The sequence below is a fragment of the Macaca nemestrina genome, chromosome 14 (assembly GCF_043159975.1).
Source record: "Macaca nemestrina isolate mMacNem1 chromosome 14, mMacNem.hap1, whole genome shotgun sequence".
NCBI lineage: Eukaryota > Metazoa > Chordata > Mammalia > Primates > Cercopithecidae > Macaca > Macaca nemestrina.
In genome coordinates, this window is record NC_092138.1 from 2,341,456 (window position 1) to 2,407,745 (window position 66,290).

General features: G+C 44.4%; 1 protein-coding gene across 2 annotated transcripts; it reads right to left on the minus strand.

Annotated features, from left to right (window-relative positions):
- Positions 1–21,906: 21,906 nt before the first annotated feature.
- Positions 21,907–28,221, minus strand: LOC105498915 (cathepsin V). Of its 2 annotated transcripts, none has more exons than XM_011771300.2 (8): positions 28,105–28,221; positions 27,027–27,162; positions 26,604–26,726; positions 26,360–26,506; positions 25,630–25,854; positions 24,640–24,805; positions 23,821–23,938; positions 21,907–22,300 (listed from the first exon to the last, which is right to left on the minus strand). In XM_011771300.2, the coding sequence occupies exons 2-8, from the start codon at positions 27,150–27,152 to the stop codon at positions 22,201–22,203; spliced, it is 1,005 nt and encodes a 334-aa protein (XP_011769602.2). In that variant the 5' UTR covers positions 27,153–27,162; positions 28,105–28,221; the 3' UTR covers positions 21,907–22,200. The 2 variants fall into 2 exon arrangements, with proteins under 2 accessions (XP_011769602.2, XP_011769603.2); XM_011771301.2 differs by having other exon boundaries at positions 27,976–28,112.
- Positions 28,222–66,290: the final 38,069 nt, after the last annotated feature.

The following is a 66,290-nucleotide window of genomic DNA, read 5'->3' on the forward strand; positions in this document are numbered from 1 at the left end:
ATGTCAATGCCATTATAGAAATTTTAAATTTAAAAAGTACATCTCGTCCTTGGACACTGTGGCCTCAAAAGACTAGCTGAAGTTTTCCTTGACCTTAATTATCATTGCTGAACTTGTAGGAGGGGTGGTTTAAATCTGTCAGTGACTTAAAACGAGAATTCTCTCTTTGATTTGGATAACCTGTGAACACCAGTGATGTTACTTTATCCATGAAGGAACAGTGCAGAGAAGACACCACTCTGGCTGTCGTGAGAAGAACGGACAACAGGAGACGAAGAATGAAAAGACGGAATTCTGGAAGACAACAGTGGCAGTGAAGTTGTTTAGTTTCTTTGCATTGCCACACTAAAAAAAAAGAAAGACAAAGCAGCTAGGTATCGAAACAAAACACCAAACACCAGGGACAATATGTTTTTTAAAAACATGGTGACAGGATGTTCTCACGAATCCCAAAATATGGGGTGTTGATAAAAGCCACCTGACTACAAGTGACATCTTGTGTAGGAGGAAGCAAGGAAAGCGTTGGGGTGGGATGATTCCAGAACAGCAGCTCTAAAAGGAGGGGTTTGCTTTCTCCAATACCAGCAGGGCTCAAGGGGCTTGTGTAACATAAGCTGAAGGGGATGGAGCAGTGTAGCTCCTCCGAAATCACCTGCCAGGGATCCCTTTTAGGGCAGGCCCTGCACTGAAGAGAGCCTCCTAGTGGAATGAAAATCAAGCAGGATAGGGACAACAAAGACGACAGAGAGAGAAGGTTTAGACTAAAGGGAGGGAGGAGAATAAAGGCAGAACATCTCAGAAAGCCAAGTTGCCATATTTTTGAGTCCTAGACACAACCAATAGAAGGGAGCTCTGTGAAGTTTGAAAGGCTTTTCACATCTCTTTCAGAAAATTCAGAAACCTTCACATCTCTTTCTGAAAGTTCAGAGAAACTAACGACATAAAAAATAAAAGTCCTTCCTTCTACACAAAGAAATCTTTGGAAACAAAACAATAAACAAGCATAGCAAAACTCTGAAAAGATACATGGAAGAAGATGGGCTGTCCAGAGACATCAAGGGTTGATGAACTGCGGGGTGACGAGTTCTCTGTTTTCTTCTGCTTCTCGTATGCCATAGACAGGGCACCACAGAAACCTCCATCCCAGAACTACCAACAGGCACAGACAATGAAACAAAAACTTTAACAAAAGTGTGTTCTCTTTAGCCAAAGGTCTTGGAATGGATGGACTACGAATAGAAAACCTTTCAGCAATATCAGCCCTACACCAGCCAAACATCAACAGAAAAACTGTACTACCCTCTGCCCTGTAGAAGCAGGCAGGGGAACTCTGATTTCCCAGTCTGGTGGTATTGGCGGGGCTGAGCACAGAGATAATCTTGCATCCCCTGCCTGGCAGAAGTGGGTGGCAGGAGGAGCTGAGATTCCATCCTCTGCCTGGAAGCAGACAGTGCTCTGATTCCCGCACAGGGGTGGTGTCAGCGCGGTCAAACAGTGAGCGGCGCCTTCACCCCCACCCAGCAGCAATGACATTTGATGATGCAGTAAAAGGCAGAGCTGGTTACAACGAGGCTTCACCCCTCCAGGCCCTGTCATCAAGCTCCTTTGGGTGCTGACCCTTCACCTCCACTTGGCATCAACAAGGCAGACTAGGGTGCCATAAGGAAGGGTAGCTGATGCTCTGCTTCCCCCCTTTCCTGATATCAATAATATGCAGAGGGGAGCCGACCCTCCACCCCTACTCGTAGCAACAAGGTGGTGTGAGTCAGCCTTCTACCTTTCCTCCCTTCCCTCCCACCCCACAACCCTGAAGGCAGTGGAGCCAGTCAGGGAGCTGGTCACACAATCACACTCAGAGGCAACAAGGTGGTGTGAGTCAGCGTCCCACTTTGACCAGGAAGATGAATGTGGGATGAGGAAGGACTTGAACTTTCATCCCACCCATCTGCAACAATGCAGTGTGAGTCAGTGCCCCATTTTTGCCAGAGGGTTTGGAGGAGTCTATTAGGAAGCTGACCAAACACACCCACCTGGCCCTGGCACTATACCCACTTAAAAGAAGTTTAAATAGGATTCACGGTCTCATAATATGCAAAATATCTGGGATACAATTTTAAAAAATGCTTGACATACCAAGAATCAGAAAAATCTCACAGAATGAGAAAAAAAAAATAGCAGACGCTAACACCAAGATAAATCAGATAGAGTATTATCTAACAAGGGCTTTCAGGCAACTATCAAATGCCTCAACAAGCAATTGCAATTTTAAAAAAGATTAAATAGGATTACATTTAAGGAAAAATTAAATAGGATTCACGGACTCGTAATAGAGAAAATATCTGGGATATGATTTTAAAAATGCTTGACATGCCAAGAATCAGAAAAATCCCACAGAAATGAGAAAAAAGTAACAGACACTAACACTAAGATAAATCAGATAGAGTATTATCTAACAAGCATTTTCAGGCAACTATCAAATGCCTCAAAAAGCAATTGCAATTTTTTTGGAGTAAAAAATTAGAAAATTTCACCAAAGAAACAAAAATTACAAAAAGAAACCAAATGGAAGTTAGAGAACTGAAAAATATGATAACCACAATAAAAAGCTTGCTGGATATGCTCAATAGTAGAGTGGACATAAAAGAGGATAGAATCAATGAACCTGAAGACAGATCAATAAAATTTACCCAACGTGAGCAGCAGAAAAAAGGAGGTTAAGAAAAGAGAACAATTACAGCATGTCAGGGATCTATAAGACAATAACTACAGTGCTAACATATGTGTTAACAGAGATCCAGCAGGAGAGAGAGAAGGGGGGACTGAAAAAGTGTTTGAAAAAATAAAGGCTGAAATGTCTCAAATTTGGGAAAAGACATAAATCTACAGACTGAAGAATCTGAGTGATTCCCAAACATAATAAGTCCAAATAAATTGATGCCAAGACACATCAAAATTAAGTTTCTGGAAACAAACAAACAAACAAAATAAAGCAAAGGAAAAAATCTTGAAAGCATCAGAGAGAAACAACACATTACTTGCAGAGCCCCAATTTAAATAACTTTCTTTCTCCTCTTTCTTCCTTCCTTCCTTTTTTCTTTCTTTCTTTCTTTCTTTCTTTCTTTCTTTCTTTCTTTCTTTCTTTCTTTCTTTCTTTCTTTCTTTCTTTCTTTCTTTCTCTTTCTTTCTTTTCTTTCTTTCTCTCTCTCTCTTTCTTTCTTTCTTTCTTTCTTTCTTTCTTTCTTTCTTTCTTTCTTTCTTTCCCTCTCTTTCTTCTTTCTTTCTTTTTCTTTTTTTTTTTTCTTAGAGAGAGATAGAGTCTCACTCTGTGGCCTAGTCTGGAGGGCAGTGGTGCAATCATGGCTCACTTCAGCCTCAACTTCCCAGGCTCAAGTGATCCTCTAGCCTCAGCCTCCCAAGCAGCTGGGACCACAGGTACACGCCACCATGTCCAACTAACTTTTGTATTTTTTGTAGGGACAGGATCTCCCTATGTTGCCCAGGCTGGTCTTGAACTCCTGGGCTCAAGTGATCCTCTTGCTTCAGCCTCCCAAAGTGCTGGGATTATAGGCATCAGCTATCACGTCTGGCCCAACATTTTCAATCTGAAATCCTGGAACTGGAAGAAAGTAGAAAGCAATTTTCGAGTACAGAAAAAAAAAAAAAAAAAAAAAAAAAAAAAAAAAAAAAGAACTGTCAACCCAGAATTCTACATCCAGTGAAAATATCCTTTAAGAATGAGGCCGGACACAATAGCTCACAGCTTGAAGCTTAAGACAGGAAAGAGCATCAAAATGAGTAAAAATAAGGGCAAATATGAAAGACTATCCAATCTCTCATGAGTTTCTTAAATAATATTTGACTGTTAAAGCAAAAACTCTACACCTAATGTGGTGTTCAATGTATAAGGAGGAAACAAGACAGAAATTTTATTTTAAAAGTGGACAGAGTAAAGGGGTGTAAATGTAGGAAAGGTTGTTAAACCACACTAGAATTGGTTAAACATCAATATTAGTAGACTGTGATTAGTTACATATGTATATTGTTATACCTAGAGCAACCACTAAGAAAACTATCCAAAGCTGTATGATCAAAAACACTATAAGCCTGGGTGTGGTGGTGCATGCCTGTAATCCCAGGACCTTGGGAGGCTGAGGCAGGTGGATCATCTGAGGTCAGGAGTTCGAGACCAGCTTGGCCAATATGGCGAAACCCCATCTCTACTAAAAATACAAAAATTAGCTGGGTGTGCTGGTGCATGCCTGTAATCCCAGCTACTCAGGAGGCTGAGGCAGGAGAACTGCTTGAACCCAAGAGGTAGAGGTTACAGTGAGCCAAGATTGCGCTGCTGTGCTCCAGCCTGGGCAACAAGAGCAAGACTCCATTGCCGAAAGAAGAGAGAGAGAGAGAGAGAAAGAGAGAGAGAGAGGGAGGGTGGGAGGAAGGAAGGAAGGAAGGAAGGAAGGAAGGAAGGAAGGAAGGAAGGAAGATAGGAAACAAACAGAAAGCAAATAACAAAATGGCAGACTTCAGTCCTCATGTATCAGAATTGCTACAAGGCAATTCTTGAAGTGGTCTACAAACAGTAATTAAAAGACAGAGATTGGCAGAGTGGATTAAAAAACAAAAAACCAAACATGATTCAACATTATGCTGGATCTACAAAAAAACTCACTTGAAATACAATGACATAGGTAGATTGAAAATGAAAAGCACTAAAATAAGTGTACCATGCAAACATTAACTTAAAACTGGAAGTCACTACATTAATACTAATATAGTAGAACTCAGAGCAAAGAATTACTGGAGACAAAGAGGGACATTACATAATGATTTTTAAAAATTAATTTACCATGAAGACAAAATGGTCTTACATGTGTTCACACCAAGAACAGAGCCTTAAAATGCATAAGGTGAAAACCAACAAAGTTGAAAGGAGAATCAACAAATCCACAATTGTAAGTTTGGACTTCAACACTCTTCTCAGCAACTGATAAAACTACTAGACGTAATTTTAAAAATTGTAGTAATTTATCAAAAATGGAGTGAATAATATAAACACAAATTAAGAGTGTGTTTGATTGTGTCATTTGCAGACTCCTTCCTTTGGCAGACCTTGACTGGGCAGTTTGATGTGCCTGAACTTAATGCAGGATGCACTTGGATGTGGTCCAGAGCTAAAGTCTGGACTTTGTGTCTGCAGCTGTGGCCACTTTACCCTCCTTCGGACTCCGAGGCCACTTTTGCTCTCAGAGGCACCCAGAAGAGCCGTCGGGCGCACGGGAAGCACTGCTCAGCAGCCTCAGTGGGGCACCAAGCACATTAGCGACAGCATCTGTCATGAATTCCAGGCCTCTGAAAGTCGCTGACCACCGTAACCATCGGCCAGATGGATCCCGCAACTGGGGAACACATAGATGCCACATAATTCCCAGCCCTGGACTGTCTCTCTCCATGAAATCAGGTGATACCAGAAATCCCAGGAGCTTCTGATCCTCAAGAGCTTTTTCCAAAACTGGTCTGGAAAGTCATCCGACATCTGCAGCCAAGCCTGTGCTTTCAGGGCTTTGCACAACTGTGAGGCCTGCCCGGTCAGTCTGTTTGATGCAAAGCAGGAATTTCTCTACACTGTGCCCCGCAAAGCTTACTTCTTTCTAGATTACTCCTCCTGCCATGCATCGGTAAGCCCACTCCCTTCACTAAGCGAAATGCTGTCTTCTCTGGATGCTCAGTAGCACCCCTCCTAAAATGCAGCTTTCAGGCCTGGACAAGAAATTCCAGACATGATACCAGGAAGCAGGCATTCACGCCACTATCTCTTTCTCTATCCGGCCATTTAATGCCATTATTGCAAACTTTTGGGGTGCCCAAGTCAGGTTGTTAATAATACTGAAATTATTGGTATCCCAAAACTCATTTTTTTTTTTTTTTTTGAGACGGAGTTTTGCTCTTGCTGCCCAGGCTGGAGTGACATGGCACGATCTTGGCTCACTGCAACCTCCGCCTCCTGGGTACAAGAGATTCTCCTGCCTCAGCCTCCCGAGTAGCTGGGATTACAGGCATGTGCCACCACGTCTGGCTGATGTTTTGTATTTTTAGTAGAGACGGGGTTTCTCCACGTTGGTCAGGCCCGTCTCAAACAAACGACCTCGGGTGATCTGCCCGCCTCGGCCTCCCAAAGTGCTGGGATTATAGGCGTGAGCCACTGCGCCCAGCCCCAAAACTGAGATTTTTAAAGAGTACTATTAATTTCTTCTTCATCCTGTACTTGTGTCATACATATGTTTGTGTGTGTGTATAAATAAATATATATGTTTAAATAAAATTTAACTGATACATATATTTAATCTCAACACAGAGCTTTACATTTATACACAATACGTTTCATTCTATTAGTTTTAAACTTTCTAGAGTTTGGAAGTCCTTTTCTTCCTGTCTCTTTTTAAAAATCCAAATTCTTTTATTCAGAGTACACACTCTCTGTCATGGGCATCTGCTGCTCTCGCCTCTCTGGTGAAGCCATCCTGGTTTTCTTGTGGAACATCATCCTTCACGTAGCAATCCATGTGCTGTGGCTGGGCTGACCGTCCTCCACATCCTGAGGCAGGTGTGTGACCCAGGCAGGGCCAAGCAGCACCAGCCTGGTACTTTCCTCCAAGGAGGATAGGGATGAGCCTGGCTGGGGGGGTGTGCAAGGCAGAGGACAGCAGGTCCTGCAGGGAAAGAGACAGAGTGCTGATGATGCTCTGTGAGCCCAGAATCCAGCCAGGCCTGCGTCACCCAGGTCCTCCTCTCGTATACGCAGTTCAACAGTGGTTTCTGCCCCTTTCAGCTGACAGACTTGTCTAACAGCATCTCTCCAATTCTTTCACTGTGGCTTCGACTGTCATCTTCTTACAGGATGGGCTGGTGGTGACAAGGGGTCCAGGGGGTTTGTTCCAGGGCTGTTCCCTAGCAAGGATAGTTTTTGTGTTTCATGTGTGTTTGGGTGGCTTAGTGGGGTGCACTGGATTTGTGTGTGTTCATGTGTTAAAGTGTCCTCCAGCCTCCCGCCAGTGTCACCACCATCATACTCGTTCAAATGACTGAGAAGAATCATTGGGAGATCCAGTCAAGGACATGGCTAGATTATTTGCCACTAGAAACCAGATGCAACTGGGCAATAACTAACAGTATTTTATTTAACTGGGTCTTAGCCACCTTTTATCCAGGTCCTACTGCTGGTTTGGATGTAAAATGTTACAGCTCTGTGGAAAACAGTTTGGCAGTTCCTTAAAAAGTTAAATACAGACTTACCATATGATCCAGCAATTCCACTCAGGTATTTGTATATCAGCGTTCACAGCAGGGTTATTAATAATAGCCCAAAGGTGGGAACAACCGAAATGCTCATCAACAGATGAATGGATCAACAAAATGTGGCCTACACACACAATGGAACATTACTGCACCAGAAAAAATCAAATTCTGATACATGTAAAACAAGAATGAACCTTGAAAATATTATGCTAAGTGAAAGAAGCTAGACACAAGAGGATAAATAGTGTATATTCCACTTACATGAGGTACCTAGAATAGGCAAATTCATGGAGGGAGAAAGTCGAGTAGAAGTTACCAGAGGGTGGGGGAGAGGAGGATGCGGAGTTATTGCTCTTTGGGTACAGAGCTTCTATTTGGAATGAGAATAAAAAAATCTGTAGATATGAATAAATGTGATGGTTGCACAACATTCTGAGTGTATTTAATGCCACTGAATTGTACACTTAAAATAATACATTTATATTATGTATATTTTACCACAGAAAATGAAAAAAATTCTTTCATTTTGCAGACACTAGTACTTCCTCTTAAATACTTTAGCATTCATACATTTGCTCAAAATTTGTTTACAACATTTTTATTTTTATGTAAAATTTACATATAATAAACGCACACATCTTGAGTGTACATGCTTTGAATTTTGACAGATGTGTGTACCTGTATAACTGACATCCTTATCAAGATACAGAATGTTACCATCACCCAGGTGATGTTCCCTCATGGCCTTTCCCTGTGAAATGCTCTGTCAAGCTTTTTTTTTTTGAGATGGAGTCTTGCTGTGTCACCCGGGCTGGAGTGCAGTGGTGCAATCTCGGCTCACTGCAATCTCTGCCTCCCCGGTTCAAAAAATTCTCTGCCTCAGCCTCCCGAGCACCTGGGATTACAGGTGACCGCCACCACACCTGGCTAATTTTTGTATTTTTAGTAGAGACGGGGTTTCACCATCTTGGCCAGCCTGGTCTTGGTGATCCACATGCCTTGGCCTCCCAAAGTGCTGGGATTATAGGCGTGAGCCACTGCAGTGGCCTCTGCTAAGATTTTTAAGAACAGAATCAAGAAATTGAAGGATTTGCTGTTACTCCTACCTGCAATGGACTTCCCCTGGGTATTGGGTGAGTAGCAATCTGTTACTGTTTCTCAGTGTGGATGAGGAGGAAAGGGTTGAGAAATCCAGTGAAAGGACACTTCTGTTAATAGCTCAATCTGCTGCCCATGGTTGGGATAAGGGGAGTATGTGGTGGTGGTTGTGGGCAATCAGGGGAGCTATAGGGAACAAGTGTTCGGATTCCTAGCAGAAGCACTCTGTGCTCTCAGTAAAGCAGTCATGGTAGAACATTGCCCCTGGGTATATGCCCTTGCTGTCCATCCCTTTTTTAGTTCTTAGCAAAACCGTCTTCCTATTTCTTTGCCTGGGAATGGTAAGTTGGAGCCAATAGTTCACATCCTCATGAAGGTTCGTTGTGACTGTCATGTGTGGACCACGCTGGAGTCCAGCTGGGCAGTGGCCCTTCCTCACGCATGTGCTGTGTGATGGACCGGATGAGCAGCGTCAGTGCGGATCTTAGGAATACCAGTTCCCAAATGGGAGACACGCCTTTACCATGTTTCACACTCTCTTCCTCCTCCTCCTTCTCCTTTACCAGTTCTTTAAATTTTTTTCTTGAACTATATTCTTCTGAATCTGTTATCTCATGAGAATTATGCATCTTAATTATTTTTTTAAATCGAGATAATACAGCACAAAAAGAAATACCTTTTTTCAAACACCTCTAAGAAATATATCTAGTTTATATCATTCGTGAACATTTTAAAATGCACATATAGGAATTGTGCATGTCTGTATTTTTAAAAATTGTACTAAATTATTCAGACTTCCCTACAAATTTTTTTTTTTTAACCTGAAAATTATAATTCATGGCAGGACTCTGTTTCTTCTGCCACAATATGATCAACTGGGTTTGAGACAATGACTCTCATAACACCCGCGGAGTTCTGTCTCTCTTTTTAAAGAGTTTATTCTTTTCAAAGTCGTGTGGATTAATTCCAGCATGTCAAGTCAAACTTTGGTCATAAAATGACATGGTTGACCAAGAAAAACACTTATATGCTCACAATTTTCCACCCAGTGACTTCTGAACATTTTTAAGAAGACTCCCTACCGCTGAGCAAGTCCTGTTTTGAAAATCGCTTAAACAATCTATTCAAGAAATCATACCGAGCCTTTTCTTTACTGGGGATGGGCAAAAAAGAATTAGAACACACAACAAAGCAAGGAAGAGAAACTTCGAACTTTCTCATCATATCAGAAGCAGCAAATTCCGACTCATAGTTAAAAAATAGGAGGCCATTAAAGAAAACAATAAAAAAATTAGCCGGGCACAGTGGCGCATGCCTGTAATCCCAGCTACTTGGGAGGCTGAGGCAGGAGGATCGCTTGAACCCAGGAGGCGGAGGTTGCAGTGAGCTGAGATCATGCCATTGCGCTCCAGCCTGGGCGACAAGAGCAAAACTCTGTCTCAAAGAAAAAAAAAAAAATAGGAGGCCCTAATCCTGACTTTTTCTGGAGTCTGTTATCAAATAAAATTATTAACGTAAAGCGCTTTGTCATCCTCCATGAATGCTAGGTATTGTATTATTGCTTTATTATTTTGGGAAGCCGTCTTAGATTGGGGAAATAAACCCTAGATTATGGAAGGTTTGGTGACAAAGAGGCCTTAAACCTGAAACTTGAAACCCTGAAGACACTTCTTGTTAAAAATCGCAGGGTGAGGAGAACTACACTCTATAAAAGGCATTCCATAAAAGGCATTGAGGAAAAGAACACCTTCCCCCAGACTGTATTAATTAGACTCGAGCTATCTAAAGTGCCTACTTGAGCTATCTAAAAAGGATAGAAAATAAAAAGAACAAAAACTGTTTTCAGAGTGTGTATGTGTGTTGAGGGACATAAGGTGGGAATGACAGCAAGAGAAGGAACAAGTGGGAAGGTGGGGAAGGGACCACTGGGGAGGGGATACATCAAAGAGAATGCTCCTGAGATGATTACATTTTATGTGTCAAACTTCACTAGGCCGTGGTCCTCAGTGATTTGGTCAAACACCAGTCCATACGTCACCGTGAAGTATTATGTAGATGTGATTAGCATCTACAATCAGTTGACTTTGGATAAAGCAGATTTCACGCCATAATGTATGTGGGCCTCACCAATCAGTTGAAGGTATAGAGTGAAAACTGAGGTTTCCTGGAGAAGAAGGAAACTGCTTCAAGACTACAACCTAGAGTTGCTAGAGTGTTGGTCTGCCCTACAAATTTTGGATTTGTCAGCACCCGCAATCCTATGAGCCAATGTTTTAAAATACAGATTTTCCTACTGACAGTGGTTCTAGAGGAAAAGAAACTGAAGACTGAGTTTTCTGAATTGGTTCTGGAGTTTCTGAAATGGATTATCTAATCTGATTAAATCTAAAGGCAACAATGACTCTATTTCCAGTGGTAAAGGGAGCACAGATAGTTCATGGTGTGATGTGATGCCAAATATTACCATTGGATATTCCTAATCAAATACTTAGGAGAGGCACATTTCAGGGTGACCAGTATTTGATACCTTAGAACACTTTTGTTAAACTAACCAGTATGAGAGTAGCTGGTTGCTTGTAACTGCAGTGGACAAAGTAGGGAAAGAAAAGAATCAGCTCAGGACTTGGCTCAAGTGCCATACAGAATGACCTGAACATTTCTATATATGCTCTGAAAAAATCATTAACACTTGTAGCCACAGAGCCAAGATTTCTGAAAACCAAACCCAAAGTCTTGTCCTGTGAGTGGATGAATTACAACACAAACTGAATCCCTAATCTCACAGGGTGTGGGTTGTTAAGGTGTTTGGGAAGCAGTGGCATGCTGGAATTTGGAATGGGGATTTATGGGCATATTCCGATGAAGCTGGGGACATTGAATCCCTAAACTCTCCTGCATCTTCTTTTCCAGAAGTAGCCTTTCCACTTCTGTCTGAGGAGGTTAACCTGCTTTTAATGAGAATCTGTAATGGCCTCCTTTTGAGCTGCCCTGCAAGACACTGCTGATTCTCTTCAGTGCCTTCCAGACCCCTCTTTGTTTCCAGACTCATTACTAGATTAAAATCCCAGCATGTTCTTAAAGGCGAAGTAGGAAGTGTGCCCCATGAAGACGTGAACCAGATGCCAAAAGAACTGCAAAATTTTTCTAACTTACACATCATAAATATGAGGAATAAGAATAAAAATGGATATTAAGGTGTGAGATGGTGGAAGGAAGACAATGTTGGATCTGACTAAATTTATTGCTATGGGCTCATTAAGCAGAGATTATTTATTCAGTATTGTAGCTTGAGGAATTAGAAAGGGCTCTGGCAATTTGGTTAGTAGGTTGAACCACAGACCCAAAAGTGGCCTACACTAAATTAGCTGAGATGCTGGAACTGCCTTTGGTATACCATAGAAGGTATCCAAAGGCTTTGGGAGATTGATATGTGGAAGTGAATTTATAAGGTAAGACCTGCTCACTCACCCAATGAGGGTACAGGGAACAAAGATCCTCTGCTTGACCAGACTTTAGTCAGGCTTCTGAAACTTCACCTAGGCCCATCTGTACACTTCCTTGGAAAATTCAGTTTTAGAAAAGAACCCTGCTGGGCTGGGCACAGTGGCTCATGCATGTAATCCCAGCACTTTGGGAAGCCGAGGCAGGTGGATCATCTGAGGTCAAGAGTTTGAGACCAGCCTGGCCAACATGGTGAAACCCCATCTCTACTAAAAATACAAAAATTAGCCAGGCATGGTGGTGTACACCTGTAATCCCAGCTACTCAGGAGGCTGAGGCAGGAGAATCGCTTGAACCCAGGAGGTGGAGGTTGCAGAGAGCCGAGATTGCGCCAGTGCACTCCAGCCTGGGTGACAAGAGCAAAACTCCTTCTCCAAAAAAAAAAAAAAAAAAAAAAAAGAAAGAAAGAAAAGAAAAGAACCCTGCTAAGTCAGTTTAGAAAGAATCCCTATGCTCTTGGGCAAGGACTTCATGACTAAAACACCAAAAGCAATGGCAACAAAAGCCAAAATTGACAAATGGGGTCTAATTAAACTAAAGAGCTTCTGCACAGCAAAAGAAACTACCATCAGAGTGAACAGGCAACCTAGAGAATGGGAGAAAATTTTTGCAATCTACCCATCTGACAAAGGGCTAATATCTAGAATCTACAAAGAACTTAAACAAATTTACAAGAAAAAAATCAAACAATTCCATCAAAAAGTGGGCAAAGGATATGAACAAACATTTCTCAAAAGAAGACATTTATGCAGCCAACAGACACATGAAAAAATGCTCATCATCACTGGCCATCAGAGAAATGCAAATCAAAACCACAATGAGGTACCATGTCACACCAGTTAGAATGGTGATCATTAAAAGGTCAGGAAACAGCAGGTGCTGGAGAGGATGTGGAGAAATAGGAACACTTTTACACTGTTGGTGGGACTGTAAACTAGCTCAACCATTGTGGAAGACAGTGTGGTGATTCCTCAAGTATCTAGAACTAGAAATACTATTTGACCCAGCGATCCCATTACTGGGTATATACCCAAAGGATTATAAATCATGCTGCTATAAAGACACATGCACGCCTATGTTTATTGTGGCACTATTCACAATAATAAAGACTTGGAACCAACCCAAATGTCCATCAGTGATAGACTGGGTTAAGAAACTGTGGCACATATACACCATGGAACACTATGCAGCCATTAAAAAAGGATGAGTTCATGTCCTTTGTAGGGACATGGATGAAGCTGGAAACCATCATTCTGAGCAAACTATCGCAAGGACAGAAAACCAAACACCACATGTTCTCACTCACAGGTGGAAACTGAACAATGAGAACACTTGGACACAGGGCAGGGAACATCACACACTGGGGCCTGTCGTGGGGTGGGGGGATGGGTGAGGGATAGCATTAGGAGATATACTTAATGTAAATGATGAGTTAATGGGTGCAGCACACCAACATGGCACATGTATACCTATGTAACAAACCTGCACGTTGTGCACAGGTGGTGTCTCAACACCCCAGCCTGTTTTCAGCAAGAATTCTGTTAGGTCAGTTAAGCCAGAATCTTTCCTTACCCTTGAAGTTTCCTCTTAGTAATTTTCAATCCACTGACCCCCACCCTACTCCTTGGCAATGAGTTCCCACTTACCAAGCTGCGTTCAGAGTTGAGCCCAATATCTCTCCCTCACTGTAAAATGCTATTGTGGTGGTCCCTATATCTATTCTGATGATCTTGAAAAAGTCAGCCTTACCATCCTCGAACCAGTGTCATTGAAAAGTCTTTTCTTTAACAAGAGGACATGCTTTCGTTTTCTATTTATTACTATTTTTTAGAGTCAGGGCTCACTCTATTGCCCAGGCTGGAGTGCAGGGGTGTGACCATAGCACACTGTAGCCTCAAACTCCTGGGCTCAAGGGGCCCTCCTGCCTCAGCCTCCTGAGTAGCTGGGACTATATGCACCATCATACCTGGCTAATTTTTAAGATTTTTATAGAGGCAAGGTCTTGCTATGTTGCCCAATCAGGCCTCAAACTCCCGAGCTCAAGCGATCCTCCAAAGTGCTGGGATTATAGGTGTGAGCTACCACATCGAGCTCAGGACACACTTTCTGTCGTGACTACGAGAAATACATTTGTGAGGGAGTTCCAATATTTGTAAAGAGCTCTGCAGTTGCTCTTCTCTCTAGGTCAGAGATTACAGTGGGAACTGCTGCCACTGTATAGGATCCCTCAGTACAAGGAGAGTAACTGGATCCCAGGATGGCAGGCGCCAAGTGCAGCGTTTAGTCACCAAAGACAAGGTGAACGTGGTTACTGTAATGGATGGTAAAGTCAAAACTATAGTTAAAAAGTCTGATTTATAGAGACTTATGGCATTGGCTAGCTGGTCATAGTATCCACAGAAATAAAATAGATGGAAAGCCTACTAAATTCTTATTTGTTCTGTATAAAAAGAAGAGTCAAGTGAATAAAAGTCTAACTTGAATCAAAAAAATGGAGTCACAGCTCCTGATCAATTCCAAGACTTGGACCAGTTTGCAGACCCACATCTCCTTAAATAACGAGGAGGCTGTGTCCCCACTGCACTACCAAAATTGTGTACTGTTCATTTTTCTCCCAGCCTTCCCAGAGGGACTGACAGCACTTTACCAAGATGACTGTGCACTGGGGCAAAGGCAATAATCAGACTTTGGGGGAGTTTTACCGGACATCGGTTCTGAACTCAGACTCAGAGGACCCCAGGAAAACTGACACATCACTCGGGTCCACATGCGAGAGTAGGGGCTTAGGGCGGTTAGGTGATCAGTGGAGTTTTAGTTCGGGTTTGTCTTGCAGTGGGTCCAGTCTGGTTATCTCTGTAGCTGCAGAAGTAATAATTGGAATAGACATACTCAACAACTGGTAGAATCCCTACACTGGTTTCCTGACCTGAGGAGTGAGGGCAATTATGGCAGAAAGTTGAAGCCACTTAACTGCCTCTATCTAGAAAAACCGCAAACCAGAAACAATACTGCATTCTTGGAGGGCTAGCAGATTAGTACCACCATCAAGGACTTGAAGGATGCAGAAGTGGTACTTTTTATCACATTCCCATTCTACTCCCCTGTAAAGCCTGTGAAGAAAACAGATAGATCTTGGAGAATGAGAGTCAATTACTGGAAACTTAATCAGGTGAGGACATCAATTTCAGCTGCTGTTCCAAACGTAGTTTCATAGCTTGAGTAAATTAATATATCCCCTGGTACCTGGTATGCACTTATTGATCAGGGAGATACTTTTTTTTCCTGATGTCTGTTAGTAGAGACCACCAGAAACAGTTTGGTTTCAGGTGGCAAGCCCGCAATACACTTTCATTGTCCTACCTCAGGTGTATGCCAACTCTCCAGCCCTGTGTCATAATTTAATCTGAAGGGATCTTAATTGCCTTTCCCTTCTGTAAGATATCAATCACACTGGTCCATTCACTGATGACATAATGCCGACTGGAAGCAGTAAGAAGTAGCAACTATTCTACACTTATTACTAAGACGTGTGCGTCAGAGGGTGGAAAATAATTCCTACAAAAATTCAAGGGCCTTTCACTTCAGTGAAATTTCTAGGATTCTAGTGGTCGAGATATTCCTTCTAAAGTGAAGAATAAGTTGTTGCATCTAGCTCCATGTACAACCAAAAAAAGAGGCATAACACCGTTAGTCCCTCTTTGGATTTTAGAGGCAACATATTCCTCATTTGAGTGTGTTACTCTCTGACCTATTTACCCACAAAGCTGCTAGTTTTAAGCCCAGGATAAGAGCAGGCTCTACAACAGGTCCAGGCTGCTGTGCAAGCTGCTCTCCCACTTGGGCTTTATGTCCCAGGAGATCCAATGGAGCTTGAAGTGTCAGTGGCAGATAGGGACACTATCTGAAGCCCCTGGCAGGCCTCTACAGGCAAATCGGTGTGGACCCTAGGACTCTGGAGCATGCCATCTTCCGCCGGTCACTATTTTCCTTTTGAGAAGCAGTTTTGGCTTGCTCCCGGGCCTTAGTGGAGGCTGCTTAATCATGGGCCACCTAGCTATCCTGCAACCTGAGCTTTCCATCATACATTGGGTACTATCTGACCCACCAAGCCATAAAGTTAGGCGTGCAGAACAGCACTCCAGCATCAAATGAAGTGGGATACAGTGGGTTTTGCATCTGTGAGCCCTTGCAGTTCAAACTGTGTGGGATGCAATCAACCTCGGATAGACTTTTTTTTTTTTTTTTTTTTTTGGAGTCTTGCTCCGCCGCCCATGCTGGAGCGCAGTGGTGCGATCTCGGCTCACTGCAAGCTCTGCCTCCCTTGTTCACGCTATTCTCCTGCCTCAGCCTCCCAAGTAGCTGGAACTACAGGCACCTGCCACCACGCCCGGCTAATGGTTTTGTATTTTCGATAGAGACAGCCTTTCACAGTGCGAGCCAGGATGGTCTCGATCTCTGACCTTGTGATCCGCCTGCCTCGGCCTCCCAAAGTGCTGGGATTACAGGCGCGAACCACTGCGCCCGGCCCAATTTTTTTTTTTTAAAGGATAGTCTGTGCTGAATATGTACAGGCTTCTTTATCTTGTCATTATTCCCTTAAAACATACAGTATAACAACTACTTACATAACACTTACAATGTTCTAGGTATTATAAGGAATCTGGAGATAAAGTATAAGGGAGGATGTGGTAGGTTATATGTAAACACTACAGCATTTTATATGAGGAACTTGAGCATCTGTGGATTTTGGTATCTGCAGGGGGTTGTGGAACCAATCCCCCATGGGATATCAAGGGATGACTGCATGCGTGATGGGGCATGAGGCGGCCCTGAAGGTAAGTTACAGGAAGAAGCAGTGGGAACACTGACGGTCCTAACTCCTGTTACATCATGTTTTCTTTCCTAGCCCACATCTATGGCCTCATAGGGAGTTCCCTAACATCAACTGGGTGAGGAAGAGAAAACTTGGGTGTGATTTATAGATGGTTCTGTACAATATCCAGGCACCAACCAGTGGATGCTGCGGTATTAGAGCACGCTGGAAGAACGGAGGTGAAGGGAAACAAAACTTTCCGAAGTGTACTTGGTTGTTCATTTTGCTTGGAAGAAGAAATATCCAGGTGTATGATTATATACCATTTCACGGGCTATGGTTAATGATTTGGCTGGGTGGCCACAGAGTTGTAATGAACGTGATTGGCAAATTGGTGATAAAGGGGTCTAGGGAATGCATATCTGAACAGACTTCTCTGAATGGGTAAAAAAAAAAAAGTGAAGATATTTGTATCCCATGTGAATTCTCACAAAAGGGTGACCTCGGCAGAGGAGGACTTTAAAAACTGAGTGAATAGAATGACCTTTCTCTGGACACCAGTCAGCCTCTTTCCCCAGCCACCCTGGGGTTCATGAACAAAGTGGCCATGGTGGCAGGGATGGAGGTTATGCATAGGCTCAGCAACATAAGAATGTAAGCTCCAAGGGAAGGAGTGTGACTATTTGCTTCATACTTGTGTCCCCAGAGCCCAGCACAGAGCTATTGCATAGGAGCCCAACAAATAGTAGACTCTTGAACAACATGGGTTTGAACTGAGGGTCCACTTACAGATTTTCTTCCGCCTCTGCCACCCAAGACAGCAAGTCCAACCCTGCTTCTTCCTCCTCCTCCTTAGCCTATTCAATGTGAAGACGACAGCGATAAAGACCTTTATGATGATCCACTTTCACTTAGTAAATATAATTTATCCTCCTTGTGATTTTTTTTTTTTTGAGACGGAGTCTCGCTCTGTCGCCCAGGCTGGAGTGCAGTGGTGCGATCTTGGCTCACTGCAAGCTCCGCCTCCCGGGTTCACACCATTCTCCTGCCTCAGTCTCCCGAGCAGCCGGGACTACAGGCGCCCACCACCACGCCCAGCTAATTTTGTTTTTGCATTTTTAGTAGAGACGGAGTTTCACCGTGTTAGCCAGGATGGTCTCGATCTCCTGACCTCGTGATCTGCCTGCCTCGGCCTCTCAAAGCGCTGGGATTACAAGTGTGAGCCATTGTGCCCGGCTATGATTTTCTTAATGACATTTTTTCTTTAGCTTGTTGTAAGCATACAGTATTTTATAATACATAGACAAAATATGTGTTAATTGGCTGTTTATGTTATCAGCAAGGCTTCTAGTCAACAGTAGGCTATTAGCAGAAAAGTTCTGCTAATTAACTTTTAATTAATTAGCAGGAATTAATTAGGAGGAATTAAAGTTATATGCAGGTATTTGGCTGCACAAGGGTTGATGCCCCAACCTCTGCGTGGTTCAAGGATCAACTGTATCCGAATGAATAAATACACTGCAGAACAAGAACATGTTGCAGCTTATTAATAGTTTTACTTATTAACTTACTTAAAAAGAGATAGTGAACATTTGTGAAATTGTTTACAATTGAGATATCCATACACTCGTCATGTGCTACGTGATGTTTTGATCAGTGACTAACTGCATATATGACAGTGGTCCCATAAAATTATGATCCTATATTTTTACTGTACTTTTCTCTGTTCAGATATACAAACACCACAGTGTTAAACTGTGTACAGTATTCAGTACAGTGATGTGCTACACAGGTGCATAACTTAGGAGCAACAGGCTGTACCATATAGCCTAGGTGTGTAATAGGCTCTACCATCTACGTTTGTGTCAGCGTACTCTATGATGTTGTTACGATGAAATCACCCGACACACTTCTCAGAATGTATCCCCATCATTAAGCAACACAAGACTGTATATATACATTTACTAATGTTTGTTATTTTTACTAGAGAAGTTTCTTCTTTGCTTTTTAGAAATTTTATATCAGTTAAAAGGGAAATACACTTAGAAAACAGTTTCAACTTTCAGAGGCAAAACACATACGTGAAACACACATAGGACTCAGTGGATGTTTGCTAATTGCTGAGCCCATGGCCTATAATATGATGCCCCAGTGTCATAACTACACTCCCACATCAGCAAACTCCTCCCTCTTAATATGCTCAATCATTTCTGTCTCACCCTTCCTTACTTCCTTTGCAACTCAAGTAGGAAAACAAACAATTTAGATGTTTGAGTATAGGAAATAGTTGCTGAGACCAGCTCCGTAGGGGAGACCCTAATCCAGTGGCGCTAGAGGAATTAAAGACACATACACACAAATTTATCAGGTGGAGTGGGAAATCAGGGGACTCACAGCCTTCACAGCCGAGAGCCCCGAACAGAGATTTACCCACATATTTGCTGCCAGCAAGCCAGTGATATGCATTGTTTCTATAGATTATAGATTAACTAAAAGTAATCCTTACGGGAAACAAAGGGATCAAAACAAAGAGATGGCCTCTGGCTAGTTATCTGCAGCAGGAGCATGTCCTTAAGGCACAGATCGCTCATGCTACTGTTTATGGCTTAGGAACACCTTTAAGCAATCTTTCCCCCTGGGTGGGCCAGGTGTTCCTTGCCCTCATTCCAGTAAACCCACAACCTTCAGTGTGGGCGTCATGGCCATCACAAACATGTCACAGTGCTGCAGAGATTTTGTTTATGGCCAGTTTGGGGGCCAGTTTATGGCCAGATTTAGGGGCCTGTTCCCAGCAAATATTGGTTAAGTCTGTGCTTCAGGCTGATTTTTCAAGTCTACTGGCTTGTTTGAAAAATGCTTTTAGACAACACATCAGATTTGTAACTTTTCACAAGTTTAAAATGTTTCAAAGGTCTTTGAAAATTATAAAATCTTGAACTATCTCTACTTTAGTTTTCTGAGGGGTGCTGTTTTGACAGATTGGGAACTTTTTTATTTGAATAAAAAGCCATCACTCTTTCATTCAATTCAGTGCCTAGATGTTTCCTAAGGGCCTCGGGTCGTTGTGCCAGGAATCTGTGGCGAGTACTGACTTAGCCTGCTGCTGCAAAGACAAAGGAATCCTTTCTCAGAAAAAACTCAAGACTGAATATGGTACACTGGATTTTCCAGAGACGGCTGTGGACAAGGCCTATCGAAAGGTTTTCGGGATACACGGTCCCACATCCCCCCTTCCCTCCCACTGCATTCACAATGGATCACCTCTCAATTAAATTTCACCAGCTCATCCCCTGTATTTTTTTATTTCACTGGAAACAGGGGCTTTTTAAACACACACGGGGCTCTCCTTTAGCCTGCAGAATGTGGGTGTATCTTCACTACTTTTTCCTGCTCATAAAAATACATGCTTTCCACTAAACAAGTTAAATAATCACCCATAATTCACCCACAGGTTTGGTGTACTTTCTTCCAGTATTTTAAATATGCAAATATATTGTTTTATTTGTATTTACTACCTGTGTAACTATATTCTTAGCCTTTTTCCCCCCTTTTATTTTTAATTCAGGGACTAGGTAGCCAGAGTCTGGCCTAGTGACTTCTGACCTTTCACTTGTGATCTCTTATCCATCTTCGGCCAGAGGCCTCTTTTTGTAGCCCAGCCTGATCTCTTGTGGACCTTGAACAAATATCTCCAGCTACCGCCAAATGCCTGAGATTTGTTAACCACACCATTACATTTATTTTTGCTAACACTAGTTAACAAATAAGCTTTTCTAGAAGAGCTAGGGGGAATATATCATCAGAGACTTGGAATGAAAACAAAATAGCCTTGGTAACCTACTTGCACCTGAGTCTTCCTCAGACTGCAAAGTGGCCACCAGCAATTCAGAGAGGCTCCAGTAAAAAGCAGCTTCACTTTTTTTTTTTTTTGAGACGGAGTCTGGCTCTGTCGCCCAGGCTGGAGTGCAGTGGCTGGATCTCAGCTCACTGCAAGCTCCGCCTCCTGGGTTTACGCCATTCTCCTGCCTCAGCCTCCCGAGTAGCTGGGACTACAGGCGCCCGCCACCGCGGCCCGGCTAATTTTTTGTATTTTTTTGGTAGAGACGGGGTTTCACCGTGTTAGCCAGGATGGTCTCCATCTCCTGACCTCGTGATCCGCCCGTCTGGGGCAGCTTCACTTTTTATCACATAACCTAACCATCTTGAGGTTATGTGTCAAAGGAAGAAGACGTCTCCTCTTCTACTATCTAAAACCTACGAATCGGCCGGGCGCGGTGGCTCAATCCTGTAATCCCAGCACTTTGGGAGGCCGAGACGGGTGGATCACGAGGTCAGGAGATCGAGACCATCCTGGCGAACACGGTGAAACCCCGTCTCTACTAAAAAATACAAAAAAAAACTAGCTGGGCGAGGTGGCAGGCGCCTGTAGTCCCAGCTACTCGGGAGGCTGAGGCAGGAGAATGGCGTGAACCCGGGAGGCGGAGCTTGCATTGAGCTGAGATCCGGCCACTGCACTCCAGCAAGGGGGACAGAGTGAGACTCCGTCTCAAAAAAAAAATAAAAATAAAAAAATAAAAAATAAATAAAACCTACGAATCTGTGCCTATTCAGTTTTCTAAAAAGTCAACTGCTTTCTTCTTTACTAAAACAATTTAGAGGCCGGGCACAGTGGCTCACACTTGTAATCCCAACACTTTGGGAGGCTGAGGCGGGTGGATCACGAGGTTAGGAGTTCAAGAACAGCCTGGCCAAGATGGTGAAACCCTGTCTCTACTAAAAAATACACCAGGTGTGGTGGCACGTGCCTGCAATCCCAGCTACTCAGGAGCCTGAGGCAGAGAACTGCTTAAACCGGCGAGGCAGAGGTTGCAGTGAGCTGAGATCACGCCACTGCACTCCAGCCTAGGCGACACAGTGAGACTTCGTCTCATTAAAAAAAAAAAAAAAAAAAAAAAGAAATTTAGGTCTGTCCTTCCAAATTGGTTATCAAATTGTGGTAGATTCAGGAGTTGGGTTACACACAGTAACTGGGTAGCTGATAAAAATCTGTATTTTTATAACCAGAAGAGCCAGGAAGTCAGCTTTCTGCTAGCATCTTTCTCCTAATACACCATTGGCACATGAAGCTATTATTTCAGAGCTCAATTATATTTCCTGACTACACACAGTCAATGCATTAAAAAAAGAAAAGGCCCCCCTTTATATACGAATTAAAGTTTATTTTCAACTGTTTTGTACATCTTTTTAAAAAATGAAAATTCAAAAGTCTTAGAATTAAGCAATGAGTCTTTGATATCATAAAGCTGTGTATAACAGTAATTAAAATACTGGTAACATTTTACCCTTGTAAAAACGTCACAGATTTCAAATCTCAACTTGGATCCTCAATGATTCAAGTGGTTTATCTTACACAATAAGCATTTGGTCAGTGTCAAGATAAAACTCCCCCAGACATGCTGTCCTTACGTCCTTCCTCCTCACCATCCATCAGCTCACACAGTGGGGTAGCTGGCCGCTGTGGCGATTCCACAGTGGTTGTCCTTGTCTTTGGCTATTTTTACATAGCCATTCGAGCCCCATTCTGGACCCCAGCTGAAAGAGGAGCAGGTTTTCCATTTTATACGAAGAATCAAGGGAAAATTGGCTCCATTAATAATAATAGCTAATACTTAAACAGTGCTTTCCATGTGTCAGGCACTATTCTAAGCGCTGTTAATATCCATTTATAAATGTCTGGAGGCCGGGTGCGGTGGCTCACGCCTGTAATCCCAGCACTTTGGGAGGCTGAGGAGGGTGGATCACCTGAGGTTTCAGGAGTTCGAGACCAGCTTGATCAACATGGTGAAACCCCGCCTCTACTAAACTTAAAAAAAAAAGTTAACTGGGCATGTAATCCCAGCTACTTGGGAGGCTGAGGCAGGAGAATCATCATTTGAACTCAGGAGACAGAGGTTCCAGTGAGCCAAGATTGTACCACTGCACTTCAGCCTAGGCAAGAAGAGCAAAACTCCATCTCAAAAGAAAAAACAAACAAACAAAATCCCACAAAAATTAGCCAGATGTGGTGGCGCATGCCTGTAGCCCCAGCTACTTGGAAGTCTGAGGCAGGAGAATCACTTGAACCTGGGAGGTGGAGGCTGCAGTGAGCCGATACTGAACCACTGTACTCTTGCCTGAGTGACAAAGCAAGACTCCATCTCAAAATAAAATAAAATTGGCTGGGCATGGTGGCTCATGTCTGTAATCCCAGTGCTTTGGGAGGCCGAGCTACGTGGATCACATGAGGTCAGGAGTTTGACAGCAGCCTGGCCTACATGGTGAAACCCTGTCTCTACTAAAAAATACAAAAAAAGTTAGCTGGGTATGGTAGCACACCCTTGCTACTTGCGAGGCTGAGGCAGGAGAATCACTTGAACCCAGGAGGTGGAGGCTGCAGTGAGCTGAGATTGCGCCACTGCACTCCAGCCTGGGTGACAGAGTGAGACTCTGTCTCAAAAAATAAATGAATGAATGAATGTATTGATTCTTGTGGGTCCTTAACTTCTTAAGAACACTGAGGCAGAACTGGAATTCCACTGCAGCAGTGTGTCTCCACATGCTACCTTGTATCACATCTCAGTTAAAGAATGCTAACTGTGAGAAAATGGATTCTGACAACCTTCAAAGCCTGAGAGCTAGGGAGTGAAATTTGATGACAAGGCATCCAATGACAACAGAAGGACGCACACAGACCACTGGACTCCCAGATGATGTTTTAGACTCAACAAAGAACCAGCAAAGGCAGATGTTTCTGCTTACTATTCCTTGTTGAAAAATTAGAGACAGAAAAAAGCAATCAGCTCTCAAACCTACAGGTCCACAATCCTTCGTCTGAAACCCTTGGGGCCTAATGTGTTTCGGAATGTAAAAATTTTCAAAACTTAGTAATAAAATATGACAAATACATAGCAGTAACTCCAAAAAGCTTGGTACGGAGTCCTCTAACCAAACCTTAGTATTTCTGGTTCACTCTAAGTAGAAGACTTCTGGAATTTCAAAATTGAGCTTTTGTGAACTTGTATCCAGATACTGATTTGAAACAAAAATTTCCTTCTCAATTTTGAGTTTTATACCTGTTTTTGACGAGCCAATACTTGTTGTTATCTGAATTTGCTCCTTCAAAGCCGTAGCCAACCACCAGAACACCATGATCCAGGTTTTTGCTGCTGCAGTCTGGTTCAAAATAAATGCCTGGGAGAGTCAAATCAATGCTGGGGTGAGAAGCTCCAAGTGACATGTGACAGTAACCCACCCAACCACCCTCCATAAGGGAGGCATCTCTAAATTCAGTGAAATGTCATAAACAAATGCCAAATAAGGACCCAAACAATACTGGCCAGAAAACAGTAATGGCTGATAAAGGAAAAAAGTCAACCTCAACTCACTAGAAATCAACTAACTTCAACCAAAGTTCAAGATATTTTCTACCTAAAAAAAAGAAAATCCAAAAGATAAAACCTATTGTTTACAGCTAAGGTAATTTAGATACTTATCTCTGAGCCCAAATACCAATTAGCATAATCCCTTTCTACTCCTAGGATGTCAGTCTAAAACACCACCAAAATAAATAAACAAAAACTTGAAAGGAGTTCTGGGTTCTTTACAGTTTTTTACTAATTACAGTAGTAAAAAGCTTTGAGAAAAAAAGACCCAATAACCGGAAAACAGTTTGGAAAATTAGGTTGTCTCTATACAATTACATAGCCATTTAAAAACATTTATGAGAAGTTTAACATAACTAAGCATTTTCTCATGGCAAATGCAAATATCACCATGTTAAATGCACACTCTCAAAATACTACATTCCTGCAAAGCAGGACTTCATATCAAAGAATCAATCATGGTGATGTTTCCCAATCCTGCCTAACTTTCTGTAATAAAATGACACTTACCTGATTTGTAGAACTGGAAGGATGAATGGCCTGCATCCATAGCAACAGAGATGGGCCCCACAGTTGCCACTGCTTTCATCAGGGCCTTCTCCTTTCCAGCTGGGACCACCTCGAAGCCGGTGTCATTAGCAACAGAATTCTCAGATCTGTACTTACAGATCCCATCCTTTTAAAGTTAAAGGGGGAGAGACTCGATCACTACCATCTACCACCTGGGGAACATTAGTTCTAGAACCAAAACACTCAGCAATTTGCAACCTACGATGTCCAAATTAACACCCTTATAAATCGTCCCATGAAATAAAATGTTATTCGTTGATTTAAAAATGAAAAATTAGTCGATATTTCTTCAATGAGAACCCCTATGTCAATCTGTCCATAAAAAATTTTCACAATGGATCAAGTTCTATTATATGTAGAATGGTTTGCTTATTCTCCATGTTATGCAGAAGCAAGAACAGCTATGTGTTAACCATCTAATGTTACTTACATGTTAACCATTAGCTGTTGACCATCTAATCGGAGAACTGTGCAAAGGCTAGTAATTTTTTTTTTTTGAGACGGAGTCTCGCTCTGCCGCCGAGGCTGGAGTGCCGTGGTGCGATCTTGGCTCACTGCAAGCTCCACCTCCCGGGTTCACACCATTCTCCTGCCTCAGTCCCCCGAGTAGCTGGGACTACAGGCGCCTGCCACCAGGCCCAGCTAATTTTTTTTTGTATTTTTAGTAGAGATGGGATTTCACCATGTTAGCCAGAGTTGTCTCAATCTCCTGACCTCGTGATTCGCCCATCTCGGCCTCCCAAAGTGCTGGGATTACAGACGTGATTCACCATACCTGGCCAAAGGCTAATAATTTATAATGACAATACTCACAGTTTACAGATGTAGATTCTACCATATAAAATGTGAATTCTGAAAAAAGTATCTGTTATCTCTGAAAGGGTTTCACCTTCCAAAAGCAGAGCACGAATGACAAGGAGCTCCATTTACCATTGCTACATATGGATAGGATTCCTCAGAGTCCAGGCCTCCGTTCTCCTTCACATACCGGAAGGCGCTATTCATGAAGCCACCATTGCAGCCCTGATTGCCTTGAGGACGCGAACAGTCCACCAGATTCTGCTCGCTCAGTGAGACAAGTTTCCCAGTTTTCCGGAACATCTGTCCTTCAAGAGCACCAGTCGCACTAAAAGCCCAACAAGAACCACACTGTTTCTAAAAAGGGGAAAAAAAAGCTGTCAATTTACAAGACCAATATAAATACAGTAGCCCATATATTTGAATTATCTGAATATTCTTTTAAAAAAACAAAAACCAAAAAACCCATCACCACCCTTTGGGAGGCCGAGGCGGGCAGATCACTTGAGGAGAGCAGTTTGAGACCAGCCTGGCCAACACGGTGAAACCCCGTCTCTACCAAAAATACACAAAAATTAGCTGGGCATGGTGGTGAGCACTTGTAATCCCAGCTACTCAGGAGGCAGAGGCAGAATTGCTTGAACCCAGGAGGCAGAGGTTGCAGTGAGCCGAGATCATGCCATTGCAATCCAGCCTGGGCAACAAGAGCAAAACTCTGTCTCAAAAAAAAAAAACACACCAAAAACGAAAATACAAAAAATCCTATCATCATATGTTGTGCCACCATCTACCACAGCAATGACACCAATTCCTTCTTGGCTTTCCAGTGGAGACGGGAGGTCTGAATCTGACGCTGTCTCACCTGATTCTTCACTGGCGTCACGTAGCCTTTCTTTCTCCAATCCACAGATTTGGGAAGATCAAGAAACAGAGGCTCACGGAACAGTTTCCCCTTCCTGAGTTTCTGGTTTCGAAAGCAACCCATCACCTGCCTGAATTCTTCATTGGTCTTCAAGGAGAAGTAAATAAAATGTTAAAAGCAAGACTATTTTGGTGAAGAACTGAGGAGAAGCAGCACAGAGTTCAGCAATCCTCGCCACACTCACCATGTCACCAAAAGCATTCATAGCCATTGTGAAGCCATGTTTCCCTTGGCTGTATTCCCCATTGTGCAGTTCAATCATTTTCATATTCTTTTCCCACACTGCTCTCCTCCATCCTTCTTCACTCTAGAGGCAAACATACAGCTGATGGACTTCATGTCTACTTACCCAACCCATGTTCACCCAGCCGATTTGCGGGCAGAAATGAAGAGAAACCATGGCCAGGGATGGCTTGATACATCTCTGGGAGCTGTTCTCCAAGCCGAGACACAATGGAGATATATGCCCATACTGCATCTATAATGGGTGCTGTTAGGTTATTGCCTGGTAAGGTCTGGCCTCTAGAAGCTACTCTCTGGCTATCAACTCCCAACAGCAAGGACCATCTCTACAGAGTCCCTCTGGAGAGTTTCAGATGTTACCAACCGCGCCATATAATCGTCTATGTGTTGCCTTCCACTGGTACCACTTCGTATCCAAATTTTGGTCAAATTTTGGAACAGCGGAGGCTATTCCCAAGCAAAAGGCAGCCAGGACGAGCGAAAGATTCATGTTTCAAAACCTAAAAAGGGAAAAGAAATGAGTATCTGATTAAACCAATCCTAAAAAGCCATCTTACAGCCCCCGTGGAATAAAAATATTTCAATTATTCTCCCTGGCATTTCCCCAAGGACTGCGGAACACGCTGAAACAGGCCTACTGGAGGTATTTGATGGGCCCATCAAGATGAAAAGCAGCCTGCGGAGTTGGAGGTGTTGAAACAGCATATGCGATAATTCAGGGTATGAGAAGGGTGTGAAGATACCTGACGGGTGAGAAGCTTAAGGCGAAAACTAGGAAACAGCTGGTCCAGCTTTTGCACCAATTGTACTGAGGTCATCCAGGCAAAACGTCACTAATGAAGACATACCATCCCAAGTAGGTGCAAGCGGATCCCCAAGGAACACCACCTCACACCTTCGTGGCTGATACACAGCAGGAATGAGCTATGTCTTCCAATCTCTCCTTTTGGAATAAAACCTTTCTGGAATCCCTTTCCAGGAGACACTGGGAAGCAGAGCACCCACTACTCCCGCCGTCCCACACCTGGGTCTCTGCTTCTCGCTCCCCTAAACCCGGGCAGGGTCAGGCAGCTCCCAGGGCTCCGGGGGGCCAGGGCCGCGCCGCCTGCTCTCGCCCTCCGCACGCGCCCGCCGCGCCCCGAGAATGTTTGCGGCGGCGCACGGAGCGGGGGCTCCGCAGCCGGGATGCCGGGGTGAAGCTGCCCGGTCCGGCTCGGCTTCAGCCCACAGGGTGACTGACCTGCACCGCCTGGGCCCCCCCAGTGGTCCCGGCGCCTCCCGGGGGTCCCCAACCGCCCTCCCCCGTTCCCCACCTCGAGGCTGGCAGAGCGCTGGGCAGAAGCTCTCACTCTCAGGGGTCGCGCCCGCCTCCTCTCAGTGTCCCTGGGTTCCCTCCTCCAGTCCCCCTTCGCCCTGCCCCTCGGTCTGGCGGGGGCGCTCACCAGCAGCCGTCGCCGCTGCGCAGGCGCCCTCAGCTAACAAGCCTCCGGCGAACAACCCTCCGCGGTTCTGGCGCAGGGTCGCCCGACTCGGGATTTAAGTTTCCAGGCGGCCTTCCCCGCCCCCACCGCCTGCCCGCGCTGCGATTGGCTGCGCCGGCCACTGGGCGGGGCCCAGGGCGCTCGGAGCCCGCACGTGACGCAGCCCGGTCCCCACCTGTCTCAGGTCTGGGCGCGCCTACCTCGGTGAACCCGCGCTGCGGGGAGCGGAGCCGGGCGCCCGGGGGCTGCGCGGAGGAGCGGGAGGCGCCTCCCTGAAGGGCTCAGATCTACCGAGTATCCCGACTTACTGCGCTGAGCAGCTTGAGAGTGGTGGAAATTGCTCTTACTTACCTACTGTCTGCTTGTGGGTTACAACGTCTCTTCCTCAGTATTCAAAGTGTGCTTCTTTTGAGATTTAATAACTTTGCTTTAAAAATATTTAATATCCGCCGGGCGCGGTGGCTCACGCCTGTAATCCCAGCACTTTGGGAGGCCGAGGCGGGCGGATCACGAGGTCATGAGATCGAGACCATCCTTGCCAACATGGTGAAACCCCGTCTCTATTAAAAATGCAAACATTAGCTGGGCGTAGTGGCACGCGCCTGCAGTCCCAGCTATTCAGGAGGCTGAGGCAGGAGAATTGCTTGAACTCGGGAGGCGGAGGTTGCAGTGAACTGAGATCGTGCCACTGTCCTCCAGCCTGGCCACAGAGTGAAACTCTGTCTCAAAAAGTAAAAAAATAAAATAAAATAAAATATTTAATATCAGGGTTGAGGTGATGCAGTTTGAGGAACTGCTCTTTATGGAGAAATATATGTAGCTAAAGATTTAAGGAAATCATTAATAATTCAGAAACGTTTCTAATTCTTTTTAAAGTTATATAAAACATCCATTATAAAAAATATGTTTTAGAAAATAAACGTCCCTTGTCCCCTCTCCATAACCCTTTCCTAGGCATATCTTTTTTTTTTTTTACAAAAATGAAGTTATAATGCATATTGATTAATAAACTCTTAAAGATTAAATTGAATAATATGCACAGTTTTTACTTGTTAATTTGAAAATTTGTTAAATCAAGTTTAGCCTAAAGCTGCCTCCCTATATTATTTACATTTGGCTTGAAGGTTTCTCTGTATATAGCGAATTGTCACCTAAATGGAGGTGTAAACAGACTGTAGCCTGCTCTTGTGCCCATCCCCGAAGTTCTGTGAATCAAAGAGGTTCAATTGTTCAAACCATGTTCAAATAAGGCAAACATGAAGCTGTAACCAGTCCTGCAGTTTCTATGCCTCACTTGCCCTTTTCTGTCTATAAATCTTCCCCCATGTGGCTGCACTGGAGTCTCTCTCAGCCTAGTCTGGCACCAGAGGCTGCCAGATTCACGAATCGTTCTTTGCTCAATTAAATTCTCTTAAATTTAATTTGGCTATGGATTTTCTTTTAGCAAATTAAAAACAAGCCGACAACTTCTCAGAAGCACCATCAGGCAAATATATGCTTTTAAAAATCAATTTATTAATAATTATATGTCCTTCCTTTAAAGAAATAGCAGCTTTTCCCTCTCAAACACAACTAGGGGCCAAAGCTCTCAGGTGGTTATATAAAAAATACGAAAGTATATTGTATTGCAGGCCAAGGTAGGTGGATCTCCTGAGCCCAGGAGTTTGAGACCAGCCTGGGCAACATGGCGAAATCACACCTCTACCAAAAATACAAAACAAACCAACAAAAATTAGCCAGGCATGGTGACGCAGAGCATGCGCCACTGCACTCCAGCCTGGGATACCTTCTCAAAACAAAAACAAAAACAAAAACAAAACAAAAGCGTGTTGTACTATAAATAGCTGGAGTTTTTTTTTTTTCTTTTTTAAAAATTAATCATTGTGTTGAACACAATCACCATTCACATGTGGAAATAAATGAAGACCACCACATAAGAACACACAGAGGCCATATATTCAGAACTTGCTATGACAAGGGAGATAATTCAAAGACAAGGGAGAAGAAAAGCTTTAGGGGAAAAAGGGGGCAACTTCAGATATGTCCTCTTTGCAGAGTGTCATCATGGAGAAGCTGGAGGAGGGATAACTAGAGATGGAGCATCTTATGTGATTTGTTTGTGGAGCATGTTTGGGTTTTCTGGTTTGTCCTGGGTTGGAAGCAGAGGCAAAAATGAGGAAGTTGTCAGTCACTGAGTAAGTCCTGACTGTTCTGAGTTGGTCTCTGCAGATATTATGCTTCATTTCTTCCGTGGGTCAGAGTTCTATTGCCATATACTGTGGCCATTGTCTATTTGTTTACTCAGTCTATCACAAGAAAGCTAAGTTATTCTAACACGTGGGTTTTACAGTTGCCCTTGGGCCACAGCTCCCTAAGATTGTAGGGTGGAGAAACCTGCCAGGCCATGAAGATCTGCGCCTTAAGCAGTAGCCTGACAGCAGACGAGTGGCAGGTGCTGCCCTGAAGAATGGCATCCGCTTGGTTTTCTGGAATGTGAGACAAATGTAGTGGAGAAAACATAGACACTTTTCAAACCAAGTGTGCTCAAAATCTAAAATTATACCAGAAATATTTAAAAGCAGAAGAAATATGGGAGAAAGCCAATAAGCAAGAGGGTGGAAGACGTTATTGCTTCAACTTAGGACACCTCTTTGTATCTATTCATATCTGTAAAAAAATGCATTACAGAAATGTGGTATTACTAGCCAGGACAGATATATTTAAATATTTGTTTCTTTCCTTACTCGTCTCTTCCTATTTCTTTGCAAAATAATTTTGATGAGTGATAAATTTTAAAATGGTCACATTTTAGTGAAGCAACCGAGCCTTGGCTATGCCTTTACTAAAATGGAGTTGGCAGAACTTCCTGATTCCTATTTAAAACGCAGTGCCTGTGAAAGTCTATTCTCACGTGCATCTGTGTGGCTTTCTTTTACTCACTATTAAAAGAGGATATAGGCCAGGCATGGTGGCTCACGTCTGTAATCTCAGCACTTTGGGAGGCAGAAGCGGGTGGATTACTTGAGGTCAGGAGTTCGAGACCAGCCTGGCCAACATAGTGAAACCCCATCCCTACTAAAAATACAAAAAACAATTAGCCGGGTGTGGTGGTGCATGCCTGTAGTCCCAGCTACTTGGGAGGCTGAGGCAGGAGAATCGCTTGAACCCGGGAGGCGGAGGTTGCAGTGAGCCGAGATTGTGCCATTGCACCCTAGCCTGGGCAACAGAGTGGGACTGTGTCGTAAAAATAAAAAAATAAATAAGGATATAATTCTTTACCCAGTCTTTGGAAGTTTTAAACCATAGGGGAACTGGTGAACTTAGTGTGGTGGCATTCAAGACCCTGACATCACTTAACACCTCTCCCCAATATAACCCCCTCTGATTTGTTTAAATTCACTGAGCCAAGAATTACTCGTAAGAAGCATTATCCAGCAAACTGCCCACTTGCAAAATGGTTTATCACCATTGATAATCATACAGCAAACAGCCTGTTTATGATTTGAGGTTCATATGAAACCACTTATGAAGTAACCACTTTTCTGGGTTACTGTAACTGTGCTTTTCCTGTAGAGTTCAACTATCAGCCAATTCATTGAGCACGTAGTAAATCAGTCAATGAGAATTCAGCTCTTACTCGGTACCAGTTCTCTTCTTCTGGTGTAGCATGAGCATTCGCTTCCACATTCTTAGCTTTCCTAACAGCTTTCTGAGGTTCAGCCTTTCCATATTTAAATATGTGGTTCACTATAGTAATTTCAGTTCTACAGCAAATCGAACAGGTCAGATATATTTAAATGGAACTATGGTGAAGCATTTTTGTATAGTAGGTAACAAGGAAACCAATTCACAAGAGAAATGGTGGAATTTCTCTCCTCCTCTAAAAGAGTAATCCACAAACTCTCAGCCAAATCTAAAAAATTCTTCAAACCTCAAACAGTCTTTTCAAGAAACAAGGTGTATTCATTTCCTGTGTCTGCTGTAACAAATCCCCACAAACTTGGTGGCTTGAAACAGGAGTCCTTTATTCAGTCACAGTTATGGAGGCCAGAAGTCCTAAATCAGCGTCACTGGGCTAAAGACCAGGTGTGATAGGGCTCCCTCCCTTCATTCCTCCTGAGGTTCTAGGGGAGAATCTGTGCCTTGCCTCTCCCAGCACTGGTGGTTGCTCGCATTCCTTGACTTGTGGCTGCATCACTCCAACCTCTGTGACTACGTTGCCATCTCTTCTGTCTGTATTCAATCTCCCTCCCGTTTCTTCTGTCTGTGTCTAATCTCCCTCCCTCTTATAAAGACACCTGTGATTGCATTTAGGGCTCACCCAGGTAACCCAGGATAACCGTTCCATTTCAGAACTCTTCACAGATTCACATTTACAAAGTCTTTGCTGTATAAGATAATAGCTTCAGGGGCCAGGAATTAAGACCTGTTGTTGGTAGGGGTTATAAACATCCTGCTACACATGGCATAAATAAAAATCAGTTTCTTGACAATGCTGATGAAAACTTTGTGTTTATTATAACTCGAGGCTGGCCGGGCGCGGTGGCTTGCCTGTAATCCCAACACTTTGGGAGGCTGAGGCGAGCGGATTACTTGAGGTCAGGAGTTTGAGACCAGCCTGGCCAACATGGTGAAAAACCATCTCTACTCAAAACACAAAAATTAGCCAGGCGTGGTGGCGAGTGCCTGTAATCCCAGCTACTCGGGAGGCTGAGGCAGGAGAATTGCTTGAACCCTGGAGGCAGAGTTTGCAATGAGCCGAGATCACGCCACTGCACTCCAGCCTGGACAACAGAGTGAGACTCTGTCTCAAAATTTTTAAAAAAAATTTAAAAATTAAAAAAAAAAAAAAACAACTCAAGGCTGGCTTGACTAGACAGTTGGGCCCTACGCTCCCTGGGAACTTCCCACACTGTGACTTCTTTGCTCCATCTCAGCCTCAGATCCCTGCCTCACGTACCTGAATACTGGCAACATTTCCCGCCTTGCATTTCCCTTGCAAAGCTTGACACAGCCTTTTAAGTTTCAAGACCCTGGCCAGGTGTAGTGAGTGGCTCATGTCTGTAATCCTAGCACTATGGAAGGCGGAGGTGGGAGGATTGCCTGAGGTCAGGAGTTCGAGACCAGCCTGAGGAACACAGGGAGAACTTGTCTCTACAAAAAATAAATAAAAATAGCCAAGCATGGCGGTGCATGCCTGTAGTCCTACCAACTCAGGAGGCTGAAGTGAGAGGCTGGCTTGAGCCCAGGAGGTTGAGGGTGCAGTGAGCTATGATTGTACCACTGTACTCCAGCCTGGGCAATAGAGGGAGACCCTGTCTCAAAAAACAAAAAAGTTTCTTCAAGATCCCCATACAGCAGCTTTTACCACCCCTCCTTACTCTTTTCACAGCCAGCTGTCCCATGGTCTCTGTGTAAAAAAGCATTGCTGACCCACCCTTTTCCTGAGATACTTCTGGTTTCGGCTTTGAGCATCTCCTTGTTGCAATATCTTGCATTAATAAAGCCTTTCCTTACTGATGTAGGAACTTGCATTTTTTCCGCTTGACACCCTGCGTCACTTTAGTGAGTGGTGAAGACGGAGAAGGCTCTGTGCTGTAAGAGGCTCGGCCTGCAGATGCACCTGTCCTGGGGTTGCTCCAGAGGAAGAGTGTCTCTGTCTGTGACTTCCTGGGTTTCCAATAGCTAAGGAACTCTGAGGCGTGGGCACTGTTCTGAGTATTTCACACGTGCTCCTGAGGTCATCTTCCTAACAATCCTACGATGCTGCTTCTCAAACTCCAGCTTTATCAGAATCACCTGGAGGCTCCTGAAAGCTCAGGTTGCTGAATATAACCCCAGTTTCTGATTCAGTAGGTCTGGGACAGGGTTCCAGAATTTGCTTTCTAAAGACTTCCCAAGGTGGGCCGGGCGCAGTGACTCATGCCTGTAATCCTGGCACTTTGGGAGCCTGAGGCGGGCGGATCACGAAGTCAGGAGCTCCAGACCAGCCTGGCCAACATGGCAAAACCCTGTCTCTACTAAAAACACAAAAATTAGCTGGTGTGGTGGTGCACGCCTGTAATCCCAGCTGCTCAGGAGGCTGAGGCAGGAGAATTGTTTGAACCCGGGAGGCGGAGGTTGCAGTGAGCCGAGATCACGCCGCTGCACTGGAGCCTGGGTGACAGAGCAAGACTCCATCCCCTGCCCTACCCCAAACAACAACAACAATAACAACCCACACAAAAAACAAACAAAAAAACAAAACTTCACAAGGGATACAGGGGAACCCACTTTGAAAACCACTGCCCTAGGAGATGGGGGCTCCTCTACGCCCCATTTTACAGATGAGGGTGGTCAGAGCAGTGGGAGGTACAGAATCAAGGGTGGGGACAGGCTCTTTTCTAAAGTGAATAAATAACTTAAATGCACGTTAGGCCAGCAGGGCTTAGGAAAGGAAGCTGAGCTTTTGGGCTCTTGCCTGGTCCCTCTCCCAGTGCCCATCACTTGCTTGGCAAACTGCACTCTGGGAGCCAGAGGGTACTAGGAGAACTGGAATGTGAGCACCAAGGCCGTGCAGATAAAGCCCCGAGGCTCCCCAGGGCAGTCTCTCCACTTCAGTGTGAATGAGGCTCAGCTGGATTCACCCTGAAAGGAATAAAAGGCAGGTGAGTCACGCAGCAGGCAGGTTGCCCGGGCAGGGCTGGGCCTCCACACCTTCCTACCCCACCAGCTTCCAGGAGGGCATTTTGCCCGGTGCTTCGTGGGTGCTTTTGTGCTTGATCATTTCTAGGAGACAAAGGCTCTGGCTCTTACCTGTGCTAATTAAATGTCAGATTTTATGCCTGGCTCTGGTGATAATACGTCAGTGACTCATGGTTCTGAGAAGCCCAGGTATTATAAAAAGTGAGGCCTATTCATTCACCAATTTTAAAAACAAACACATAAAATATTCTTTTAAAAGATTTTGAGACCACAGAAAGGAAATAGAACCAGATAATCAACCCTCCCTGGTTATCTGTATGATCCCCTTAAAAACCAAAACAGGGAAATCCTCTCCATATAAGCTCGAAAGTTTTTCTGAGCTATAAACTCTGCCCTGGTGGTTTTACTTGTTTTTTTATGTTCCTTGTTTTCTCCTTCCCACCTCCCCACACCAGAGGCTGCTCCCCGCTTGTTTTGGTTTTCTTGTCCTCAAATCAGACCCACAGCTATGGTCCCAAGCACTTCTAAACTTCATTCTCAAATCCAGAGGATCCACTGAGGACCCAGATTCTCCTTAGGAGAACTAGCCCACCCTTTGCAAAAGGAATCTGATCGTTTTTTGATCATTGCTAAGATATAAAGAGGAAACAATATGTAACAGTTCATATAAAACTCACAGTTCTGATCCGAGGAGGAGCAATTGCTTTATTGATTGATTGATTGAGATGGAGTCTGACTCTGTCGCCCAGGGTGGAGTGCAGTGGCGCGATCTCGGTTCACTGCAACCTCTGCCTCCTGGGTTCAAGCGATTCTCCTGCCTCAGCCTCCAGAGAAGCTGGGATTACAGGTGCCTGGCACCACACCTGGCTAATTTTTTTGTATTTTTAGTGAAGACGGGGTTTCACCATGTTGGTCAAGCTGGTCTCGAATTCCTGACTTCAGGTGATTCGCCCACCTTGGCCTCCCAAAGTGCTGGGATTACAGGTGTGAGCCACTGTGCCAGGCCTCAATTGCTTCTTTTAAATGCATTTTCTGTTCATAAGATCCTCTGTCCAGTTGCTTACCTCCCACTCTAGGAGGAGGAGTCAGGCGCTGGCAGAAGGCACAGATCTCCCATGTTTGCAGTCACACTCCACAGTGATTTGGCAAGGCTTGGAGTCGGATGGTTCTGCCTGTATTCCCTCGGCCAGCACCTCCGGTTTGCTATCAATGGAGCAAGGACCATACAAGCTGACCTTTCCCAGGCTAATTAGCTTCTACACTGGGGATATGGCCTGAGTGTCCTCTCAATCCACCCACACCTCTGCACAGCACCCTTCTCCTCATGCACACTTCCCCAGCTTCTAAATTTCCATGTGCTCTGTATAGAAAGCTGCTGATATGCAACATTTATGAGTTAGCCTCCAGTGATGGTTGCATGGCTCTGAGGAAACTAAGAGAAATTTGACCAAGAAAAATTAGAGAGTGGTAAAAAAGAGATTTTCTCCAAGTTCAAAGGGAGAAATGGAACAAAATGGTAACTTGAATGATATAAGGAAAGTGTTTTAGTTATACCAGGAGGGCAGGCAAAACTAAGTTGCATATTCTTTCTCCTTAACCAAGTGAATTGAAGACAAAGACTTTGTTTTATAGAACTGGGGACCCCAATGTATGATAGATGGCCAGTAAATAGCATCGCAGAATGGCAATTTTTAGGCTACGAGACGAGTTGTTGCTAATTTGGCTACAACTTTACGGAACCTGGCACTTGGCCTAGAGCTCAGTGGGTCTCAGGTGGACTTGGGGAACTTCTTCTGCCCCCACAACACACAAATCCTAGACTCTCCTTGCTGTCCTTTAGATGCTTAGAAATGCCTCAGGGAGCTTAGAAGTCTCTGTTTCTTTTTCTTTTTTGGACGGAGTTTCTCTCTTGTTGCCCAGGCTGGAGTGCAATGACATGATCTTGGCTCACTGCAACCTCTGCCTCCCATGTTCAAGCGATTCTCCTCCTGCCTCAGCCTCCCAAGTAGCTGGGATTACAGGTGCCCTCACCATACCCAGCTTATTTTTGTATTTTTAGCAGAGGTGGGGTTTCACCATGTGGTCCAGGCTGGTCTTGAACTCCTGACCTCAGGTGATCTGCCTGCCTTGGCCTCCCAAATTGCTGGGATTACAAGTGTGAGCCGTGCATCAGGCCAATGTCTTCTGTTTCTTAGAGAGTCCCCACAACCAGGAGTCAGCCAGTATCTTCTGCAAGTGTCCTGTACGGCCTCACACCCCATCCTCAGGAATGCTAGAACTCTGCCAGAGTCCACAAGGCCAATGCAAGAGGCCCGTAGAGGTGACTTCTCAGGATGACCAGCCAGGTGGCCCCCACTCCTGCCTGATCCCAGCAGTTTTCACCCAGGGAGGTGGGAGTCTCTTCTGCTGCTCCTACCCCAGAGAGCCCTGGACGGATATTGAGAAGAAAACAGTTTGGGATGCTGAAGTTAATGGTACAAATGAGCACAGAGGCTACTTAAGGAAAGACACTTCGTAACCTAGTGTCTGATCTAGAGACATCCAAGAATATGCAGCATAATAAATCCATTTGAGATAATAATGTTTCGTTTCCCCTAGGATCTAGGAAACCCTGGGTTATTACACCCTAGGCAACAGAGATAGAAGCTTTGCACCCAACAGGCAACAAAGCCTTTCTGTGAGCGCAAAGGGGAGTTACCATCTGAAAATGGGTATTTGGTTATTTTGCCCAACTGATGAAAGAGAAGAAAATTGGGGACTTGTGTGATCTTTCATTTGATTTTATACTTTTGTTTTTTTCTTTTGGATTGGAGAAGCACTGAAAAATAAATCATGAATGCTATCCCTTCTTTCTGTTTATTATTTTGATTGTGGTAATAAAAGAGTGAGTTGATAAATAAGTGTTTGCTGGAAATACCAAACTTGGATAACCGAACTGACAGAATATCCAAAAGCTTTCATTTTAAAATCTCTCCATGTTACGGCAGATGCACCGAAACAGTGACATCACATTTTACACCTTGAATAGATACAAACTTTATCAATTAAATATTTTTAAATGAAAAAAGCTCAGTGGTTAGTCTGAACCATGTAAAGCAATTAAGCTTCAGGATCTCCTGCAAAGATGAGGCTCGAACCAGGAACTAGGTGCTTTTTGATGCAAACCTACAATTTTTTTTTTTTTTTTTTTTTTTTGAGACAGAGTCTCGCTCTGTCGCCCAGGCTGGAGTGCAGTGGCTGGATCTCAGCTCACTGCAAGCTCCGCTTCCCGGGTTTACGCCATTCTCCTGCCTCAGCCTCCCGAGTAGCTGGGACTACAGGCGCCCGCCACCTCGCCCGGCTAGTTTTTTGTATTTTTAGTAGAGACGAGGTTTCACCATGTTAGCCAGGATGGTCTCGATCTCCTGACCTTGTGATCCGCCCATCTCGGCCTCCCAAAGTGCTGGGATTACAGGCTTGAGCCACCGCGCTCGGCCACAAACCTATAATTTTGTGAAATGAAATCAAAAGATAATAATAAAAGTAGTAATAGTAAGTGAAAATAAAAAGCTCCGTAGAAAATGACTAACCAGTAGGAGCAACAATTATCAGTACCCCTTGACCCAAATTATCACTGACTTTGGAATGTAGCTATTTCCAATCCCATTTCTAGCAGGCATAAATTTTGTACAACTGACTTACTTTCTCAGAGCTTTGGTTTCATCCACTACAAAATGTGGACAATATCAACTACCCCATGAGGTAGTATTAAAAATTAAATGAGAGGCCAGGCATAGTGGCTCACACCTGTAATCCCAGCACTTTGGGAGCTCGAGAAAGGACCCAAGGTCAGGAGTTCGAGACCAGCCTGGCCAACGTGGTGAAACCCTAAAAATACAAAAATTAGCCAGGCATAGTGGCACGTGCCTGTAGTCCCAGCTAATCAGGAGGGTGAGGCAGGAGAATTGCTCGAACCCGGCAGGCAGAGGTTGCAGAGAGCTGAGATCGTACCACTGCACTCCAGCCTGGGTGACAGAGCAAGACTCTTGTCTAAATAAATAAATAAATAAAAATTAAGCGAGAGAACACAAGTATTGATATAGTCAGCCATCTACAGAAATTTCTCCCCTGAAAATTGGCATATCGTTGAGAAGTCACATTCAATCCAAAGGCAGAGTAACTTTTCTGTGAAACTCGTTGCCATTGAAATTCTGTACACTGACCATGTTTAGTGCTTTAACCATTCTTGCCCATCTGTGATCCCACTTTGATACTATGAAATATATATTTGGTTTCGACCTGTTTCCTGACACACGACTCCTAAAATCCTTAGAAACATCAAAATGGTGTCTTTCTGTTTGCTAATGATTGACTGGTGGCTGGCAGCCCTTCAGTAGCTTCAGGATGGGGCTTGTCACAGGAAAGAGCAAGGCAGGATTAGAGGGGTAGGACTTGCAGCCTCACCCCCGCAAACCTCTAGGGAGGGGAGAGGGACTGACGGTTCAATTGATCACCAGTGGTTTAATCAATCATGCCAACATAATGAGGCCTCCATAAAAACCCAAAAAGGACAGGATTCAGAGAACTTCTAGAGAGCTGAACACACGAAGGTTCCTGGTGGGTAATACGTGGAAAAGGCATGGAAACTCTGCACCTCTTCTCCCGTACATTGGCCTGTGCGTCACTTCAACTGGATCCTTTATAATAACCCAGTAAATGTAGGTAAGTTTTCCTGAGTTCTGTGAGCCACTCTAGTAGATTAATCAAACCCAAAGAGGGCATTGTGGGAACCTGTACTTGAAGCCAGCTGGGCAGAGGTTCTAGAGGCCGAGCTTTTGACTGGGTTCAGGCATGGGGGTTTGGTCTTGGAGACTGAGCCCTCAACCTGTGGGATCTGATGTGGTCTCCAGGTAGATTGTGTCAGAATTAAATTGAAGGGCACCCTGCTGGTGTCCACTGCAAAACCGATTGCTCATTTGCTTGTGGGACCACCTGTTTAGTCACAGAAGTCTTCTGTGTTAATTGTTTTGATGTGACAGCAGAGGAAAACACAGTTTGAGTTTTTCCACTTTCACATTTGGTGTCAGAGGAGTGGGATTTGTTAGAACGGCTCCAGCTCACAGCAACACATAGTTTGGTGAAAGATAGGATGCAAGGGTAGGGACAAGACCAGAATCCTTTGATTCCTGGGTGGCCACATGGTCATGCATGGTGTGGAGCTGTTGAGTTACTAAAGGTAAAAGTTACAGGTGTAAGAATTAACGGAAAAAAAAAAGAATTAACAAAAGAGGAAAGAAATATGAAAGGTGGTTCGATAGTCAATGACAGGTTTATTTTAGAGAAAATAAACCTGAGAGGGGATTCTGGCTGAGTTAGGTCAGAGGGGTCAGAGGCCCTTTTTTTTTTTTTAGATGGAGTCTTGCTCTGTTCCTCAGGCTGGAGTGCAATGGCATGATCTTGGCTCACCGCAACTTTTGCCTCCCAGGTTCATGCGATTCTCCCTGCCTCAGCCTCCCAGTTAACTGAGATTACAGGCACCCACCATCACACCTGGCTAATTTTTGTATTTTTAGTAGAGACGGGGTTTCACCATGTTGGCCAGGCCAGTCTCAAACTCCTGATCTCATATGATCCTCCTGCCTCAGCCTCCCAAAGTGCTGGGATTATAGGCGTGAGCCACAGTACCTGGCCCCTACTCTCTTACAGACTAAGAGTTTGTTTGTAAGGATTCAGGGTGGGAGAGTTTATCAGAGGCTTGGACTGCTTCTGTGTCTCTTTGCTGTGCTTATCTGGGAGGGAGAGTTGTGTGTCTGTTCCCATACATCTTCCTGCAGCCGTATCCCCCGAATCTGCTTTTAGCTCTCCTATCTTAGTGTCCCTGAAAGGAAAGGAACGTGCTTATTAAGACCCACTGTTTTACTGGGGCCCATTGTATGAGGGTGAAGTTTGGCAGTTACCCAAGAGACTCCCCCCACTCCCCGCTCTGTGCCTGAGCTTATCTGTGTTTTATTGTCTTTTTCTGGCTGCTTGTTGTTAGAAGAGAAGTGATTTTCTTGAAATGCACGAGGCTAAAAAGGGAGCTGGAACTTAAAGTGGCAGTGTTTGTCCGAGATGATGGTGCTCCTGCTCTGTCAACAGGATTTTTTTTTTTTTTTTTTTTTTAAGACAAGATCTCTGGCTCTGGCTCTGTCGCCCAGGCTGAAGTGCAGTGGTGCCATCGTGGTTCACTGCAGCTGACTTCTTGGCTTCAAACAATTCTCTCGCTTTGGCCTCCCAAAGTGCTGGGATTACAGGCACGAGCCACCACATCTGGCCACCTATGGAATTTAGAGATGGATCCAACTCTCAGGGAGTTGGTTCCCTGGATGCATAAGGAAATGCAAACTGATAAGAAAAAAGCAAAATACTCAATCCCTTGGTTACTGTTATCTGTATTAGTTATGTAGACCAAAAGTTGAAATAACAGGCACCTTGTAAACTTAAAGAAATTAATTTTTGGCCGGGCGCGGTGGCTCACGCCTGTAATCCCAGCACTTTGGGAGGCTGAGACGGGCGGATCACGAGGTCAGGAGATCGAGACCATCCTGGCTAACACGGTGAAACCCCGTCTCTACTAAAAAATACAAAAAACTAGCCGGGCGAGGTGGCGGGCGCCTATAGTCCCAGCTACTCGGGAGGCTGAGGCAGGAGAATGGCGTGAACCCGGCAGGCGGAGCTTGCAGTGAGCTGAGATCCGGCCACTGCACTCCAGCCTGGGTGACAGAGCGAGACTCCGTCTCAAAAAAAAAAAAAAAAAAGAAATTAATTTTTATCCTGAGCCAAGTTTGAGGACTAATAGCCAAAAAACAGAAACTCAGTGCAAACTGAGAATGTGTCCCATGCCCTATTTACATGTTCTGTTATATAGAAGATGGGAGGAGGGGGCAAAGGTGACATTGTTCCAATTCTGTTTACATGTTCTGTTATGTAGAAGATGGGAGGAGTAAAGCAAAGGTGACATTGTTCCAATTCTGATTGGTGCTCAGTGGCTTTGTACCTAAAAAAAAGCAAATGAGCTGTTAATGTATATGGGTTGAAAGGCTTAGGAAGTCTGCAGGCATCTTAGGGTCTGAAGAGGGGTGATTGATTCTATCCTGCCTTTGGGCTTCATCTGATAGGCAATGTTGTCATCAATACCTGCCGCTGAAATATTTGAGACTCCAGCCTTGCAGGGGAGGGTTGAGCAGTATCTATTGCCTCTATGTCCAACCTGCAGCCATCTTGAATCGCCTAAACAATTTTTTTTCTGGGCTAGGTGCAATGGCTTACATCTATAATCCCAGCACTTTGGAAGGCCGACGTGGGAGAATTGCTTGAGCCCAGGAGTTTGAGACCAGCCTAGGCAATGTAGTGAAACTCTGTCTCTACAAAAACTATTTAAAAAAAAAAAAAAAAAAAAGCCAGGTGTGGCAGCATGCACCTATGGTCCCAGCTACTCGAGAGGCTGAGGTGGGGTCCTGGAGGTTGAGGCTGCAGTGAGCCATGATAGTGCCACTGCACTCCAGCCTGGACAGCAAAGTGAGGCCCTGTCTCAAAAAAAGTTTTTTTTTCCATATTTTTCTTTTTCTGATAGCTGAAACGAAAATAAAAGAGAGTGCTGGGTCAGAGCTTGATGCTAGACCAAGCTCAGATTTCAGTGAATCTGAGCTTTGCTCACAAGCCTCAAAGCTACGCACAAAGGAGGAAATTATGCAGGGGCAACAGAAATACCTCTGAGACCCATGATTACCAAGAAAGTAGTCAATGTTGGGGGAGGACCAAGTAACTGTTGAAACCAGAGGGTATGGTGGAAGGAATTGTTTCATTTTGGAGACCAGTATCATTAGCTTTTACTAAAGCGGATAGTGAAGTAACTGACTTAGGAGCAGGGTCTTTGGTTTTGTATGCTGCAGGGTGCAAGAGCATGTTTGGGTTGATGAGGGACCCACAGTTCACTATTGAACATCACAGATGACTATACATGATGCAGACACAGAGGAGGTTATTTCCGAGGGAACAGCCAACCTGGTGGATTGGAAAAAAGCCACTGTAAGGTCTGCTTACCCTGAGAAGGGAAACTGTCCCTCTCCCCCTATAAATGCCAAGTGGAGCAACCCAGATGAAGCAACTGCTATCCTTCATATGTAAGCCACGTGGGACTGGTTTTCGGATGAATGAATATTCACCTGCTGAATGTACCTGTTAGCCAGGTCATGGTAAATGCTGTGGCTAAGGGGACCCCTTCTGCATGGGCACCTCATGCAACTTTATTGCTGTCAAATCCAGCTATGGTCAGAGAAGCCTTATGTAATTCACAGCTTTCCCTCACGGGGCTTACAGATGCTAATAAAACATTACAGTAATTAACAAGAGAATGGGGAAAGGCAAAAGGGAGAGTCAAAGTTTCACCCAGGAAGTGGAAATTTTTAATGTCATTAAGAAATAAGGTGAATGTTTTAAAAAATTGATAAAGGTGAAACAAAGGGGAAAAGAAAAGGAGAGAGTCATGGGACTCATCCCAGCAGGGTGGAAATCTTTAGATGGTTATTTAAAAATGGAATGAATAAATAACTTGATGGAATTGAAACAAAAGTCTTAATACAATACCATCAAAGGTTGGATGGACCAAAGGGAGTCCAGTCCCCATTCCCCAATATTAAAGGATCCCAAATCAGTTTTCTGTATTTTCCCTAGCTTGGAGGAATTTTAAAAGGCAGAAAGATTAAAGATTACAATGAGAAATCCCAACTGGTATTGCGTGGGGCAATAGTTAGACTGGCTAATCAAAGTAACCAGAGACCAGAGTCACTTGGCCAGACCCTTGCTGGAGACGAAAAGCCTTATATAAGAGAGGGTGAAAGTGTTCTGGGGATGGAGAGAGAAGTTCCTGGGACTAGAGCATAAAAATGTAAGCGTTGATAGGATTAAGAAAGTTGGAACGTTTACACAGTCTTCATGTAAAGTAGTTGTGTCTCCTTTACTTAAATGTTTTATAGGAACAGACATTGTATGTGAGTGGGGAATATTATCCCTACTTATTTCTGGAAAACAGAAGGCGTGTAAGCCATCCTAAAAGCAATATTAATTGGACATGCTAAAGGGGAACCAGTAAGATTACCTGAGCCCACACGGAGGAGAGCAGAAGCTGGAGTGCCTGGAGGGACAGATTCTCTATGTGAATACCCAGTGCCCAGAAGAGCTTCATCATGATGAAAAGAAAATGGTTGGCTGGGCGCGGTGGCTCACGCCTGTAATCCCAGCACTTTGGGAGGCTGAGACAGGCAGGTCACGAGGACAAGTGATCGAGACCATCAGCCTCCCAAAGTGCTGGGATTACAGGCGTGAACCACCGCGCCCAGCCTATATACATTTTTTTAATATGAAATTTTATATATATGTATTTTTTGAGACAGGGTCTCACTCTGTCACCCAGGCTGTCATGGCTCACTGCAGTCTTGACCTCTTGGGAACAAGTGACCCTCCCACTTCAGCCTCCCTAATAGCTGGGACCACAGCTGCATGCCACCATATGTGGATAATTTTTGTATGTTTTGAAGAGATGAGGTCTCCCTACATTGCCCAGGCTGGTCTCAAACTCCTAGGCTCAAGGGATCTGCCTGCCTCGGTGTCCCAAAGTGAGGGGAGTACAGAACAGAGGCAATTTTAATTTCCCTTCCAAAGGTGGAAAAGTTTGGATATTAATGGAGAGAGAGGAATGGTAGCTGAGTGTAAAGAAATGAATAAATGGGTTATAAATCGAGGGAAATCCAGTATTACCTGAACACCTTGAAAGAAGCTCCGAGCAAGAGACTGTACTGTCTCTTAGCTCAATGATCCCAGATGCCTGAAAGGGTGAAAGATGTGTGTGCTGAGACCACTCGCTTCTGGAACCTGGCAAGATGGACTGGAAGCCTGCAAACCTGAGTGGCCTTGCCCTGGCAGACATTTATACAATCTGATGAACTGGATTAATTATTAGGGACTGAATTGGATTCCACTAATGTAACAGTATCTTTTGAGTTGTATATCCTTTGGTTGTAAGAGACCCTGGTTTGAAGACCAGGGGTGGACCGTGATTGGTCTTCAACCCGATTCCTGACTTACAACTCCTGAAATCCTTAGAAACACCAAAATGTTGGGTTTTTGTATGCAAATGACTTGACTGGTGTCTGGTAGCCACTAGGTAGCTTCAGGATGGGAGCTGGTCACCAGAAAGGCCAAGGCAGGGTTAAGACTGGGACTTTGAGCCATGTCTGGAGAGGGGAGAGAAGTCTAAGGCTAAGCTGGTCCCCAGTGGCCAATAGTTTAATCAATCATGTCTACTTAATAAAACTTCCATAAAAACCCAAAAGGACAGGGTTCGAAGAGGTGGCACACCCAGGAAGGGCATGGAAGCGCCACACCCCTTACCCCATACCCTGCCCTATGCATTTCTTCACCTGTATCCATTGTAATATCCTTTATAATAAATGGGCAAATGTAAACAGGTGTTTCCTTGAGTTCTGTGAGCTGCTGTAGCAAATTACTCAAACCCAGTTGTTCAGAAGTTCTGGAGAACTAGACTTGTGACTGGTGTCTGAAATGGGGACAGTGTTGTGGGACTGAGTCTTCGACCTGTGGGATTTGAGGGTATCTCCAGGTAGATAAAGCCAGGATTGGATTGGAAGACACCCAGCTGGTGTCCACTGCTGCAATGATTGCCTCCTTGCGGGTGGGTGAAATCCCTGCACATTTGGTCCACAGAAGTCTTCTATGTTGATTGTTGTTGAGAGAGTAGAAAAAGCACTTTCAGTTTGTGTGTTTCTTCCATACTCATACTATTGTCATGCACTAGAGAGGTGTTGAACTTGATTCAGGGAAACACCCTCAATAACCATAACATCCTGGGAGTTCCTGCCCCTTCAGGATGGTCCTCTGCCAGTTTTTTTTGTTTTAAAACTCACTGTCACAGAACACTCTCTGCGCCAAGGATTCCACATGGACCTTTAAATGAATTTGAAGTCCTCTAAGAAGGATAATAGAATTGTCAACTATGCTCCCAATTCCACTTTGGAAAAGGGAGTAGGTGTGAGGTAGAGGGTCTTGAGGTGTCCATGAAGCCATCTCCTCCCCTCGATAGAGGGAATCTCAGAAAGTATGGCCACCTACTCTTCTCCTGATCTCCTCAGGAAAAAGAGAAGTCCTGAATGATGTTACATAAAAGTACACCACGCTACCTGTTGTCTCAGAAGACATTCTGACCAAGGCTACTGGCACCTTTTTTTTTTTTTTTTTTTTTTTTTTTTTTTTTGAGACAGAGTCTTGCCCTGTGGCCCAGACTGGAGTGCAGCAGCACAATCTTGGCTCACTGCAACCTCTGCCTCCCAGGTTCAAGCGATTCTCCTGTCTCAGCCTCCCGTGTAGCTGGGACTACAGGCGTGCACCACCACACCTGGCTAATGTTTGTACTTTAGTAGAGACGGGGTTTTACCATGTTGGCCAGGCTGGTCTTGAACTCCTGACCTCAAGTGATCTGCTCACCTCGGCCTCCCAAGGTGCCGTGATTACAGGCATGAGCCACTGCACTTGGCCATCCTGGCACTTTTCATCATGAATGGAACGTGCCTTGCCAATTCAGGTTTTCGGCTCTAACCATTTGTTGGGTAGCTGTGCTCTAGCTCACTCTATTGTGACCTGGTGTCTGGTCTCCATTTTCAAGGAGTTGCATCACTGCATCGTGGAACCCCAGGCTCCTGCACAGCGACTCCTGTTGGTGATTTCCAAATAATGGCTGAGGTTCCCACTCCAGGGAGAACAGGTCATGGTGTGGATGGGGCAGCTGTTGGAGGTCTGCAGCCTTGGGAGTTTCAACCCGAACACCCTCACCACCTCAGAGGTCCTCCTCGGAGACAAAGCATCCATTTGAACAGATGAGTAAAGGACCCATTTGCTGCCCACCACCAAAGGTAGCAGAAAAATGTCTAACATCATAAAAGGCATCAAATAACACACACTCTTCTATTTAGATCTAATAGATCTAACAGATCGTCTATTTAGATTTAATAGATCTAACAGATCTAACAGCTCTTCTATTTAGATCTTCTATTTTAGGTGTAATACTATACCATGGACACCTTTCTTTGTTGATACGTATAGAGCATTCTACTGTTAGACCACATCATAATTCATTTAACAATCTCTTTTTCTGCTGTTGATGGACATTTAGATTTTTTTCACTTGCAAACAACACTGCAATGAATATCTTTGTGCATGTGTTTTTACAGATGTTTAAAAATATTATTATAAAACTAATATCTGGGCCGGGCGTGATGGCTCATGCCTGTAATTCCAACACTTTGAGAGGCCAAGGCAGGCAAATCACCTGAGGTCAGGAGCTTGAGACCAGCCTGGACAACATGGAGAAACCCCGTCTCTACAGAAAATACAAAAATTAGCCGGGTGTGGTGGTGCATGCTGGTAATCCCAGTTACTAGGGAGGCTGAGGCAGGAGAATCACTTGAACCCAGGAGGTGGAGGTTGCAGTGAGCTGAGAATGCACCACTGCACTCCAGCCTGGGCAACAAGAGCGAAACTCTATCTCAAAAAATATAAATAAATAAAAATAGAAATAAAACTAATTTCTGGAAATGGAACTATTTGCTGAAAAAAGTTATTTTAACGTGTACTCCCCCTGTAGTTAAAGAGAATGTCTATTACCCTCACAACTCATAAATCAGCTCACTTTATAGGCAGAACATGACCTAATAACTGTTTTTTGTTTTTGTTTTTGTTTTTGTTTTTGAGATGGAGTTTCCCTCTGTCGCCTAGGCTGGAGTACAGTGGCATGATCTTGGCTCACTGCAAACTCTGCCTTCTGGGTTCAAGTGATTCTCCAGCTTTAGCCTCCCCAGGTAGCTGGGACTACAGGCGTGCGCCACCAAGCACAGCTAATTTTTTTTGTATTTTTAGTAGAGACGAGATTTCACCGTGTTGGCCAGGCTGGTGTCGAACCCTTGACCTCAGGTGATCTGCCCGCCTCGGTCTTCCGAAGTGCTGGGATTACAGGCATGAGCCACTGCGCCTGGATGATATTTTTTATACAAAATTGAGGGACTGTACATACACAACTGGAATGGATTTAATTAACTCCTTACAACATCACACCAAGTAGGAATTGCTAATCCATTCTCCAGCTGAAAAACAAAAAGTGAGTTAGCTGTGTGTCCTTAGGCAAAGAATTTAAGTTCTCTCTGCTTCTAGTTCCCCAGTAGAAAAAAGTTAATGGCAATATCTTCCTTCTCTACTACATAGGCGTGATGGTCACTTTTGCTTGTTAATTTGGGTGGGTTACAGTTCCCAGTTACTCAGTCAAACACGAATCTAGGTGGTGTGCATGGATTTTGTAGATATGAAGGAAGTCCATATTAGTTGTGTTTAAATAAAGGAGATCATCACAGATAATCTGGGTGAGCCTGATTCAATCAGTTGAAATATTTTAAGAGCAAAGCAGATGCTTCCCTGGGGAAGAAGAAATTGCACTCATGGGCTTGGCTGTGCTGGATAGTCCCAGCATGGTTTTCCTGAGAACCTGCCCTACAGATTTTACACTTGCCTGGCCAGGCCCCACAATTACATAAACCTATTCCCTGCAATAAATCTTGTCATGTGTATCTCCCACTGGCTCTGCCTCTTTGAGTACAATGGGGATGTGTTAGAAACTAAATTACTATATATCTGCAAGGTATTTTACAGTGCCTCTGGATTGTGTGAGAACACAGTTTACAGTTTCAATGTGCTGGGGAGGATGACAAAATAGAAAGACTGAAAAGATCTCTTGTTGCATGCCGCACCTGGGTAAGTCCCATCTGAAGAACGAGTTGTGGTGGTCGCTGCAGGAAGGACTCTGCAGATCCAGACTGAAGCTGGCATCAGACCGTGCATCATGGTCCAAGTTCTCTGGAAAGAAAGAAAGAAAGGGAATGAATGAATGAGAGAAAGAAAGAAAGAGAGAGGGAGGGCGGGAGGGAGGGAGGAAGGAAGGAAGGAAGGAAAGAAGGAGAGAGAAAGAGAAAGAAAAGAAAAGAAAGAAAGAGAAAGAAAGAAAAGGAAGAAAAGAAAGAGAAAGAAAGACAAGACTGAAAAAAACACAGGTCTGAGTGCTGGAATATGACTTGACCTCTAGCAGGCTGTGTGATATTTAATATAATAATAATATTATTAATAATCTCTTATTTTCTTATTTATAAAATATAAAAGGTAGGAGTTGGATCTTTTTTTAGACCTAAAAAGGACCTTTTTTTTTTTTTTTTTTTTTTTTTTTTTAAGAGCTAACAAGGTTAAATTATGTGTTTGCTTAATATCCATGATTTGGCTTTAAAATCTTTTTTTATTGTCAGCTTTATTGAGGTATAGTTAACATACAATGAAACTCCCCATATTTGAGTATACATGTTGATGAGTTTTGAATACATATATACAAAATGCAAAATGCTTACAATTGTGTCACCACCACCACCATCACAATCATGATGCCTGCAAGCCTGGCCCCTGCCGGACACTGATCAGTTCTGTCCCTATGGCTTTGCCTTTATTAGAATCTCACAGTATAGATGTATGTGTTTTTTTTTGCTTCCTTCTCTTAGCACAGTGCTTCTGAGATTCATGTTTGATCATTAGTGCATTTTGTTCTAATTTTGCATTGGATATTTGTATATCTTCTAAAATAGACAGTTTATATTCTTTGTCCATTTTTTATTGGGTCATTGATTTTTTTCATTGGAGATGTATAGAAGCATATTTTTTGAAAGGCAATGAGTAATATGAAAGTTGATTTTATTTTTCCTAAAGCTTCTTGAGTGCATCTTGTCCTACCAAATTCCCCACCTGGCACCACCAATGACTGGAGACGCCAACCTTCATTCTCTCTCTACCACCTCTGCCACCTGGAGGTGCTTGCTCCCTTCCACCGCCCAGGCTGCCACAGAGGAGCACACCCTGGTGCACCCACACTGGCCCGATTCTCACCAGTGCCCAGGCGGACAGAGGCTGGGTCCTCAGAGGGCAAAGGGGAGGACAGGGCCCAGCTTCTACCCCTGCCCCTTGGCTCCCGTCTTTGGGTGGCTTCCCCAGCTGCAGAGTTACAGACTCTGGCCTTTGTCATTGTCCCTGAGTCTGTGCACCTGGTCCTGGGACCAGACACCCCACGTGGCCGAGTGGGCAGGAGAGGCTCTCCATCTCATTACATCTGTTTCCTTACTAGCTACAAACACTCAGAAAACCTCACAGCGCTGGGCATTCTCCACCAAGGCTTCTTTCAATTCCTTAGCAAAAAAGAATGCTAGACACATCTGCGAGGCTGGAGGAATAGGAAGGCTATTTGGACAGACAAAATTACTCCAGCCCCACGCACCACCAGAGGCTCACTGAACCCTCCAACCCCATTTCTCTCCTTTCCCAGCCTGTATTGTTAGGACATGGTGCTGAGAAGAGCCCATCATCTCTCAATGCCCTGCACTGGGCAGCAGGGAGGGAGGGAGGCCTTGATCCTACTACACTGGGACAGGTGTGTGCCTGGCTACCTAGGGAAATACTGTGGCCCACAAGGGCTAGGCTGCATTGTGTGTCATTGATGGGGCACCACCCTTCAGGTGTGTGCCCAGTTAAGCAGGCTGTCATGTACCAGCCTCAGTACCCAACCACTAAGTGCACAGTCTCGGGGGGAAAATACATCTTGTTTTCCACACAGCTGACTGACCACACACTGAAGACACACAACCTGCTTATAAACTGGGACTCCCCTGTTGGAATCTTCTGGAACACTTGAGTGTGCTTCTCAGGCAGGAGTTTACCCTTTAAGCAGGGAAAAATGGAATTTGTGGCTCAGTTTTTCTTTCTATTCTATCTCTATCTAGTCCAAAATGGAACTGAGGAGGAATAAAACAGCAAGGAACTCTGAAATTAGAGTGGCAACAATGGAAGAAAATTGTCTTGGTTCAACTCCAATGACCACCTTAGATCTCTTATTAAGAGCTATTAACTGGAAAACAATTGCATAATAGCCTTCCTATGATAATTCCAAATTTGTTTGTATTCCGGAATTTCTTTCTAGAACGCTCCAAAATTCCCATCTCTGAACCTATGAAGTCTTCCCTAGAATCTGCAAATTCTCAGTGTCTTTAGAGCCTCGCTGGTCACTTGCTGGACAGGGGTTCTGTAAAAGGATTCTGGGAAGTTTGACTCGGTGTTCAACAAAGGCCCTTCCAAATTTTTAGGGTCTGATTCTGGGATTCCCAAGGGGACCTGGAGCCTTTCTCACATCTTCTGGGTGGAAGAGCACCTGCTTCATCCCCTGTTGCAACACAAAGAACCATTGTGAAGCTCCATGGTGAGCTTCTATGAGTTTATTCCACCATGTGTGGCTCAGGCAGGCAGGATTTACAGGTGTGCCTGTGCTGAGTTTCATATTCACATGTAGAGTTCCAATAGTTTACTTTATCAACTGTCCTCTCTGTCTTCCTTGTGTTCTGTCAAGCATCAAATCCAGTGTCATCTCTGTGTGGGTACTCTGCAAATGCTAATTGGTGGTGACAAAATAATGATGTTGACAAGTGGCCCCATAAAACTGATGAATCATTTGGTTGGAGAGTTCCAGGTTCAGCAGTTATGTAATGTTGCCTCACCAAACAGGTAATGTTTCATACCTCAGAGTAGCACGGAACATTTTACCTGCCAGGGCCTACTCATTTCTATTCACAGCCGAAAAGTCTTCTCTGAAGAGTAGAACTTTTTTTTTTTTTTTTTTTTCCAATAAACCCTGTAGGCAGACATTTCGTGTAAGAGATACAGCTGTTTGCTTTGATTCAGGCTTCTCCCAAAACTGGTACCCAAACTCCCACACTGGTTGGCAATCAACTCAACAAACAGATGGAGCAAGAGCCTGAATCAGATCATAAAACAAATAAACGAATTCGTGAGTCTTAACACTTCAATGGTATTGTTCCCACCTTCCTGTGGAAAGGCACGGATATCTTAAAATAAACAGGCTACGGAGGCTGGGCACAGTGGCTCACGCCTGTAATCCCAGCACTTAGGGAGGCTGAGACGGGAGGATCATGAGTCAGGAGATTGAGACCATCCTGGCTAACATGGTGAAACCCCATCTCTACTAAAAATGCAAAAAATTAGCCGGGCGTGGTGGCGGGCGCCTGTAGTCCCAGCTACTCAGGAGGCTGAGGCAGGAGAATAGTGTGAACCCGGGAGGCGGAGCTTGCAGTGAACCGATATTGTGCCACTGCACTCCAGTCTGGGTGACAGAGCGAGACTCCATCTCAAAAAAAAATTAAAAAATATAAATAAATAAATAAATAAATAGGCTATGGAGAAGGTAGGTTTAATAGGTAAGTTTTTGGTTAATGAAAAATTTGACAATTTTTGACCTCCAAAAGTGCAATTTTATATGGTTCAACCCAATGAAAGGTTTAAGAATTCTCAGAATGTATATGTTTCAGTATAGGTATTGTTAATATAAAAATTAGCACACTCCTAATACTTGCTTCTGGGCAAATTCATGCTTGTTCTTACTTGGTATCCCTTTTTAGGTAATGAAGAAAATGTATTTCACATGTTTTCTAAAAATTAAAAGTCAAAAATTTTAATTGAAAATTAGAATTTTTTTCCTTTGCTACAGAATCCAAAATCCAGTACATTTTGCAAATTGGTGCAAGTTGTGCAGATTTGACCCACTGACCTCTGATACTCAGTGTACACAATCATGAACAATTTTTTTTTTTTTTTTTTTTTGAGGCGATTCTCCTGCCTCAGCCTCCTGAGTCGCTGGGATTACAGGTGTGTGCCACCATGCTCAGCTAATTTTTATATTTTTAGAAGAGACGGGATTTCACCATGTTGGTCAGGCTGGTCTTGATCTCCTGACCTCGTGGTTCGCCTACATAGGCCTCCCAAAGTGCTGGGATTACAGGCGTGAGCAACCACGCCCAACCATGAACAATTTTTAAAACATGAATTGTTTTTTTTTTTTTTTTTTTGAGACGGAGTCTCGCTCTGTCACCCAGGCTGGAGTACAGTGGCGCGATCTCCGCTCACTGCAAGCTCCGCCTCCCGGGTTCGCGCCATTCTCCTGCCTCAGCCTCCCGAGTAGCTGGGACTACAGGCGCCGCCACCTCGCTCGGCTAATTTTTTTTTTTTTTTTTTTGTATTTTAAGTAGAGACGGGGTTTCACCGTGTTAGCCAGGATGGTCTCGATCTCCTGACCTCGTGATCCGCCCGTCTCAGCCTCCCAAAGTGCTGGGATTACAGGCTTGAGCCACCGCGCCTGGCCTAATTTTTTTTATTTTTTTGAGACAGGGTCTTACTCTGTCACCCAGGATGGAGTGCAGTGGCATGACCTCAGTTCACTGCAGCCTTGACCACCTGGGCCCCAGTGATCCTTCTACCTCAGTCTCCTGAGGAGCTGGGACTGCAGGTGTGTGCTACCATGCTTGGATAATTTTTATATTTTTGTAGAAATGGGGTTTTGCCATTTTGCCCAGGCTGGTCTGGAACTCCTGGGCTCAAGTAATTTGCCTACCTCGGCTTCTCAAAGTGCTGGGATTACAGACGTGAGCCACCACACCCAGCTGTGAATTCCTTTTGATAAGATATGCTCTCTCCAGTTGCCAAAGTCCTCTATGCTATCTACAGATTTGCTTGAACATTTGTATTTTCCTATAGGGCCCTCCAGCATTTCAATTTTCCACCTTTGTCTTAGATGACTGTTATCTCATTGCTCCTCCTCTGATGTGATGAAACTTTGATAAAGTCAGGGTGTTAGGAAGGGAAGCCATACTTCCTCCAGGGTTTCCACCTTATGACCACTATTTTTCTCAGAGTGAGAGCAAAAGGAGACAAGATTCCAGGAGAAGATGCTCAGCTTCTCTCAAATCCAAAAGATGCAAATTAAAGTAAGATAACTTCTTATTTTTAACCTCTAAATTTTATAAAATTAAATAGATTAAATAGTATTTAGGGTTGGTGTGAGTGTGGAGAAGGGGGTAAATGAGTAAATTTACCCATTTACTGGCAAATTGATGTACTTTTATGACCAAAAATTTGGCAATATTTATGCTTTGTAAAAAAGTACATACTGTTTGCCTCAATGAATCCACTTATATTCTACAAAGTAGTCACACAAGCATGAATATTACATGCTTCACATATTCAAAGATTTTTCTTGTGGCAGAGTTTATAATATAAAAAAACTGAAAAGAATCTATAAGTTTATCGATAAGGAGATTTTAAAGTTATGGTTACATGTGATGGTTAAGCAGAATGAGTTGTGTCTGTGTATAGTTGTGTCTGTGTGTAATGAAAAGGTGTGCAGGACAACTGTAAGTACAAAAAACAAACTTCAGAACAATGTTTATGGTACGATCCTATTAAAAAACAAAATATTAGTACTTAATTTGGCAAAACTCTCCTTCATAAATTAGGGAGGGATAAAGACTTCTTCACACAAACAGAGGGAGGGAGTCCATCACCACTAGACTTGCCTTACAAGAAATACTAAAAGGAGTTCTTCAAACTGAAAATGAAAGACTGATAATTAATCATATGAAAACATATAAAAGTGTAAAATTCACTGGTAAAGGTAAACATATAGTCATAAGTATTAAAAGTAACTTTACAATAACTCATTAAGTGATACACAACATAAAAGATGTAAAGTGTGACATCAAAAACAGAATGTGTACGTGTGTGTGCAGAGCTTTTATACAGGATCAAAGTTAAGTTGTTTTTAGCTTAAAATGGACTAGTATAACTAGAAGATGTTTTAATATGCCTCATAGCAATCATGAAGCAAAAACCTATCGCAGATACACTAAGATGAAGAGAAAGGAATCAAAGCATACCACTACTGAAAATCCTCACGTCACAAATAAAGACAGCAAGAGAGGAAAAAAATAGTAAAAGAGCTGCAAAGCAACCAGAAAACAATGAACAAAATGACATAATCAATCCTTCTCTATCAATAATTAATTTAAACGTAAATGGACTAAATTTGCTGATCAAAAGACACAGGTTGGCTACATGGATTTAATAAATACAAAAACAAGGCCAGGCCCGGTGGCTCACACATGTAATCCCAGCACTTTGGGAGGTAGATGTGGGTGGATTACTTGAGGCTGGGAGTTGAAGACCAGCCTGGCCAACATGGTGAAACCCCGTCTCTACTGAAAATACAAAAATTAGCAGGGCGTGGTGGCGAATGCCTGTAGTTGCAGCTACTAGGGAAGCTGAGGCAGGAGAATTGCTTGAACCTGGAGGGAGAGTTGCGGTAAATTGAGATTACGCCACTGCACTCCAGTCTGGGAGACAGAGTGAGACTGAGTCTCAAAAAAAAAAAAAAAAAAAAAAAAAAAGAAAAAAATAAGACCCAACTATATGTTGCTACAGGAGACTCACTTCACCTTTAAAGCTACACACAGACTGAAAGGGAAGGGATGAAAAAAGATATTCCATGCAAATGGAAAGCAAAGAGCACAGGGGTAGTTATATCAGACAAAACAGGCTTTAAGTCAAAAACTCAACAAGAAAAAGATGGGTTATTATATAATGATAGAGGAGTCAATTCATAAAGAGGATAGAACAATTTTAAATAATATGCACCCAACATCAGGTACACTTAAATATATAAGGCAAATATTTACAGATCTAAATGGAGGAATAGACAACAATACAGTAATAGCAAGAGACTTCAATACTCCACTTTCAACAATGGATAGATCATTCAGACAGGAGAACAGTAAGAAAACATTAGACTTGAACTAAACTTTAGACCAAATGGACTTAACAGACATAAATAGAACATTCCATCCAACAGCAACTGAATGTACATCTTTTTTTTTTGAAACAGAGTCTCACTCTGTCACCAGGCTGGAGTGTAGTTGCGTGGCTCACTGCAACCTCTACCTTCCAGGTTCAAGCAGTTCTCCTGCCTCAGCCCCCCGAGTAGCTGGGACTACAGGTGCACACCATCACGCCCAGCTAATTTTTGTATTTTTAGTAGAGACAGGGTTCACTGTGTTGGCCAGGATGGTCTCAATCTCTTGATCTCGTGATCCGCCTGCCTTGGCCTCCCAAAGTGCTGGGATTACAGGTGTGCCACTGCGCCTGGCCTTTAATTAATTAATTAATTGACACGAAGTCTCACTATGTTGACCAGGCTGGAGTGCAGTGGCACAATCTCAGCTCACCACAACCTCTGCCTCCCTGGTTCAAGGGATTCTCCTGCCTCAGCCTCCTGAGTGGCTAGGACTACAGGCGTGTGCCACTATGCCCTGCTAATTTTTGTATTTTTAGTAGAGACAGTGTTTCACTATGTTGGCCAGGTTGATCTCTAACTCCTGACCTTGTGATCTGCCCGCCTCGGCTTCCCAAAGTGCTGGGATTACAGGCATGAGACACTGCGCTCGGCCAACTTTTTTTTTTTTTTTTAACAGTGTGAAATATACACAGTAGAAATTCTGTTATTCTCTGTTATAAATACATAAATGGAAATACATTTTTTCCCCCATATTGGCATGTATCTACAAATATTAAAGGAGGAGAAAAGGTAATATACTTTTAGGTTTACCACATATGGTGTATATTCAAATAACATGTGACCAGCTTATCAAAATTGTACATAATATTTGAACTAACTTATTAATTTGATTTTAATTATTATGCCCAAAAGCTTGGGATGCTAGATACTACTTTGCATTTGTAACTAACTGTGATCTTCATTTCTTGTAATTTCTTGTGCTTGTATATTACTTATTCTTAACAGATTTTACTTTGGAAACAAGACTTTGTTGAGATCAGTTTGGTTTTGTTGTAAATTTACGTGTTTGACTTTATAATGTATTTTAGTTTTGCAGAAGAACACTTGTAGATTAGAAGGCTTTTCATCAATCCCCAGGTGAAGAGGAAGACTTCCTACTATTTTATTTCCCTCATAGGAAGACATACTCAAAAGAAAATGTTTAGCATCTTAGTATAGTGTAGCTATTGTGAACAGCTCATGACTTGATCTTGGTTTGGAAATCTGTACTGACCAAGGATTAAGCTTCAGGATTGTAAAATCATTAAAGCTGTGGTCTTTTCAAGTGGAAGTTGATAGAAAATATTTTTTTCCTAAGTCATATTTGCTGACTTTTTCCGTCAATGAGGGAGGTTGTTGAACTAACTGAATCTATGGGCTATAGCAAGTAACTTTTCAGCAGATCTTACTATGAAGTTTTACTTTGTGTTTAAGTGGATACCACTTTTTCTGTTGAGAATAATAAAAAACCGATTTTCACAGGTTCCTTGGGGTAGCACACCTTGAAGGCCAGTGTTGCAAAGCACATTTTATCATGCTGAATCAGCATTCTATCACACACCTGGAGAAAGACCTCAGTACATGCTTTGCACTCTCCTTTGCGCCCCCTTCCAATTTCTTACTGCAAATCATTTTGATGTAATACGGAAAACAGCATTTTAAAATGTCCATGTTAAGAATTGGTCCACCGGTACCAACTCACCTCTATTTTGTCAGTTCATAGTTGAAGCTTTTGTTTTATTGTTTTCAAAAATAAAGCATATTTTTGGAAGAATGAATTTAAGAATGAAAAAAAACTGTGAAAACACCCCAAGTTACCATATATGTGTATTTTGATATGCAGATGTAGCAATATGCATAGAGAGAGTCTAGTAAAGTGGTCTTTAACTTGGGGAGATTTCAGACCAGGGGACATTTGGCAATGTCAATAGACATTTTTGATTTTCATGCCTAGGTGACTAGGCCAGGGATGCTGATAAACAACTCATAACAAAGACTTAACTGGCTTCCAAATCTATAGGACTGAGGTTGAGAAGCCCTGGTTGCCAATTGCTATGATATTAGCAATGATCTCTAGCATTGATAGGGACATTAGGATGCTGTGTAGGGAACAATTTTTTAACTTTTAAAATGATTTATTATTTATTTATTTTTAAAAGTTGAGACAGCGTTTCACTGTGTTGCTCAAGCTGGAGTGTGGTGGTATGATCTCGGCTCACTGCAACCTCCACCTCCCAGGCTCAAGTGATCCTCCTGCCTCAGCCTCCTGAGTAGCTGGGACTATAGACATACACTACCACATCTGGCTAATTTTTGTTGCCTGAGGGTCCCATAGCGCTGGGATTACGGGAGTGAGTTGCTGTGCCAGGTCTTTTTGTCGTAATTTAAACAAAGTACTTTTTTTTTCAACAAGTAAGTTACCGGTTCCACACCTCTTCAAAAAAATACATAAAAAATGAAAGGTTTGAAAAAATCTGGGTCTCTTCTCCATCCTCACCCCTATAATATGCATTGTTGTTTTCTTTATGCACCCTTCCAGATATATTTATGCATATCAAACCAAGTAGAAATACAGCTTCTTATTCTCTCTTTTTCTTTCCCACCATAAGGTACATATTATATTTGGTTTAGCACTTTTTTCTTCAACAATATGCCTTACACTGGCCGGGCGTGGTGGCTCAAGCCTGTAATCCCAGCACTTTGGGAGGCCAAGACGGGCGGATCACGAGGTCAGGAGATCGAGACCATCCTGGCTAACAAGGTGAAACCCCGTCTCTACTAAAAAATACAAAAAACTAGCCGGGCGAGGTGGCGGGCGCCTGTAGTCCCAACTACTTGGGAGGCTGAGGCAGGAGAATGGCGTGAACCCGGGAGGCGGAGCTTGCAGTGAGCTGAGATCCGGCCACTGCACTCCAGCCTGGGCGGCAGAGCGAGACTCCGTCTCAAAAAAAAAAAAAAAAAAAAAAAAAACCAATATGCCTTACACTGTTGTATTGTCTGTGAAGTCATTTTACAATCATATATATATATGTATTTTGAGACACTCTGTTCCTTAGGCTGGAGTGCAGTGGCACAACATTGACTCATTGTAACCTCTGTCTCCTGGGTTCAAGTGATTCTCCTGCCTCAGCCTCTTGAGTAGCTGGAATTACAGGCGTGCACCACCACACCTAGCTAATTTTTTGTATTTTTAGTAGAGATGGGATTTCACCATGTTGATCACCTGACCTCAGGTGATCCGCCTGCCTCAGCCTCCCAAAGTGCTGGGATTACAGGTGTGAGCCACAGGTGCCTGGTCTTAAAATAATATATATTCATTCGAAATTAAAACAAATAAGAAATATTGAGCCTTGGTTGGGAGTTGGAATTTTCGGGAGGGATTAGTCATTTTCATTCACAAAGATGACTATTCCACTTCTAGTGGCTGGGAAGCTAAAGAATAATTTAAAATTGACATAAAAAAAGCTATTGCAGGCATAGAAGTAGGTACCAGTAGATGATGAGTTTGCCTTCTCAGTGCTGATGTTGCTGTATTGAGAACAATAGTTCCACGTCTTTAGACATCAGTGCTTTTTATCCAGGAATACCTCTCTAAAGCACTCCAGTGCTCACATATCTGCTCCTGCTCACTGCACTGAACTTAGAGGGTCCACGTGCCCAAAGGGCAGGGCATCGAGGGCAGCCTCTTGTCAAGAGACAGTGAAAACTGAGGCCCTCAGTCCTTTGACCCGTGGAACTGATATTCTGCCAACAACAGATCTTCCCTCGTCCAGCCTATCAGACATCTGATTACAGCCTGGGGGGGCCCCTGAACAGAAGACCTGCTAAGCTGTGCCCGGACTCCTCACTCATAAGCACTGTGTGATAAGAAATGTGTGTTGTTTTGAGCCGCTAAATTTGTTGTAATTTTTATGCAGCAATAGATAGCTATCACAGTTGTGAAATCACCACTTTTGACAATGACTGAGAGCCAAAGTAGGTGCCAGTCACTAAAATTTCCTTGTCAAAGAGGGCACTGTAATGCCATTCCACTGGTGAAGAGAACTTGGAGCAGACTTCCTGAGTTTCAAGGAATCATGGGAAACAAAATCACCTCCACTACAAGCTGGGACCCGCAGGGTGTGTTTATGTGAGCGATGGAAGCTGGGGTTTACAGGGTTGTGTGTGTGTGAGAGATGTGAGCTGGGGTTTGCGGGGTGCGTGTGTGTGAGAGATGTGAGCTGGGACCTGCAGCATGTGTGTATGTGAGAAATGTGAGCTGGGGTTTGCGGGGTGCATGTGTGTGAGAGATGTGAGCTGGGACCTGCAGCATGTGTGTATGTGAGAAATGTGAGCTGGGGTTTGCGGGGTACGTGTGTGTGAGAGATGTGAGCTGGGGTCCGCGGGGTGCGTGTGTGTGAGAGATGTGAGCTGGGGTCCGCGGGGTGCGTGTGTGTGAGAGATGTGAGCTGGGGTCTGCAGGGTATGTGTGTATGAGAGACGTGAGCTGGGACCTGCAGCGTGTGTGTACGTGAGAGATGGAAGCTGGGGTCTGCGGGGTGTGTGTGTGTGAGCGATGGAAGTGCCATCCTGATGTGTGTTTCTGCTCCAGAATAGCTTCAGATCTGGAGTGTAGTCATTCTTGAAAAAATTTTGGACATAGATAGCAGTGACGGCTGTACAACACTGTAAATGTCATTAATGCTACTGAATTGTAACTCAAAATACTTATAATGGCAAATTTTTTTTTTTTTTTTTTTTTGAGGCGGAGTCTTCACTCTGTCGCCCAGGCTGGAGTGCAGTGGCGCGATCTCAGCTCACTGCAAGCTCCGCCTCCCGGGTTCGCGCCATTCTCCTGCCTCAGCCTCCCGAGTAGCTGGGACTACAGGTGCCTGCCACCGCGCCCGGCTAATTTTTTGTATTTTAGTAGAGACGGGGTTTCGCCGTGTTAGCCAGGATGGTCTCGATCTCCTGACCTCGTGATCCGCCCGCCTCGGCCTCCCAAAGTGCAGGGATTACAGGCGTGAGCCACCGCGCCCGGCCAATGGCAAATTTTATGTTACATATATTTATTAAGAAAAGTTAAATACAAAACAGTGTAGAGTCAAATCCTGAACTGTGCACAGCACATTCTCCAGCCTGTAAAGGGAAACTCGCGTGGAAAACCCGTGTTCTTTCAAATCCTGGTAGTAGAAGAGTAAATTGGTAAACATCTGCCAGTTGGGCAAAAAGCAAAAAGCCCAGGTGTTGCCTTAGGTTTTTGTTTTTCCCTCCAGGTCGGAAAAGAAGGGGCCCAAGCATTCCCAAAGGTGAACTTCAGGTGGACCTAAAATGCTAAAAGTTTCTGTTGTTCTCTTCTACAAAAAGCTAAATTAGGTACTAGGGCTGGGGCAAAGCATTAGATAAACTGGAAAAAAGAAAAGAAAACCCCCTAAAAACAAAGAAAAAAAAAAGAAGAAGAAAGAAAAGAAAAACCCATTTCAGGTGTTGTGAGAGCCTCCCATCCCCCGTTCAGGGCATTTCTTGGCAGCTGTAATGTTAACCCTCAAATGCCAATTGCACTGCTGGAGGTTTGAGGAAACTTACAATGGAATGGAAAATTTTAAAAACTTGAAAGGGAGTTTTTTAAAGCTGGCTTTGTGTCTTATGGCTATTGCATCTAGATATATGATAAAAAAAATTCTGTGCTTGTAATTTCATAAACATTGGAGGAATCATCCCGACCAGGAAAGCTGCCAGAAGCAAACAAAACCCAGGATGGTATACAACTTCCTTGCTTGTTGTAGCTGGTGAGCAAATTGAAATGTAAGCTTTTGAGTATTAAAAGGAAAATAAGTTTCCATAACTGACAATTTTTGAGCCTCTGAGAAAAGGGAGACAATATGAAAAGACAGGCACTCAGTAATTGGAGATACACTTTTAGAATTTTAAACATTAGGTTTTAGTTCCTAATGAGCTCTTGTAAGATCAGATGCCTGCGCCTTAGAGGCTGATAATTTTCTGGCCTCTGAGCGTATTTGTGAGTGGGTCCATTTGGACTCAGCAAATAACCAGCCAAACAGGGCTTAGGAAAGCCCAGCCTGTCACTGGGACCAGCAACACCGCTTTCCCACTCTGCAGGGCTTTGGCTTTGCTACAGCAGAAGAGAAGCTGTTGGCTTTTTGTGGGGAATCCTAACTCACAGATCCTAATTGCCTGGATGTGACTCTGAGATGAAATGTTATACTATCTGCTGCTGGCTCTTTCAGCCTCAGCACAAACTGTGCTGAACGAAAAACTCTATAAGCACAATAAACAGAACTCAGACTCTGGTATCATTGCAGATTAGGACATGCCTGCACGGGATCCCAAACTGTGAAAACACCATGGACGCTGGCTGGACTGTGTGCATCACTCACAAATACCCACAAGAAAGGGCTTGCTCTCTTATGGGACCATCTGCAATCAGGCTTCTGATCAGCTTCATGTGTCTGACACAAAAAGTAACTGCATTCCTAAACTTGTGATTTCTGCCCCAAACAAGTTTGGGGTGGACAACCACAGGGACTCTGAACTCCCTGCCTACTCCTGGCAGATTGGACTCTTGTCCTGCTTTGGGGGATGTCTCTTGCTGCTGTCTATTGATTATTTTATTTGGCTTTCTGGATTACTTGCAGCTTGCAACAGCAGCCTTCCTTCTGTTTCTCCTGGTATACTCACTTCAGTAAAGCACATTGGTCTGCTTAAGCCCACTTTGAATTTTTTTTCGTAATTCAAGATTTTGTCCTAATTTCTGAACATGGTCTGTCTTTTTACTTAAATTGCATAATAATGTTTTCCTGTGACAATATTTTTATTCCTCTTCCAGACAATCCTTCCTGACCACATGTCTGAATGAAAGTAGGGTATGATTTCAAAAATGCAAAGTTACGATTGCTGAAAAGGGCACACTGATTTTGCAATAATGAGAGAAAAAACAAAATCCAAGTATCTGGAAGGTCCAGGAAGGGGGAAGGCATTCGTGATCTCTGTTGTTCAAGGCTGTTCCTGACAGCTCTCTCCTCGTCTGGAAGAAAAACCCTCTTGTGCTGCCTTTCCTAGCTGCGGAGAATGATTTGAATTCAGACTGACGGCTGAGGCGAGGTCATGGGGCAGGGCAGGCTATTGTCAAAGAAAACCAGTGTCGGACAGAAGTTAAAGCAGCAAAGGCGAATTTTATTCAGAAACTATCGCAGTAGGGGAAAAGAGACATTAGTACAGAACTGGGCTCTATTCCAAATAGAACAAGCACAAGTAGGAATTTATGGCCAAGGACAGGGGTCACTGGACACAAAATTACTAAGAGGAAGCATCAGGGATAAGGGCGTTCTGGTTAAACTAATGTAATAGATTCTCTCTCTCTCTCATTTTGGCTGGAGCAAAACTTTACTGTTCAGAGACTCTGCTGGGCCACAGGTCCTCAGGATACTAGGCTGGTCTGGCCTCCTCTAAGGCATTCAATAATATTAGTAATTAAATAGCAAAGCTCATCCCCCAACTGTAATGTACAATAGAGGTCCCATCGTGACATTCCTGAGGAGTCTGGTCCCATGAGGTCAGGAACACAAGAGGCAGAGGGGGCCCCCTGATGCAGAGGGGGTTAAGGCCACAAACGAAAAGGAGAAGGGATAGGGTTTGGGGGCAGCTGGCTGGAGGCATGGAAGCTCCCTTCCCCTTTCCCCCGCCCCCTGGCCCCTCGTCCCCAACTCTGTGGGTCTGGAGGAGCCCGGGGGAGATCCTGGGCATGGGGATGCCTGAGGGTTTGCAGTCTGGCTGTGTGTCCATCCTACCCAGTGCTCAGGTCCTCGAGGGTTCTGGACCAGTCAGGGTGCTACCAGGTGCATCTAGTAGCCCCTCCCATGCCAGGGCAGGGCCTTCCTTCATTGGAGGAGGAGCTGGAAAGGGCTTGAAAGCTGGCAGGGCAGCCCATTGGTGTTAAAGCCAGAGTCCCCAGGTCGGCCACATTTGCCACACAAGAGGATGAGGGATGAAGAGGAGGAACTGAAGGAACTGTAGGCCGAGTCAGGAGCTAGAGGGTCTGGGGCTGGAGCCCGGTTAGGGGCTGGTTCAGTGGGGTTCCCGCCAGCAACGGCCTTATGGGTCCCGGCGTTGGCCAGGAGCTCCTCGTCCAGGCGTCAGAGCAGCTGCTCTGGTGTGTGCGGAAGACGCTGGCGGGTGTGGTGCTAAACTCTAAACTGGGGCTGGACTGGGAGAGCCAGGGTGCTTCAGGGCGGTGGGCACGGAGAGCCAGGGGTGCTCCTGCCCGAGCCCCGCTTCCCCTGCCCTGTGGCTCCCACGAGTGCTGCCCATGTCCATCCTTGCGACCAGCCTGCTCCTCGCGCCCGCCGGGCAGGGCTGAGGGCCGCAGCTGGGCTCCCCTCTCTCCTGGAGCTCCCCGTGGCCGACCCGGATCCAGCCGGTCCCAGAACGGGCTGCGCGGGGCAGGGGGCCGTCTCGGAGCGGCCGGGTGCTGGTGGTCAGCCCCCGCCTGGGTCGCTTCCTCCCGGCCCAGTGCCTCATCCTCGCTGCGGGCACCAAGGGGGCGGCTCTGGGCTGAGAAGGCAGAGGAGTCACTGTCCTGGGAGTAGGAGCGGGGATGCGGGGGCGAGGGGAGCGGGGGAGCTGCTGATCCCAGGCCCTGGGCACCTCGGCCCGTGCTTTGGGCTTTGTGAGTGAATAGGGGTCACCTAGGACCCGGGGCGCCGGCGCTGTTTCGCGGGGACCAGGGCAGGGGCTAGGGGTTGGCGACACCCTCTGCAGGGAGAGGGTGCGGACCCTTGGCGGGGCGCGGTGGGTGGTGGAGGAGCTGCGGCGCAGGTCCGGACTGTCCACGTAGCGCCCCAGCAGGTCGCCACAACCACGCGGCTCCCCCGCACCCGCACAGAGACCAGCAGGCCGGAGTCTCCCACGCGGAACTTCCCCTCTGAGGCCTCGGTCTTGGGGAGCTGAGCGGGTGCAGAGGCCCAGTGTCTCCCTCGCCAGCTCGCGGAGCACTTCGGACTCGCCCAGATCCCTGCGCCACTGGCCGATGAAGGTGGCCGCACTGTCGCGGGCCACGGGGAAGCCCAGCGCCAGCCACCCTGTGGGCCTGGAAGGTCACACTTCGGGATAAGAGGACAGTCTCATGGATTCCCAGAGCCGTGCCAGCCGAGCCACTGTGGGCAGGGGTCCAAACCAGGATCGCTGTGAGGACCCGGCAGGCGCTCAGTGCAGGCTAAGCCGCTGACCACTGCACCGGTCTGTCACTCAGGCCAAATGTCTGGTTTACCTGCTGGCTGTGAGAAACCTCAGTGCCTCAGTTTCTGTTATGCCTAGACCGTTTATTCCCTGAAGAAGACCACCAGAGTCCAGAGTCAAAGCTAAGCAGCAAGGATCTTTATTACAGGTTGGAACCTGGAACTTTCCCTCGCTCCTGAAACGAGTCGGGCAGGAGAGCTCCCCCACTCAGCTCCGAACAATGTTATATAGTCTAAGAAAAGTGGGCATAGAGTTATTATACAAATCAGATATATGATTGGCTAGTGTTTGAACAAGGCGATTTGGCTAACTATGATTGGTTCCTGCCATTTCTGATATTTTGGTTCAAACTTTGAGGCGGGAGAGCAGGTTTATGGCAGCAAGAGTTTATCTTACTTAAACACGTCTTGTGACCTTGCCTCAGAACTTACAAAATCTCTGGTATGTGCAAAACAAAATCTCTGGTACGTGCAGAAAACCAGGTACTCACAGAACTTACGAAATCTCTGGTATGTGCAAAGATTAGAGAGCAGAACAAGGGTGTAGCGGGTGGGGGGCGGGTACACATCTATCTTTGTGTCCTTTCATTTCCCCCTTCTCATAAGTAACTGGATGTCCAATCTTGGATTTCCAGAGTCTTATAATATAGCCTCACTTTCTGGGTGCAGGAGAGGCTGGTGATGGCTACGGAGGACCATTAGTTGGATGGTATCAAACCTTTCTCTGACAAATTGTAAAATTTTATTTACCACACAGGGGCCTATAGTGAATAGAAGTAGTAAAGACATTAGGGGGCCTAAAAGGGGTGCCAGAAGGGAAAACATTGAAGAGCTCCACCAATTGTTAGCGGCTGTAGTGAATTGTTGCTTTTTCATTTTTAAGCTTAGTTCGTGTAGGCGCTGGACTCTTTCCTTAACTAACCCTGACTCATTTATATAGAAACAGCATTCTTCTTTGAGGAACATACAGGTACCTCCTTTCTCAGCCGTGAGTAAGTCTAAGGCTCTGCGGTTTTGAAGGGTGACCTGTGCTAGGGAGGTGAGCTGCCGCTGAAGGGAGGCTAGGGAATAGGCGGAGTCTTCCATAGCAACAGAGAATTGTTGTAACAGCTTGTTGTTTTCTATCATGGAGTGTTGTAGGGCCCCTCCTGCTAACCCCGCTCCGACGACAGAGGTGGTTAAGGATATTCCGGCAAGTAGTGGTAGAAAAACTGCTCGTCTATGTCGCGCAGTTTTAGTTGGGGTGGTCCCTGCCCAGCCTATGAACTCTGCCAGGGTTAGCAGTGTCAGTCGGGGAACTAGGGTAACAGGGATACACAACTGTCCGTCAGAGATGCTTTTGGACAGAGTTTTTAACAGAGTCATATTACACCAGAAGAACACACCAGGGGGAG

What these genes read in the sequence shown, in the direction of transcription:
- LOC105498915 (XM_011771300.2), bottom strand. Translation starts at nt 27,152, where the DNA reads ATGAATCTTTCGCTCGTCCTGGCTGCCTTTTGCTTGGGAATAGCCTCC. An exon ending in CTTCCAGTTCTACAAATCAG is followed by an intron (nt 23,939 to 24,639) that starts GTAAGTGTCATT and finishes TGACTCTCCCAG; the next exon opens with GCATTTATTTTGAACCAGAC. An exon ending in TATTGGCTCGTCAAAAACAG is followed by an intron (nt 22,301 to 23,820) that starts GTATAAAACTCA and finishes CTCCTCTTTCAG; the next exon opens with CTGGGGTCCAGAATGGGGCT.